At 51.9% G+C, this 50,575-nt stretch overlaps 3 protein-coding genes and 2 long non-coding RNA genes across 6 annotated transcripts; 4 read left to right on the top strand and 1 right to left on the bottom strand.

Annotated features, from left to right (window-relative positions):
* The first annotated feature begins 543 nt into the window (after window positions 1-543).
* Window positions 544-3,011, top strand: LOC135403995 (uncharacterized). Its single transcript, XR_010425548.1, has 4 exons — window positions 544-1,103; window positions 1,222-1,355; window positions 1,620-1,726; window positions 1,957-3,011. It is a non-coding gene; the product is annotated as an uncharacterized LOC135403995 (long non-coding RNA).
* A 2,776-nt stretch (window positions 3,012-5,787) lies between these two features.
* LOC135403927 (E3 ubiquitin-protein ligase DCST1-like) lies at window positions 5,788-6,526 on the top strand. The gene is made up of 3 exons (XM_064638356.1): window positions 5,788-5,811; window positions 5,893-6,032; window positions 6,122-6,526. The coding sequence occupies exons 2-3, from the start codon at window positions 5,922-5,924 to the stop codon at window positions 6,524-6,526; spliced, it is 516 nt and encodes a 171-aa protein (XP_064494426.1). The 5' UTR covers window positions 5,788-5,811; window positions 5,893-5,921.
* Window positions 6,527-9,162: 2,636 nt separating this feature from the next.
* Window positions 9,163-10,275, top strand: LOC135404015 (uncharacterized). The gene is made up of 2 exons (XR_010425550.1): window positions 9,163-9,541; window positions 9,708-10,275. It is a non-coding gene; the product is annotated as an uncharacterized LOC135404015 (long non-coding RNA).
* A 2,998-nt stretch (window positions 10,276-13,273) lies between these two features.
* Window positions 13,274-16,219, bottom strand: TMEM79 (transmembrane protein 79). The gene is made up of 4 exons (XM_064638449.1): window positions 16,081-16,219; window positions 14,446-15,260; window positions 14,021-14,234; window positions 13,274-13,771 (listed from the first exon to the last, which is right to left on the bottom strand). Exons 2-4 carry the CDS (start codon window positions 15,167-15,169, stop codon window positions 13,567-13,569), a joined length of 1,143 nt encoding a protein of 380 aa, XP_064494519.1. The 5' UTR covers window positions 15,170-15,260; window positions 16,081-16,219; the 3' UTR covers window positions 13,274-13,566.
* Window positions 16,220-18,679: 2,460 nt separating this feature from the next.
* SMG5 (SMG5 nonsense mediated mRNA decay factor) lies at window positions 18,680-49,594 on the top strand. Of its 2 annotated transcripts, XM_064638479.1 has the most exons (22): window positions 18,681-18,810; window positions 24,367-24,465; window positions 25,109-25,232; window positions 25,839-25,995; window positions 28,880-28,969; window positions 30,222-30,311; window positions 31,192-31,270; window positions 31,854-31,979; window positions 32,427-32,495; window positions 34,324-34,532; window positions 34,662-34,799; window positions 35,859-36,560; window positions 39,592-39,761; window positions 40,045-40,120; window positions 40,907-41,082; window positions 41,428-41,586; window positions 41,806-41,865; window positions 42,695-42,854; window positions 43,189-43,279; window positions 43,885-43,959; window positions 44,672-44,810; window positions 45,210-49,594. In XM_064638479.1, the coding sequence occupies exons 1-22, from the start codon at window positions 18,734-18,736 to the stop codon at window positions 45,291-45,293; spliced, it is 3,150 nt and encodes a 1,049-aa protein (XP_064494549.1). In that variant the 5' UTR covers window positions 18,681-18,733; the 3' UTR covers window positions 45,294-49,594. The 2 variants fall into 2 exon arrangements, with proteins under 2 accessions (XP_064494550.1, XP_064494549.1); XM_064638480.1 differs by lacking the exons at window positions 42,695-42,854; window positions 43,189-43,279; window positions 43,885-43,959; window positions 44,672-44,810; window positions 45,210-49,594 and adding an exon at window positions 42,478-42,653 and having other exon boundaries at window positions 18,680-18,810.
* The last annotated feature ends 981 nt before the right edge of the window (window positions 49,595-50,575 follow it).

Below are 50,575 nucleotides of genomic sequence, written 5' to 3'. Positions count from 1 at the left end.
GGAGGGGTCAGGGTCTGCTCCCAGGTAATAAGTAACAGGATGAGAAGAAATGTTCTCAGGTTACGTCAGAGGTTTAGATTGGATATTAGGGAAAATTTCTTCACAGAAAGGGTTGTCCAGCCGTGGCACAGGCTGCTGCATCCAACCTGGCCTTGAACACTTCCAGGGATGGGGCAGCCACAGCTGCTCTGGTTAATCTGTGCCAGGCCTCCCTCACAGGGAAGAATTCCTTCCCCATATCCCATCTAACCCTGCCCTCTGGCAGTGGGAAGCCATTTCCTCTTGTCCTGTCACTCCAGGCCCTTGTCCAAAGTCCCCCCCCCAGCTCTCTTGGAGCCCCTTTAGGCACTGAAAGGCTGCATTTTCCTGAGCTAGAGAAGGTTTGGAGAGCACAAGGAACCATCCTGAAAAAACCCAAACCCTGAGCTCAGGATCTTCCCCTGGGGGAAGGGGTGTAGCTGTGCCTGTAAAGCAGGAGGCTCTTGCCTGGTTTAGCAGCCCAGCAGTCCCAGGGGCTGCTGCAACCTCACAGAGAGCAGGGGCCGAGGGGCTGCTGTCCTGCCTGTGCTGGGTGGGGGATGCAGGCTTGTGCAGGATCAGGGGGGTTGTTTTCTGAACTCTTATTACTGGCTGGTGTCCACACCAACACCTGAAGAAGAGGGACTGTCAGCTGAAGCCTGTGCACTCCAGGACCTGACGGGTGAGCTACTGGAGGCTCTCCCCAGCACTGGGAGGATGCTCTGAAGCAGATCATTGCAGGAATAAACACTAGAAAGGGGATTGTTTTAGTGACAATATAAACCCACTTTTATTTATGTGCTCTACCACCTCTTAAGGTCATTTAAAGATACAGGTCTAAGTGGAGGGGGAAAAACTAACCCCTCCTCCCTCCCTCCCTTCCTTGTAGCTGTTGAGAAGGGTGCTGTTTGTTCCCCAAACCCTCTGGTGGCTGCTCTGCTGCAATGGCTGAAGAACATGGAAGGCAGTAAAGTGCAAATTCATTGAGCAGGGAACTGTATGCAGAAACGAAAACTTTCAGAAAGAATGAAAGACTCTGTGAGAACCTACAGGTCATGACGGTGCCTGTACCCAGTCTCTGTAGGGTAAGAAGTCACTGATTTGTTCTTTGTTATTTTCATTAGTGCTAATTTTTCACCAGTTTTGAAGCCAGTCTGAGCCTGTAGATGCTGAATTAGGGATTATTTATTCTCCTGTTGACAGGCTGTTTACTCCATTGTGATGTCCTTGTTGATATGATAGCACTGAAATTATGTTCCAAATTTGAGAACATTCTGGACAATTCTCCCCTGGAGTTTGCTGTGAGAGCTCTGGACATCAAAAGATGTACCTGTGAGGTAATCTCTCCCTCCCACTGTTAATTCCACAATTTTAACTCTTCCTGCTGAAAAAGAAATGCTTCTTGTTGTCTTTAATGGAAAAGGAGGCTTGAGTTTACTTATGTCAGCAACCAAGAGTCCATGACATTTAGTCTCTGTGTGAGTTCTCCTTCCTGTAGGTGATTATCAGATGCCTTTAATTTGTCAAATGAGCTTTTTGCAGAATTAGAACTTGCCCTTGAACGTTATGTCATCTTTGTGGATATCACCTTCCTCCACCAGCTCAGCAGTGAGGACCAGTTGGACCTGATCTGCTGTGTCTTCCTTCACCAACCTGATTTGTAGTAAAAGAGACTGTGAAGGCAAACGGGACATTTTGGAGCTTAACTGTGAGTTTCTCTGAATGCTTTAACTTCACAGAGTAGTTACTTGCGCACTCTGAGGGTGCCCATATTATCTTTCGTTAAATTGAAAATCATGAGAGAATTCCTGTAAAAGAACAAGGATCTCCATGTGTGAGCCCCAACTGCTCTTAATTGCACTGTAGAAGCTGGATTTTTAGGTAGTAAGTAAATTAAAAGCTCAATTATAAAACCCTCATGTTTCCTTTTTTTCCCAGGAATATACTTTCCCTTTGTAACTGCATCCATCCTGTTGGCAGTGGGAAGCTCAATCTTAAGGCTACATCTTTTCAAGTGCAGTGATTTGAAAACTGAAGTTGGTGTTTCTCCACTTGATGGGCTTCTCTCTAAATCAGACTAATTAACTCCACTGCAGACTAACAACAAGGAAATGGGCCCTGGAGCTTGGAAAGCATGTGTCAGAATTGCCTTCATGCCACTTCTCTGCTGCTTGTTTTTGTTATGGAGTGTTTGGATTCAGGGTACTTGGATACTTGGATAGAGGATGAAGAAAGAGAACACTTCTGCTCCAGTCCTTGATTCCTGCCCAGAGGAGTTTCACAGTGACCCTGTGCCTGTCCTCTGTTCCCCACTAAAATCTGGTTTATGGCAGTGGGAAGATGTTTCTGTTACAGAAATCAGCACCACTGGCACTCTCATTGCTTTGGGACAAAGCCTAATGCAAACTTCAGGTTTCCAAGCCAATTTAGGAGTGCTCCTATTATTAATCCCCAGATTAATAACTTCCAATAATAGAGTTGCATTTCTTAATGAAAATCATGTTACCAAGTTGCTGTTGATGGTTCTTGGGAGCCAACCTTGTGTTTTATTTCAAGTTTCACCATCTGCCCAGGAGACAGGAGGATGCTGGAAGTGGAGCAAGAGTATGTGATGGCTGTGGAAGTTTATGACACCGAAGTGCATTTATCTGATGTGAATGTGTGTTTACTTAGCAACGAGCAGCTGCCAAAGGGAGTGCCATGGGGAATTGTGCTACAGATTTTAGCACTAATAAGGAAATGAGAGTGAGAAGGGAATTAACCCTTGTGTTATCTCAGTCTCTCCTTCACACACAATTCTAGTCCCATATAATCCCCAAAAATCTTCTGTGTGACAAACCACTACAGAAATGCAAAATCCTGTGAGTGTTTTTGGAAAATGCATTGCATTTTCCTTGGAAGGGAACACACTTTTCACTGATTTCTGTCAATTCACAGGACCTGAGAATAACTCACCATAATAAACACAGCTGGTTTCTGTTCTGCAGGTAAGAGGCAAAGGTGGTAGTAATTTTCTTCACATTTTTTTTCTCTAGTCCAGTAGGTCATGTAACAACACTCTTGTTCATACCTATGTGAAAGCAACTGCCCTGTGCTTGAGGTTATGCCATATTTCATACAAATCATAGACTCACAGACTGCTTTGGGTTGGGAGGGACCTTAAAGATCATTCCATTCCAATCCCCTGCCATGGGCAGGGACACTTTCCACTAGGAAAAATTGCTTCAAGCCCTGTCCAACCCAGCCTTGGACACCTCCAGGGATGGGGCAGCCACAGCTTCTCTGGGCAACCTGTGCCAGGGCCTCACCATCCTCACAGAGAAGAATTCCTTCCCCATATCCCATCTAACCCTGCCCTCTGGCAGTAGGAAGCCATTCCCCCTAGCTCTGTCACTCCAGACCCTTGTCCAAAGTCCCTCTCGATTTCTCCTGGAGCCCCTTTTAGCACTGGAAGGGGCTCCAAGGTTTCTCTGGACCTTCTCTTCTCCAGGTGAAGACCCCCAGCTCTTCCAGCCTGTCTCCAGAGCACAGGGGCTCCAGCCCTCAGAGCAGCTCCACGGGCTTTTCTGGACTCACTCCAGCAGCTCCACGTCCTTCCTCTGCTGGGACCCCAAGGATGGAGGCACCACCGCAGGGGGGTCTCAGCAGAGCAGAGGGGCAGAATCCCCCCTCACGTGCTGCCCACACTGTGGGGATGAGCCCGGTCCAGTGTTGGCTTTCTGGGCTCCCAGTGCACCTTCCCCATCAGTTTTCCCTAGACAATTCCTTCTGCAGTCCCTGCAGCTGTGAGGAGTCCAAGAGCTCTCAGAAATGCAAGAAACCAGACACTTGGATAAAAGTCCATGCTGCACTGGGGGATGCAAGAGGGGGTCTCAGCTGCACTGGAGGATGGAAGCAGGGGTCTCCACTGTCCTGGCAGATGAAGGGTCCATGCTGCACTGAGGGTTGTAGGGGATGGGGCCCTAATATCCCAGGAGATGGAGATAGGAGTCTGCACTGCCCTGGAGGACAGGAACTCCTAGGAGCCTCTGCTGCACAGGGGAATGGAGGCAAGGGGTCTCTGCTGGACTTGGAGTGGTGAAGGTGGGGGTCTATGCAGTCTTGGAGAATTGAGGAGGGGGTCTCTGCTGCCCTGGACAATGGAGATGAGGGGTCTCCACTGAAATGAGGATGAAGGTGGCTCTTGGCTGCATGGGATGATGCAGGTGGAGGTCTGCACTGTCCTGGGAGCCAGGGCTGGGGGGCCTCCAGTGTCTCAGAAAAGTGAGGTGAGGATCTTGGCTGTTTTGGGTGACCCAGAAGGGGATGTCCACTGCCCTGGCAGATCAAGGCAGAGGTCACCACTGCATCTCTATTGGACTTGGTGGTGAAGGTGGGGGGTCTCTGGAGCACAGGGTATTGAAGGTGACTTCTCTGCTGCCCTGGGGGATGGAGATGGGCATCTCTGCTGTTGCGAAGATGGAGATGGGGCTCTGCACACTATGGGAGAATTGCTGTGGGGGTCTACACTGTCCTGAGGGATGGAGGTGTGGGTCTCCCTTGCCCTGGCAGATCAACAAGGGGTGCTCTGCACTCTTTCACCACTGAGACGGGGGGCACCTGCCCTGCCACTCCTGCTCCAGCACTTCTTGTCTCCTCTTGGCCCTTAGAGCAACCTGCTTGAAAAGGGCACAGCGGGGGCTTCAAGGGTCCCTTCCCTCTGCAGCAGCTATGGAAGCACATGGCCGTGGCTTTGGCTCTCTGCCAGCACTGCTCCAGGACATCCCTTGGCTCCAGGGGCTGGTCCTGCAGACCCCTCACATCCAGGGGTGCTGCCCCTTTACAGGGATGGGGATGGAGATCTACACAGTATGGGGTAATTGCTGCAAGAATCTGTGCTATCCTGAGGGAGAGAGGGAGGGGGTCTCTGCTGTCCTGGGTGCTCCATGCTGGGATTTCTCCTTTCCAGGGGGTTGAAGGTGGCCAGGGGTCTCTGCTTTACTGAGGGATGAATGTGGGGGTCTCTGCTACAATGGAGGCAGGGAGGAGTCGTGTTCACTGTCCTGGCAGACAAAGGCAGGGTCATGGAGAAGGGGATCTTTGCTACCCTGTGTGGAAAAGGTAGGGAGACCTTCTAGCCCAACTGATAGCTCAGGGCTTTCTGAGGTGACAAACAGCATTGCTGAATTCTGGGTACCTTCCCAATAGCTCAACTGGCCAACACTTCCTGGCATGGCTTCCAAATTCCAGACCCCCTCCTGTGTCTCTCTGGAGCCACACTCCAGTGCCCTCAGCCCAGGCACAGAGCAGGGGAGAGGTGGGCACCCCTTCCTACACATCTGGTCAGACAGAACACTCAGCACAGACCTGGTCAGCCCCACAGTAAAAATGCTGCAGTATTTCATCCCAACCTGACTTTCCCAGCTTTCACCGGGGAAGGTTTGAAGGGGCTTTCACCCCTTTTTCAGCAGGTACACTGCTCTCCCCACAGACTGGTTCCACTGCACTGCATCAATACCTCTGCTTCACGCTGATTTTGGACATCAGAACCTGCTTTTTCACTTTCACATCCCTCCACTGCCCTGAAATCCACCCAGAGTGGCATGAGGAACCCCGCTGCCCAAAGACAGTGCTCTGTTCTCACCAGTCACCCCACTGTGAGTCAGGCTGTAGTTGGGAGGCAGGCCATCACTGAAGCTCCCAGTACCCCCATGTTCCCCTTCACTTCCCCTGTGCCAACCTGCTCATAGTCCCCAGGTTCCTGGGCGAGGCAGCTTGGCTTTGCCTTCTCTGTATTCACTGCCATCTACCACGGTAGGGTCCCCCCAATGTCCCTGTGCCCCCCAGTGGGGTCCTGAGAGCTGGCGGGCTCTGAGCCACCCCTGCTGGCACCAGGGCCCGTGGCCAACCTCTGGCACAACCTGATGGAGGCGAAACGCTCGATGGACTGCGTGGTGGATCTTCAGGTCAACCACACGACCGGTCTCTGGGAGGTGTCAACGGCCCCCCTGCGCCGCATGATGGAGGAGCTGGTGGTGAGGGGGGTCTGGGAAGGGGGCAGCAGGGGGCTGGGGGAGCGGGGCCGAGCCTCTGTGTGCGCGTGTCTGCGCGTGTGTCCTGGCAGCGGAGCGGGGAGACGCTGAACACGGAGATGCAGAACCTCTCACGCGCCTTCGTGGAGCTGAACGACCAGGTGGCCAGCGATGAGGGCTACAACCTGCGGCAGGACAAGGGCAAGGGCACCCAGCCGGCCCACAGCACCCAGGAGCTGTATGAGAAGAAGACCAAACATCGCTGTGCCAGTGAGCAGGACGGGCAGGGGCTGGCAGCACACAGGGCAGGTGGCTGCCAGCCGGGGGGGACTGTCCTAGAACCCCATGCCAGCACCATGGACGGGGTCTTGGCCAGCGGGTCTAGGTCTGCACAGGCAGCTGAAGACTCCTGCCTCCCAGGTGTGATCAAGAACAGCCTGGAGCGCTGTGAGGGCCAGTTCTGTAGTTGTGCTCTGCATCGGCCACCTCAAGAGTGACACACCCCTCCCCAGCACCTCATGTCCCTGTCCCTACTCACCAGCCCAGGTGGCTGCTGTGCTCACTGTGCCATGTGTGTTTGCTACAGGTGGACAAAATGCTTCCACTGCCACAGCCTGTTGTACAGGTGCAGCACACAGCTGCTCTCTTACTGCACTGGCAAACACCGCTGAGGAGTGGCTGGTTGGGGGCACCAGCCCACCCCAAAACCCACCCCCTTCCAGCTGTGCCAGGTTCATCTTGGGTTAGTACAAGGCTGTGATGGCACAGCGCAGGCAGACTTGGGCCAGGCAGAGCAGGGCCAGTGGGCCAGGGGCAGGCAGATGCTCCAGTACTGCTGCTCTGTGATGCTGTGGGGATATGGCAGGCTGGGGACATGGCACCAGTGTGAGTCCCCCTGCAGCACACAGCATGGCCAGGCCCTGGGGCTGTGGAAGTCCCATTCCCAGTGGGGTTGGGTGCCGAAAGTGGCGTTCAGGGCCCAGTGGTGCTCTGCAGCAGCTGCACCATCAGGGACTTGGCCACCATGTTTGCAGACATGGTGGCTATGGGATGGGAGGATGGGGAGGCTGGGAGAGGGTGGGGGAGGCCCTGCATTGCCACAGTGCACAGTGGGGCCCATGGAGTTGCTCCCCAGGGCCATGGCCTCACTTTGGTAGGAACACTGCATGAAGGAATGGTTCTGGGTGACATTGAGAACCTGAAGGGGTCCAGGCCAGAGGTAAAGAGGAAGAGCAGGAGCAGGCTTCACCTGAACAGCTCCAGCACTTGCAGAGAGCAGGGTGTGTCACAACCTGCTGCCCCCCAGCCCCAAACTCCCCGGCTGCCCCCAGCCCCTCACCATGTGCTTCAGCTCAGGCCACTGCAGGGCCAGGTGGCACAGGATGATGAAAAGCTGAGGTCTCGTCCCGGAGCTGGGACAGCAGCATCTGCTCGGTCTGGGTGAGGGGCAGCAAGGCACATGCCAACCCCCTTCCACCATGCCAGAACGGTGCTGTGCAGGAAAGCCACATGCTCCTGGCATGGATGTGAGGGGATGAGGGCAGGTGGCAGCTGAGAGGGTGTAGAGGGAAACACACGTGGAGGGTTAGCTTCTCACCTTGTCTCGGGGCAGGCAGACATCAGGTCACAGGTGATCTCGAAGATGTAACTCATCCCATTTATGTCTGCAGGATGAGTATAGCCCTGCTCCCCTCCACCTCTGATAGTGGCAGATTAAGTCCAGCAGCCAGAAGAGGCTATGGTCAGCCAGAACATGGGCTGCACCCCATACTGGCACCAATCCTGCTCTGACAGCCACAGCGTGGCTGTCATGAGAAGACAACAGAGAGGAAAGTGAAGGACAGCAGTAGGCAGAACAAGGAGACAGCGAAACCCAGGCAGGTGCCTTTCTCCAGCAGATGTGCGGTTACCCCCTCACTCAGCTGCTCCCTTTTGTGGGCATCCAGCAGTGTATGGTGGTGCTCCTGCTGTGAGGAGGAGCCGTGGAGCAGGGCAGGACCTGACCCCCATCCCGGGGACAGGCATCCACAGGGTGCCCAGGCAGCCACCTGCTAAATGATGCTGGTGCTGAATTCCTGGCTGAGGCTGTGGACAAAGCTGTTCACCTGTTTGTGCACCTGCCAGCCCATGCCCACCCCATTCACCAGCACATAAGTGTTTGCTCTTCATCTCGGAGTGGGGGCCCAGTGGAGGCCTGTGTCCAGGGGCTGCTGCAGGTCACAGCCCTCCTCACTGGCCACCTGTCCTGTCCCCCTGCGGGTAAAGGCAGAGGTTGTTTTGAATCTCTGTGCGGTAGCAAGGGAAGTAATCGTGATCATGCAGAGGTCTTTGCAAGTAGAATAGTATTCATTGGCAACAACTGAGCTGACTTGAATTTTTGACTGAGCGAAACTTGCAATCAACGCTGTCAAATCAAGGTGTATCTGAGAGAAAGAAAGTAAAAAGCAGAAGAGGGAAGGGAGGCAAGGAGAGAGGGAGAGAGGGAGTGAGGGAGGCAAAGAGAAAGCGAAAGAAAAAGAAAGAAGGAAAAAGGAAAGGAGGAAAAGAGAAAAGCAGAATAGAAGAAAGAGAAAAAGAAAAAAGAGAAAAAGAAAAAAGAGAAAGAAAATAAATAAGAAAGGAAGCAAGAAAGCAAAAAAGCAAGAAAACAAGAAAAAAAAACAACAAAAGAAAAAAAAAACAATAAAACAAGCAAGGGAAAAAAGAGAAGAAAAAAAAACCAAAAAAACCCCAGGCTCTCACCACCCCTGGTTCCAGGGCCGTACCCTACCCGCTGCTGCCACGCTCTGGTGCTGTGCACGCCTTTACCCCGAGCTGAGCCTTAAGGCCTTTGGGTCCCGCCCCCAGGGGCTGGTCTCAGCCCCGGTCAGCCCCTGCACATTTCTCCTTGACTGAGCCTTCTGGAAATGTCTCTGGGGGGTCCTTTTTGTGGCCCCACCAGTGTCCCGGAGCAGCAGCCGGGTCCCAGCACGGTCCCCTGATTTGTGTGCCTCTGGATATGCTAGGTGGCAGGTTCTCCCGTGGAACATACAATTGTGAGATGCTGTGACCTACAATAGCAGCAGTGGAATGCTCCTCTGGCAAAAAAAAAACAAAACAAAAAAAAAATGGTGGAATGCTTCCCTGGAACCGACAGAAGCTGGAACTGGGGCTGGGCATGGCCTTCTCCATCATGACATGATGACCATGCTGCTGGTGCTGCCCAAGTGAGCAGCTGTTGGGCCCAGGAGCCAGGAGGGTGCTGGGGGGGGTGCCAGTTCCCAGCTGAGCCCCAGGATTGACCTGTCCCCACAGGGGGGGGACGATGCCGCTGCTGGAGCTGGGCATGGCCCCAACATCCTGCACAACATGCCCCAGGCTGCAGAGTCGCTGTCGTGGCTCATCCTCTGGATATGAACGAGGGTCATGCACACTGTGGAATTCATAGCAACCCTGTTCTACATAGGAGTAGCCATCCCTTCTGATGGCCTTTGAGCTGTTCCATCTGCTCTATGGTCAACGAAGCTCAGCAGGTCAGGTATCTCTGTTTTTCCCTTGTTCACCGCCTGGCCCCCAACGGGGCTGCAGCAGCGGTGGGGCTGTGTGACGTGAGGGGAGTGTTTGGGGCTCTTGGCACCTGATTCCGGAGGAATTGAACCCTGATTCTCTTCCTTGCTCTCCTCTCTCATCACTTTACAGAGCCACCATGGATATGAACCTTCCTGATGGGCTGCCTATGTTGTAAATAACAATGGTTAATGGGATGGTACCTAACGGTCAGTGGACCAGTGGAACACTGGAATGTTGAGAGCTCTGCAATCACCTATGGAACAAGTCAAACCAGCCCAATCCAGTTTGTTCAGGAACCTACTGTGCAGCTTAGATGAAAACAACACTGTATATGGAAGATCGGGATGAAAACTCCGAAGTTCAGTGGCTCAATGACCCCCACAGGGGTCCCTAAAGACCCCCCAAGAAGACCCTCTGAGACTGACTGCACAGACTGAAGAGACTTAACAAATTAGATCCATGTATCACCTCGAGCCAATCGTGCATGGCAGGCAGAGTCATCCTCCCCTGCAACCAGCACTGCACCGATGTGGGGAAGAGCTCAATGTAGCGACCTGGTCCCAAGGCTGAGCTGGGGAAAGTCAGGGAATGACAGGAGAAACCCCGGAGGTGCCCCTGTGCTACAGGACGCTGATGCTGGGGCGAGGTCTCTCGACCAAAACTTCACCTGGTCCTCTAAGTAAAGATGTTGTTTCAGGCTGTTTGTGTGATGGGAGGGTGGGGGGGAGGTGGAGAAAAGCTCCCCTGGGCTGGGCACTACTGGGGACCCTGAGAGGGTGGGGTGGGCCCCCCCTAGCCACTGCCACCAGCTTCTCTCTCTCCCCACAACTTGAAGACCACATCCAAAGGTTGGGGTTTTTCAGGGGCTGTGGTAGGTGACCCCAAGGGGTTCTGTGTGGAGCATTTCCTCATGAGGGGCAGGCACTGATCTCTGCTCTGTGTGACCAGGGACGGGAGCTGAGGGAACAGCATGGAGCTGTGTCAGGGTGGATATAAGGAAAAGGTTCTTCCCCAGAGAGTGATCAGGCACTGGGATAGGCTCCCCAGGGAAGTGGTTACAGCACCAAGCCTGACAGAGCTCAAGGAGTTTGGACAATGCTCTCAGGCACTTGGTGGGATTGTTGGGTTGTCCCGTGTAGGGCCAGGAGCTGGACTCCAGGATCCTTGTAGGTCCTTTCCAACCTAGAAGGTTCTAAGATTCTACTCTCCAATTTTGTGGCTCAAATCCCACAGTGCAGCTCTTCCACAGAGGGAACTGGGGTGGAAACTCTTGGCTGCTTCTGTGATACTGCTACGGAGAACTGACAGGGATTAACTGCAATACCACTGGAGCTCTCCAGGTGACTGCAGGACAAACCACACACACCATGGGCAGCAGGAAGCCACTGTGCTGGGCTGCAGCTGCTGCAGTGCAATTTCCATTGTCAGCTGAAAGGTACTTACAAAGTGAGGGGAGAACCTCCTGTCGAAGTCACGCTGAGCCAGGATTCCTCCTTGCCCGGGAGCACTAGTGAAACCAACCTGGAAGAGGCAGGGAAAAGACAAGCTTTACCACTTTCCTTCTTGGGGCAGAGCTGGGCAGGGTGAGAGCTCAGGGACATCGCCCCGACCAGGCTGCTGCAAGAGCACTGTCAGGGGTATCTGCAGGGCTCCTCTAAATCGTCCACTTACCACGACCTGTCCTCCCTCCTGTGCCAGGTACGTGATGGTGGCAGAGGTGAAGTTGAAGTAACCAGCTTTGAGAGGCCGCAGAACCACGGTGTGGGACACGTTACTCGCTCTGGGAGCCGGGCGTTAAGGAAAACGGTTGGATTTCATTACAGGAAGAAAACACAGGTGGAAAAATCAGTGCTGCTGACAGATCCGAATGCTTATGGTCACAGACAGCCCGGCCTCCTCAAGGCTGATCCAGCTGCTCCTCCACATAATCAAACCCAATGTACAAAATTATGGTATCTCATTAATGTTGTAAGAGTCTAATATGACATCATCATCATCAGTACTTCTCTTAGTGGTACTGCACTCAGCATGCCTGAGTCTGCCTTTAAAAAATAAAAAATAAAAATTAAAAAAAAAACCAAAAAAAAACCCACCAAAAAAACAACAACAAAAAACCCCAAACCAACAAACCTAAACCCCTTTAACACTCTCCCATACTTTCCACTTTCCCTGCTGCCCCGGGCAAAGCTCCTCCAAGCTGCTGACTATGGAAAGCAACCCAGAGGTTCGATCCCTGTTGACCATTGAGGCCACATAACCACAGGTTGGGCCTTTCCCTCCCAGCCCACCCCTCTGCAGGGTTTGCTCAGCCAGAGCAGGCTGGTCCCAGTCCCCAAACACTGACACAGCACCTGTCCTGGGCCTGAGACCCTCAGAGGTTTTTACAAAGAAGAGACTTGAATTTCTCTGCAAAGTGCCTTCCTCGTGCAGCACCTGGCTGTCAGAGGTTAATGCATCTGACCTACTCCTTCCCTATGATTTCCTTCTTGGCTGCCAGTTGCTGGATCCCTGGGAGCTGGAATGGAGCAGGTAACTGAGAGGGGAAGACAAAGCCTTGTTGTGAAGCAGAGTGATTTGAGGGAGAAAAATGAGACAAGCTGGAAGCTTTTCTGGGCACAGATGGTGTGAAAGGGCAAATGGGGCTGGTTTTGTGCCCTCGGACCCTTGTAATTAACACTGAACAACCAGATGGTCCAGAAATTGGAGGAGATCTCAGGACTGGCAGGAATGGGACAGTGCTGAGGAGCCTCTGCACCTGGACTTGTGCCTTGTAGCACTTGTGATGCTCAGGGGAGTTTTGCCCATGAGCTGCAGGATCAGTGCCCTGGGCTGTGTCCTTGATGAGGTACATTCAGAAGAGTCATGGAATCATGGACTCTCTTGAGTTGGAAGGGACCCACAAGGATCATTTAGTCCAACTTCTGGCCCTGCACAGCCCCAACAATCCCACCATGTGCCTGAGAGCATTGTCCAAACACGTCTTGAGCTCTGGCAGCCTTGGGAAGCCTGTTCCAGTGTCTGACCACCCTCTGAGGGAAGAATCTTTTCCTAATATCCAATCTAAACCTCCCCTGACAGAGCTCTAGCCATTCCCTCAGGTCCTCGAGTCCAGTTCTCTGGCTCAGGTGGGCTGCTCCCTTGATACAGCATTGTGGGATGGGAGGAGGGACAGGCCAGACACCTGGCAGAGCTGGGGCTGGAGGGGCTTTCCCTGGATTTGGTGGATTTTTAACTCCTTTGAGTTATGCCTGAGAATCAGAGAACTGAGACCATCAAACGTGCAACTCCCAGGGGTCCCTTCATGTCCATGGAGCAGGGGGCTCAGCACCCATCCTGGAGGGATCGGCCATCCCAAGCCCTGGGCAGTGGCAAGCCTGGTTCCATGTCATCCATCCCAGCTTCTCCCTGCAACCCTCCCTGGGGAGGGCTCCCCTCCTCCTGCCTGGCCAACTGGTTCGTGAACTGGGTGCTGAACCTCCACCAGGAGGAAGAGGAGGGACAAGAGGAGCAGGACTGACCACGCAGGGACACAGAGTGGGATGCAGGGCTGGAAAAGGGACAATCTGGGGGAAACGTGATTTTTTTCCCCTCTTGGAAACATCATTTTGAGGCTGGATGACTGCATCCTGTGGGTGAAGTCCCAAGTCATTCCCTGGGCAATTTAACCCAAACCCCCCCCAAACCAGACACAGAGCTGTTTGGTAAAGGGCTTTATTGAACAAAGTCGGCTCCAGCAGGAAGGGAGGCAAATCTCACCCCATTCCCATAGAACAGGGCTTGTTGGGTCTTGCTCCAGGCCTTGTTTGCCCTCCTGCAGGAGACTCCTGGTGCAGAGGGTTTCAGCACAGCAAAACCTCGCCATGTCTGGGCAGGGAACAAGGGCCCAGCGGGATCTGCCAGCACCCCTGTGCCATCAGGGCTCTCTGGGCAGGGCAGCGAAGAGGGCTCAAGCCCTCAGGGTCTAGGCCCCCCATCTCCCGGGCCTCCCTCACCCCCAGTGCCGGAGCTTGGCTCCGCTCTCCTTGGAGAGGCCCTCGGGCTTTGGTGCTGCCACAGAGAGGAGGTTCTCGGGCTCCAGGACAAACATGCCATAGAGGTTCCAGAGCAGCATGGCCAGGAGCGGCAGGAAGGTCATGCTGAAGCCGAAGGCACGGAAGGAGCGGCTGATGGCATAGGACAGCCAGAAAATCAACCTGGAGAGGGGAGAGGGTACGGGCTCAGTGGGGGCGATGTCATGGGGCCGGCACCAGCTTCGCCTGGGGGTTCTGACCAGGGAGAGTTTTCCATGCATGGCCACTGCAGGAAGCAGGGTGCAGATGAAGAACCCTCCCCGGCTGTGGCTGGCCAAGTGAGGCACTGCCAGAGCAGGAGTCGCACCAAGGGATGGCGTTTGCCGGCGCTGACAGAGCCTGGCGGTGCCCCAGGGTGAAGGAGCCACTTACCGGGAGATGGCAAAGAGCCCCGTGAGCAGCGGGATGAGCTTGAGGAGCTCCTGAGGGAGGTAGGTGGCTAGCACGGCCATGTTGAAAAAGTAGAGGATGAAGAGCTGGATGGACTGGGAGACGTAGGTGCGGTGGATCTCCACCTCCCGCTGCAGCTCCCCAAAGGGCTCCAGGGCAGAGGAGCAGAGGCGGGAGATGCCGCTGACAATCATCCCTGGGGGGCAGAGAGAGGGGCTGAGCGGGCGCCCAGAGGAGCTTCAGTGGGGCTAAGGAGCACTAGAGAGGGGAGGAAAACTCCACCTGCTGCACCTAGTGGGAGCAGTGGAGCCACAAAGAGCTTGGCCCCAGCTCTGATCCCCACAGTCCTGGGGCTCACATGGCCCAGAGCAGAGGCGAGAGGCTTGTACCCCAACCCCCTGGCTCACCCAGCACCACGGGGAAGGTGGCGAAGGTGGCGCAGCGCAGCGTGTAGACCAGGCGGGCACTGACAGTGGGCAGCAGCGGAGCGTCGAAGGGCAGGAAGACATAGGCACCGTAGATGAGGCAGGGGCAGAGGAGCAGGGCCCCCACCACTGAGGCCACGGCCTTGAGGTTATTGGAGCCACAGTCCCTGGCACACGGGCACTGTGGCGCCTCAGCCGGGGGCTTGGCCACGCGCCCCTCAAAGCCCAGGGGGTCCTGGTAGCGCGAGGGGCCAAGGGGGAGGAAGACCTGCTTGTGGTGGAGGCTGCTGGGTCTGTTGCTGGGGGGAATGTGGCCCCCCCTGCCTTCCTCCTGGGGCCATGGAGCAGGGTGCTGCTTCTGCTTGCAGGGACTCTGCTCGATGCACTGTGGGTCGATGGGCACAAAGACGTGGGCTGCCATCACGGGCAGCCCAGGGCCTTCCTCATCCTCTTCAGCCTCGGCTGGTGGGCAGGTGGGAGCAGCTTCCTCGGGGTCTTCACGGCCGCCCTCGGGACTCGAGCGCCTCTTTGCCTCTGCAGGCTCTGGCTGGCCCTGGGCGCTGTGCTGGCACCGGTCCCATGGCAGGGTGGCATCGGGGTCCTCTAGGTGTTCATCCGGGGCTGGTGGCACCTTGTCCAAGGCCACTTCCCCCAGCTCCAGCAAAGCCACCTCCTCGGGGGGCAGGACAGGGTCTGCGGCAGCCATGAGAGTGGCCAGGTCCACACTGCTGCAGACTGCTGACACTGCTCCACTTGTGTTGAGAGGGGACAAGGTTTCTGTCTCTTCCACTTTCACCCTGCACCAGGAGTAAGGAGACAGACAAAAAACCATTGGAAATGAGAGGTTTGCGGTCACAGGGGCAAACTGGCACCCCTGAAGCACCCAGCACCCACCTGTCTGTGCACTACAAGGAGAGAGCAGCACCTGGTATGCCCACACTCTGGGCCGTGGCAGAGGGATCAGGGACTGTCTGGGTGGGCCAGACGAGCTCTGGGGGTCTGGGTCTGGCTGGGAATGGCTTCCCCTGCCGGACAAACACCCCGGAGGTTCTGGCTGGGCACAGTCTGGTTACCCTGGAGCAGCTGGGTGATACAACCAGCTCTTCCACTGCTCTGTCTTGTGCCAGCGCCACCCAAGCCCCGGGGGAGAGGTGGCCTGGCTGTGCCTGGGAACCCAGCTAGAGCCGGGATGGGCCAGGTTTGCTGCCTCTTGTAGCCGAGACTGATGTGAGGTGGGTGCAGGGGGCTGCCAGGTGCCCTTCACGGGATGCAGGAGGCACGGGTAGAGCTCCTGCATTGTTTCCCTTTAGGGGATCCCTGTCTCTTTGCTCGTCTCGGGTGTTACCTCCACAATGAAAATCTCTCCCTCTGCCCTCTGTACACATCCTTCTGCATCCCCAGAAGGAGCCACAGGTGTGGGGAAACTGAGGCACGGAGCGGCACGAGGCTCCCTCCGAGATCCACACACGGAAGTGCAGCTATAGAGCAGCTTCCTGGGCCTCCCGCACGTCCAGCGCCCGCATCCCAACTTCCAGCCCCATTCCTAGCCCCAGTCCCAGCCCGAGCCCCGCTCGCGCACCGCCCCACGGCACCACCTCCCTTCGCTGCGGGACTCACTCGAGCAGAGGCGGGGGGCCATGGGGAGCTACGGGGCAGCTCTGCCGGGAGCCGACGGGAATTCCTGCGCTCTCTCGGCCGCCTCTGAACCTTAAACCTGTCGGACCAGCTCAGGTGGGGCGGGCGGAGGGGCGGGCGGAGGGTCCTCCCGGCCGGGCGACGCTCTGCGCCCGCCCCTTCCCGGGTGTCCCCCCGGGGCTCCTGAAGTTCAATGAAATAACCGAACTGAAATAAAATATCTGCTTTGAGGTGGGTAATGTGAGTATGGTTTTGATACTCTTATCAGCCTGCATTTTTGGTGGTTTCGTCCCTGTGTTTTATGGATGTGGCTTGCTGGTGGGCTGGTCATTTATACCATGAGACAGCTTATAAACTAGCTTTTCATTTTATTGCCTTAAATGAGCTCAGTTTCAAACTCTACAGGTGATCACTAGAAAAATATGTTGTTTCTTTTCTGAGTTTTTAGCCACTTTCAAGATGTATACTCCGAAGTAAACATGTATAAGAAGCACAGCTGCACTTTGTAGGCATAATACAATAAAATAAAATCTTTAAGTGTCTTTGAACCAGTGTCCCTGTTTGTTTTACTCTAGTCCATCATGGGACCAATATTCCTTTACAAGAAATAGGATAATTTTAGAAGCCGAGTTTAAATGAGAAGCTCTCTGTTTAGAAAGGAGACATTGTCAGTCCTTGTTTAGGCATTCTTTATTCTGCGAGGGTGGGAGCTGGAAGTTGCTGCAAATCAAGCGCACTAAGGGGTAACACTAAATTTCTTCTTCTGGAAAGTAAAATTTACATGACCCCGCCTGTCTAATACATATTGCCCGCCCACCCAATGCATATTTATTTGTGTCACAAAATTCGTGGTTTTTTTCAATAAAAAATTATTTTTTATTTGTGTTTGCAATCTCACACAGCGCTTGAAACACGGAGTTCTCTTATTGAGCAGCTTCTCTTGTAGAAGTTACTTTGACAAAAGGCGAGAAGATTCATCCTGGAGACACTTAATTCAGTTTGAAGACACGCATGGGGGAGCCACCGGCAGGGGTTCCTGCTCCGTTCCCCCTTTCTGATGCCTTAAAATCTATATTATAGAAGATTTTCGTATAGCTCATCAGTACATTTAGCTTGCTAAGTAGCTTTGTGCAGGATTTTTTGAAGAGCTGTTTGGCATTCTTTATTAAGAATTTCAACAAACAAGGGGCTTTAATGAGGCGAAGAGGTTTTCTATCTGTAAAATGTACTGAGAAACAGACACAACACCTGATACAAGCAATCCGAAGCTGCTCAGAAGCCTTGAAACCATTCCAGAAAGTGTGATGCTATGCCAAAGACCAAGGAACAAGATGATGAAGACAAGGATAAGGGGACCACCGACTCCAATTCGGGAGGCGTGTCTGAGGCGGGACGGGGGCGGTCCAGTGAGAGGGGTGGTTTTGGGGATGGGTGTAACCGACGAGGTAACGGCCAAATATTGTAATTAAAACTGAATATTGTAATTAGATGGTAGTGTAGAGTTGTAACACCAATGTATTCGGTATGCAACCTTTGTGAAATATTCCCGTGATGCCTTAAATACATATTATATAGATTTTGGTATAGCCCTTAGCAGTTTTAGTACCACTTTAGCTAAGTACCTTTGTGTTGAATTTCTGAAAATATTGTTTAACCTTCTTGTCAAGGATTCCAACAGATAAAGGCTTTTAGAGCATCTTGCCTGTAGAAGATGTGCTTAGAAAAAAAAGCCATAACAGCTTGATATAATGGAGTCAAAGCTATTCAGAGACCTCAGAAGCCTTGAAGTTGTTCCAAGAAGGGCAGAGATGATGACAAAGAGTGAGATCAGGATGAAGGAGTGGTCCTTTGCGACCTCCGACTCACATTCAAGAGGTGTGTAGAGGGTGGTACTGAGGGAGGGACAGTTTTAGAAGTGGATCTAACAGATGAGGTAGTCCAAATATTGTAATTAGACAACAGTATAACGTTGCATAAAGTTGTAACGCATATGTAGTTCGGTGTGTGTACTTTGGAAATGATTCCTATGCACCCAGTGTAAATCAACGAGTGCTTTTTGCTTTCTAAAACTCAAAAAGAATCTTAGGTTTTTTTGGCTTTTAGGCATCACCTCTGCATCTGGGCGTGCCGTAATAAACCAGTGCTTTTTGCTTTCTAAAACTCAAAAATTCAGTCTAAAGAGAATTGTTTTCTGGCTTTTAGGCATCATCTACGCATGGGGCGTGCGAAATAAGATTTTTGACTTTTCTAACACTCAAAAAGAGCCTTAGAAAGTTGGGGGGTTTTTTTGGCTTTTAGGGATCCCCTCACTGCCGCCGCTGCCGCCATGTGGTGCCAGCACTAAGTGCTGGCAAGGCGGCGGCCGCGTGTGTGTGCGCAAGTCCCGCGAGATGACGCCGCGTCGCCGCCATGTTTGCCAGCACTAAGTGCTGGCGCGGGCGCGAGCGCCAGCTCTCGCGAGGGTCGATCGCCCCCGCCCTGCCCGCCTGCCCGGCGCGGCGGGAAGTCTCGCGAGAGCGGCGCGGGGGGCAGGGGGCAGCCATGGCGGCCGAGCGGGGCCGGGGGCGGCGGCGGCGGCGGCGCGGGCGGTGCTGAGGGGGCCGCGGGGCCGGGCCGAGGGGCCGCCGCGGGCGCCATGAGCCAGGGCGGCGGGGCCGCCGGCGAGAGCGGCGAGCCGGAGGCCAAGGTGCTGCACACCAAGCGGTTGTACCGGTGAGGAGAGGGGCGCGGGGGATCCAGGGGAGGCTGCGGAGGGTCAGCGCGGAGTAGGGCGGGGGGCACTGGGGGAACGGGGAAGGGTCTGGGGAAGGGAACCGGGGAGGGAGAACGGAGCTGGGCAGGGTCAGGTGGCGTCTGGGGACTGGGGCGGGGGGATTTAGGGAGGATGGAAGGGAAGAAGGTGGGGGAGTTGTCAGGGAAGGGTTCGGGGGGGGGCTGGGGAAGGAGACTGCGGAGTGGAGAGAACAGCGGGGATTAATGAGGCGGGGGGAGGAATCCAGAGGAGACCTGGGGAAACGGGGCGAGGGGGATAGGAGGCATGTTCAGGAAAGACGGGGGAAGAAGGTAGCGGGATTTAGAGAAAGATTAAAGTGAAGAACTTGGGCGGGGAATCCAGGGAAAGCGTGCAGTGCAAAGGGAAAGGAGAAGGGGAAGGTTTAGGGAAGACTGGGGAGCAGGGAAGGGGAATGAGGAGGTTGTGTGGGATCCAGAGCAACAAATGGGGGGGAACAGTGGTGAAAAGGGGCCTGGGGGCTCCAGGGGAGATGGGTCAAACCAAGGGGCGCTGGGGGTTTCAGGCAAAGTAGGAGAATGGAGAGACGGGGAAGGAGGCAGGTGGGAGAGTAATAAGGGGGTCATGGGAAAGAGGATGGGTCACACATGGGGGATGGAGAAAGGGGTTCTGTGGGATTCAGGGAGGTGGGGTGGGAGATGGTGGGGGCTGAGGGGAGAGGAGGTGTTGAGATACAGTGGAATGAGGGTGAGATGTGTGGTCATCCAGGGAGAGGGGGGCTTTAGATGGTGTCCCTGACTTTGGCAGTAGGCAGGGATTATGTGGTAAGTGCTGGAGAAGAGGGTGGGATGAGCAGGAGCCTGAGCCGGAGCACTTTGGTGCTGTCTGGAGGGCAAGACTGCTCCAGCTGCAGATCTTCCCAATAAAACACTCCCTGGGACTCTGCTCCTGTATCCCCACACTGTGCATTGGAGAGGACAAGACTGGGGCAATCGTGCTAGCCTCGGTGAGCCCAGCCCCCAATGGGATGAGGTGTCCCATGGGATGAGGGTGTCCTGCTGTCAGCCCTGAGCTGCCTCTGCTCCACTCATGCCTTATGTTGTGTGGGTGGCCCAGAAATTGCCCTCTTCTGGCTCCAGCTCTCTGTCAGTACAGCAGACCCGTGGTGGAGTTCCAGCAGAAACAGTGGGTTTCAAAGATGAGCCAAGTGATGAAGACAAGACATGGATTTTACATTGGGGTCTGTTTCTTTTTGTCTCGGTGACATTGGCCATGTCCTTTCACCTCGTGGAACCTCACTGCCCTCCTGCAGCAGGGCAGGCTTTGCCTCCTGCTGGGGCCTCTGGCAGGGTCCATGCCCAGGAATACCAGGCAGTAACTGCAGCTTTGAGTGCTGGTCACTGGAATTTCTCTGTTTCCATCATGTGTTCGGTGCAAACACTTTCCTGCACTTTGAAGGTGCAGTGGCTGCATTTCTTGGCACTGGAATGGCCTGTGACCAGATGAGGGATTGTCATCCAGACGAGGAAGAGTCGCTTCTGTTTGAATTTTTATGGCAGAATAAGATGTGTGGTTGCTTTGGAGCATTTTTATAGCAGAAAAAGAAACCCCATCTCCTGCAGGGACGGCTCTTCTTTAGCTGGGAGGAAGGAAGCATTGTGATTTCAGTGCAGAATTTATAGTACCTGCAGTGGCCACAAATTTCCTTCTCCGTAGCTGAGAGCTCTGTGAGCAAGTTCCCACCTCAACAGTCTCCTGTCAGTCCTGTTTGAGCCTGGACTGGGGTTGGGTAAGGCAGGACCTTCCTGCCCTGGGAGCAGCCCGTTGGGTTGTGTGGTCAGTGTGGCCTCTGGGAACTCGTGGCTGTCGCATCAAGCGGCGCCTTTGAGTCACAGGTGTGAATTGTCACAGTCCCAGCTCTGCACTGTGATCCCGTGGGATCAGTGTTGTGTTTGCCTGTGGGAGTTGAGTTCAGGTCCCCACGGTCCTTGGCAGCGTGTTTGAGTGTCCTTTCAGAGAGGAGGGTGTCCGTTGCTCTTATAGGGTGCTCCTAGATCTTTTCCAAATCTTCCTGTATTGATAGTTCCCAAGTTTCACCTTGGAATGTGGCAACTGGATTAGCCTGGGTGTACTCTTTTACAATGCATGTTGTAGCTTTGGGTGACCAGGTTTATTTGACAGGTTTCTAGGTAACCATTAGCTTGTGTACTTGGTGTTACTCTTCCTGTCTAGAGCCTGTTCCGGGCACTGTAATTTGTGACTGACACGTGCCAGAGCAGAGATGAACGGCTGCAGGTCTTTTCCCTGAGGAATGTCTTATTCCTCAGAGGCTGTGGCTCTTAGTGATGTATTAAATAAAGAAACAGAGAGGGGACAAATAATTCTGCCTGCTGTTCTGCCCCATCCCAGACTGTTAATGGCACAGAGGGAAGGGGACAGATCGGTGTCTGCATGTCTGGAGAGGACTTGGCACTGGCCCGTTTCCACCCTGCCTGGCTCCATGTGCTGTACTTGATTCTTTTAATAGACTGGCATCTGATTTGCCTCCTCTGTGGCTCTGATGTGCTGTCTGAAAGCAGCGTTTAAACCCAGCAGGTAGAAAAATGGGTCCTGGGACAGGATTTGGCCTCTTAACTGCCAAGTAAAGTTCAGCCCATGGTCTCAGGCCAGTTCAGGCACAGATGCTGAAGGGCATTTTTACCAGTGTATGGTCCATAGGGCCTGCATTGCTGTTTTCCAACATTTCTGCAGTGAGGCTGGTTCCTGTACCTTTTGTCCTCACTGAGTCCCCTTTCCTCTGCACTTCAGATCCTGGCAGGTCATCACCAGCTGTCAGAGATTCTGCTTTGCTCCTGCTTCCTCCTCTTCAAGCAGCACCACGGGGCCCATGTGGACAAGTCTACATTTTAGTGTGGGGCCTGTCTTAGGGCTCAGGAACCACATCCCGACCTGTAAACCTTGCTGCTCTCCAGTCACCAACTCCCTCTTCCTTTACAAACCCTGGAAGAACAGCAGAGGCACCGAGTGTCTGCATGTGCCCATCCTGGGCTGTTGTAGGAAACAAGGTTGTACAGGAGATGCCCTCCGGGCCACCTTGAGGGGAAAGTGAAATACCTTTCAGTGTCCCTGATCAGCCCATCCCTGGAAGGAAACTTTTCTGTACTTCTAATTTGGCAGGGTTTTGAGTCCTGGTGCATACGAGTAGGCTTTCCTTCATGGCTCGATCACATTTCTTGCCCATGGATACTGTTGGCAGGTCAATAGCTGTCTGTTTGCTGGTCACTGGGAAGGGGGTCTGGCAACTGCTCTTCGAGAAATTCCTGCCATTTCAGGAGTGTTGTGCTGCATTTCTGACACTGCTGAAAACTCAGGGGGATTCTTAGACGAAGTTTTGTGACCCTTCCTTAGGATATAAAAAAATCAGAGCCTTATTTGGCTGTGAGAGAACTTGGACTGTGTGCCCATAAGGGAATTTGAGTGGAATAAATGTCAGGAGAAGGAGACAAGTGTTGAGGCTCCAAATACAGTTAACTTGCACGTGAAGGTTTGGACACTGGTGCTCACACCTGTGAATGTGGTTTTACAGCTGCTTTGAAGAGGTGGAGTCTGCCCATATCGGAAAGCAACAACTGTAGTTTTCCTATAGTTCTCCCTGGGAATCAAATGAACCAGCAGTTCCCCTTTCCCCTGGTCACCCTCCTGCACAGGAAGCCAGTCAGCTCCTGGTGCGCTGGGAGGGGCTCTGAGAGCCGCAGCCAGGACAGCAGTCCCAGGCTGCAGTGAGGAGATGTGCCTGGCCTGTGCTTTGTGGGGAAACTAAACTGGAGGAGGCTTGTTACTGTGCCCCCACCCCACTACGAGCTTGTCTGGATGCTGCATACTCAGTGTCTGTTACCCGTCAACCAAAATATTTTTTATTCACTTCCTTGCTGTTGAAGGTATTGGGCTGTCAGAGGTTGCAAAGGCCCTTCAGGCCATGTGAGAAAGAGGTCAGTGAGCAGGAGGGGCTGGATGTTGAGGATGTAGCAGGATTTTATGTGTGATTCTTACTCCCTCCTTGGTTTTCTTCATGATTATTCAGGAAGAAGTTTGTTCAACTCTGTGGTGTTTTGATCTCTCAAGGCGTTGCATAAGGCACTCCTGTTCCCCATGCTTCCTTCTTCTGTCAGGTTCTGTGGTTACTGAAATGACATTTCCAGTTACCTTGGGTGAGAGGCTTCTTGTGGCATGGCAGGAGATGGGACATTTCCTCTTCGAGCTCTGGAATGTCCTGTTTTTTTTTCAGGGAGGTTCCTTTTGTTGTCGTGGGTTTGTGAAGGAAGACTGACTTTGCTGGGAAGGGGCTGGCATAGAAAACTATCAGTTACTTTGCAGTAATATCTGTAGTTTTCAAGGAAGTGGTGGTGGTTTCAGTCTCCCCAGCACATGGGCTCGCAGGCTGTGGCTCATTTTGGCCCTGTGCTCCATCTGGCCATCAGTGCACTAGCAGCAGGTTCAGTCACGATGTGGTGCTGCAAGTGTGACGGGGCAGTTCCCGTTGAGCAGGCATGGAGATTTTGGGAGGAGGAGCAGTCTGGCCACAGCACCTCAGGAGTTTGCTCTGATGCTGCCCCGTTCTGTGTTTGACAAGCACATCACGGCTTCTTCAGCTCCTTGTTCCAACAGCTCTCAGGCTGTGATGGGCTCAGCTCAGGTGTGGGGCAAACAAGGAATGACAATGGGCCGAGGGGGAGAACAAGGATTGGTGGAATTTGTGGCTTGAGGGATGGCTTGCTTAAAGAGGAGCGTGTAGAGTCAACAGCTGGGAAGAGTTGACTTCAGGAGTGTGTTTAGTGACCTTGGATAGGGGCAGAGCACAGGCAGAGGTTGGAGGTGACTTCTTGTGTCACAAGGGTTGACGGTCGATTGTGCTTTATCGAGCGGTCCATGAGCTATTGATGAGGTTCTTTCTGTCAGCACTAATGCTGCTGAAAGTCCCTGGGACCATTTCACTGCAGCATTTGGAATGGTCTGATTTGTTCACAACTTACAAACTTTTGAGTGCTTGAGTTTTGCACGTGGTGTGGGATTGCTCCTCCAAGAAGAAAGTCTTGGGCAGTGATTCACAGAAGTATTTCTGCATGACTCAAAAAGTTTGGAGGTTGCTTGCTCTCTCTTAGCTGGCTTTTGGGGGGAAAAAAACTCAAAACAAATTTCCTCTTTTAGGCTGGGTTTGAATATCTCTGTTACCTGTCACTGAGACTTCTTTAAGGGTTTTAACCAGTGAATCCTTGTAGCGAAGACAGGGAAGTTTTGGGAAATGAGTGATTTGACTTGCCTCCCTTCGTAGGCAAGTTGGTAAGGAAGCAGGAATTGGTGGAGGTTTGATTCTTCCTATCAAAATAGTGATTGTTAGCATTCAGTCAGTTGTTTTAATCACACAGTGACTATGGTGTGGTGGTACAGAGTGGTGTGCTGACAGTGGAACTAACTTGGACACCCCAGTGATCCCAGCTCACCCACTGTCCTGAAACTCTTGGTTCTGTGTTCCCATGCAGGGCAGTGGTTGAGGCCGTGCATCGACTGGATCTCATCCTTGGCAATAAGGCAGCGTATCAGGACGTGTTCAAGCCAGAGAACATCAGCTTGAGGAACAAGTAAGTTGGGCAGGATACTTGTGTTTTGTGTTTGGCTGGGGAAAATCCGTGTGAAGCAACATGTGGAGCTGTCGAATCTGGAGTTTCTCAGTGTATTTGGTTTGTTGTGTGCCTGTTGACCTGGGATTCCTCCAGATTTTGGAAGCAGAGGCTGGATTTCAGACCTGCATTTGATCAGCATTAACCACACAGTCTGTAGCTGGATGCTTTCCTGGGTGTCACTGATAGAAATAAATTGTGTTTGTGTTGACTGGTTCCTTCCTTGTAATAAAAACTGTGGGGCAGAAACTTTTTACTTATGTGTGACATCTTTTATCAGGTTTGGGGGGTGCAAAGCAGAGAGGATTATTCTTACTCATTTTTTAAGCTGTCAAGCCAATTCTTGTCATTACTGCACTTTAGGAAGTCACTGTTGGCCAGCTGAGCCCAGAGTACTGGTTTGGGTGTACAGCTTTTCCAGGTGTTCTTTTGTGGGAATGATCCAGGCTGTATCATCACCACATGTCCTAGCTTAGCTATCGTAATGGATTCGGATGCTTCTGTAGTGGATTCCATGCTTCTGTAGTGGATTCCATGCTTCTGTAGTGGCAGCTGTGCTTGAGGCTGCAGCAGCTCACTGTGAACGCTCTGCTGTCTGTCCCAGGCTGCGGGAGCTGTGCGTGAAGCTGATGTTCCTGCATCCAGTGGATTATGGAAGAAAAGCAGAAGAACTGCTCTGGAGAAAAGTTTACTATGAAGTTATCCAGCTCATTAAAACAAATAAAAAGGCAGGTATCTATGACTCTGGCATGAGAAGGTCCATGGTTGCGCAGTGAATAAGGCCAAGTTGAAAGCTTCATCTGCTTGGAGAAGTTGTGGTCTGAGTCCAGGGCGGGAAGCTGAGGGCTCCCGAATTATTATGGAGCTTCCCTGTGCCTTTAGCAGTGGGCAGGTAAGTGCTAACAGGCTGCTGAGAGAGCTGCCATCGCAGAGGGCTTTTCAACAGAATTCGCTGATTTTTTTGTGTTCCCCACTTCATGTGTCTCCCCACTGGAGAAAGATCTCTCCATGTAGAACAGTGGTTTTAAGAGGCTTCATCAGTAGTTCTGATTGTTTTTATGAGAGTTGATCACTGGAAGGTCCTCACAGTGTTCTGATGCTGTGAGCTCTCCTGGTCATCCAGGGGTCAGGGCATATTTAAGGTGCTCTAACCAGGCAGCTTGATTTTATTTGTTGTTGCAAGTATTTCTCCTTGATGTTGACCCTTAGTAAACACCACTAGGGGCAACAGTGTTGAGCAGGAGGTACAGAGCTGTGCAAAACCACTTAACAGCTGAGCTACCCACTGTCTTGCTTCCTAGACTGCATTAACGTGCTCCTTTTCCTTCTCGCAGCACATCCACAGCCGCAGCACTCTGGAGTGCGCGTACCGGACTCACCTGGTGGCTGGCATAGGGTTTTACCAGCACCTCCTGCTCTACATCCAGTCTCACTACCAGCTGGAGCTGCAGTGCTGCATCGACTGGACGCACGTGACGGACCCTCTCATAGGTTTGTGCTCGTGGGCTTGTGGGCAGGGCTGAATCCCAGACAGGTGGCCTCACTTTGCACGAGTCCATCTTTGTTTCAGCATTCAAGGGATTATTAGCAAGTTATCTGCCTAGAACAGACTGTCCTGCTTTCTTCTCTATGGCACTTCTTTTTTATAATACTATATTAGGGAAGAAAGAAGGGTTTCTAGCAGAAAAAAGTGTTAGAAAATTATGTAGTAAGTGTCTGATGATGGCAGATTTTTATGGAAAATTGAAGAGCTCTGCTGACTGTACAGAATGTTTTTAAAAGCTTAATTAAAACAGACAGAGGAATAGGTTCTTGAAATCAACACATTTCTTTCAGTACATCCTAGTCACTGTAAGACACTGTTCCTCTTCTTGGTCCCTCTTCTGTCTGTGCTCTCTTCACTGTGTGGCTTTAAAACCACTATTGGGTATTGGACAGGAGGGTCCTGTAGCTCATGTCAGCTGGCTCAGGTGATCTCTGTGCATGCCCTTGGGTGCAGGGGAATCTGAGGTATTGTACCTGTTAGGGGAGGAAGAATAAGAGTGTTTACAGTCCTGAAGCAGCTCAAGGCCGCCTGTGCATTCACATCCTCAGTTGCCTTGTAGTGGTCTGTGTTCATTTGCTTTTGGTTGTGCTTGGTGGCCTCAAGGCTCATGTTTCTGTTTGGGTGGGTCCGGGTGAGAAATGGAACCTCCATGTGTTTTGTGAACTGTATTAGCAAGTGTTTAACTGATACGCTTAAAGCTGGCAGGGGGTAGGAAGGCAACACCTGGCTGAGAAAAGTTAGTGTGTCTTTAGCAAAAGAAGGATTTTAGGTGCTGAGATCCTACTGTTAGCTCTGGGACATGATGGTATCACTATCAGCTTTGAAATGTTGGTTTACAAGGTGGATGTTCCTGGCAACTGTTGCTTTGAGAAATGTATCTCAGTACTGCAGAATTAATAAATCCTCAAAGTGCACATTCCAGGTGGGTTTGTACCCTGAGAGATGATTGCATGTGAAAAGCTCCCCTTGTTCAAGTTTCTTGGTGTGTTTGGACTCTTTAATTAAAAGGATGTGGCAGGTGGGCATGTAACTTGAGAATAGAGATGGAACCCTGCCTATCCAGAAGTGATGGATGTGAAAGGATCCGGTATGAACCACAGATTGGGGTGGGCACAACTCGATGATTGTGTGAATGGGAGCAAGAGGATTCAGAGCAAAAAAAGGGAGAGTAGGTCCAACAGCACACGTGGACACAGATTTAAGGCTGTGTATTTTTTATAATGCCACTCATACAACACCTGTTGGTAAGTGGGAACAGCTCCTCACTGCAGTCTCCAGATTTCATTTTGACCCTTTTAACCTCAGCCAGGGGGGAGGCAGAGTGAGGACTGGATCAGTCTTAAAAATCTTCTTTGGGATTCCTGCATGAGGGAACTTTCTCCTCCAGAAGGTGGGAGTCTCTGGCAGCAGGAAGACTGAACCCAGCCTCAGCCTGTGCTGTGAGTGGCCCGGTGGACACTCTCTGGGGAGGAGGCGCAGGCGCAGCAGCCTTTGCCTCCTGATCTGTGGCCGAACTGTGGCCACGCTGGCTGGGTGGAGGTGGGACATGCCCTTCCCAGGAACTGAGTCACGTTTGATGACTTCAGTTAGTTCAGATCAGCTGGCTGCAGCCTTCCCCTGTTGCTTTTGACACTTTCCACTGCCTGAACTGCCTTTTCTTTGTAAGTTTAGTATAGAATAGACAAGGCTATTTCAGTTGGAAGGGATCTACAACAATTTTCCGGTCTAACTGCCTGAGCAACTCAGGGCTGACGAGGAGTTAAAGCATGTTGTCAGGGACATTGTCCAAATGCCTCTTAAACACTGACAGGCCTAGAGCATTAACCAGCTCTCTAGGAAACCCATTCCAGTGTGTGACCACCCTCTTGGTAAAGAGAGGCTTCCTTATGTTCAGTCTAAACCTTTCTTGATGCAGCTTTGAACCATTCCCATGCATCCTATCATTGGATGCCAGGGAGAAGAGACTGACACCTTCACCTCTTCAGGAAGCTCCAGAGAGCGATAAGGTCTCCTCCAGCCTCTTCTTCTCCAACCTAGAGAAGCCCGGGGCTGATGGCCACTCCTCCCAGGGTGTGCCTTCCAGCCCTGTCACCAGCTTGGTTCCCTCCTGGATGCAAAGGCAGCATTGTCCAGAGGCAGTTCTCTCTAACTGACTCCAGCTGCCCTGTCCACAGCACAGATTTCTGTCCTGATTTTTCCTTCTTTTACTTCTCTTTTGGTTGGCCAGTGCTAAGTCTAGATCTTGGTCTTGAGACAATGAATTTATTTCCATCTTCAGTGTTGGGAAGGGTCTGTCCCCGTTGTGTGCTGCTGCCCAGTGCCAGTGCACAGAGTTTGTTTGGCTTCCAGGGATATGTGCCCGCTCCCATCCAAAGGCCTCATTAGCCATGCTAATGAAATCAACTTTAGTAGCTTGTGTTCAGTCCTGTATTGACATGATCATATGATCCTGTAGACAGGAATTGGCCTTTGTCCTCTCATCTGAGGGCAGATGGAGCCAGGTCACTGCAGCAGACCTTGTAGACAAGGTGACATCATTTATTTCTGTGACTGTTGGTGATGTGGTCACACACACCGCTCCGGTCAGCAGGGTGTCCAAGGCAGGTGGGTGAGCAGCAGTGTCTGTGAGTATTTTCTCTGTTTATTTTCCACGTTTTGACAACAAGAGTGACCCAGGGCTGCTCTATAAGGTGCCCCAGACAGCAGTCAGCAGTGGGGTCTGACTGTGGGGGCTTTGATTTGGGTGTCTTGGGCAGAGGCATGGGTGGCTCCTGTATCTTCCCAGCAGCCTCCACCCGGTGCTGTAAGTGATTTCATGTTTACTTGTAGGCTGCAAGAAGCCCGTGTCTGCATCGGAGAAGGAGATGGAGTGGGCACAGATGGCATGTCACCGATGTCTAGTTTACCTGGGAGATCTAGGTAAGAACAGCATTGCCTCTCAGGGCAGCCTTTGAAACATGAAAAAGATGGTGCCTGTACCATGCAAGGCCGTCACTGTTAGGCACCAGTTGAGGTTACTTGCAGATTCTGTTTCCCTCTGACCCCTTTGTCACAGGATAAGCTGAAATCCTCATGGCTGAACTGCTGTGAGTTGCAGGAGCTTTGGTTTTCGGCAGGTAGATGAGCTGATAACCAGCTGTGAGTGTGTAAAAATGGAAACCTTTTCTTTTATTTACGTGGTTTGGACAGTGTAAAGGAAACTCAAAGCAAATTGACTGCTCAGTTCTGACTTGCTTTATAGAGCCACTGCCATCAGCACCAGTGGGACAGAAAATCAGCAATTTAAGCAATATTGTGCATCAGTCCAGAGTTTTGCTACTGCAAGGCCCCAGGTTTTTTGTCATTGTACCTGGCTGTGTGTCATGCTTTTTATAGCAGGCATGTCTGTCCCACAGTGACGCCCTCCTGAAGTGTGTGGTGTGTCAGCTTCTTGATTGTGAACATGTGGGAGTGAGCATGTACTGTGTGGAAAGCAGCTCTTGAAAGTGCAGCGTGGGTACGTGTGTCTGACACTCTGCAGCCTCCAAGCTGGTGAAAGCTGTTTGGGATTATCATTGTGCATGAATCAGCCTGAAAATGGCATTGCAAATAAATGTCTTGTGGGGTAGTAAGAATGACCTACCTGAGTGGTGGGAGAGAAACATGTTCACCTCTTCACAGTGCTGTCACCTAAGGTTTTCAAAATGCCTATGTTTTTCAAAAAACAGAAAAAAAAAAAAAGAAAAAAATTAATAAAGTCCAGTCTAGCCACAGCCAGATATTTTATTAAGTCAGCTGACTTGACTTAGATTTCACACTCTGCTGTAGTAGAATATAGTCTGAGGTATTGGAAAATAGAGCACAACTCTGAGTTACTTCAAGGATAGATGAATAACACATGGAGCAGAACATCTTCGCTTTGCTCACGTTCTGCTGCAAGTGCGGAGGGCCCCCCCGGAAGGGGCAGAGCTTGTGGTGTGTGGTGTGAGCAGGTACAAAAAACTTCAGACAGGCCTGGAAAACCCTGTGTGTTGTGTTTGCCAAGAACAGTTCTTTGATGGATTTGTTGACTTGGCCAGTATGTCAATTATTGTCATGTCTTTAATCTGTAGGGAAACTGTGCTGCGCTGCAGTGGGGAAGAGCAGGCGCTGCCTTCAGGTTTCTGATGTGCGGTGTGTGGTTTCCTTTCAGCTCGCTACCAGAATGAGCTGGCAGGTGTGGACACGGAGCTGCTGGCGGAGCGGTTTTACTATCAAGCCCTTTCTGTTGCACCACAAATTGGTGAGTGACTTACCATGAATTTTTAGTTGTTAAAACAGTGTTGCCGCAACCTGAAAACAATGTGGTACTGCACCGGTCAGGTTTATGTCCTGCAGCTGGGAGAGGAGTGGTTTTATCCTCTGGCTAGGATTGCTTCCTTTGAGAACCTCTCTTGCTGGCAAGCCAAAGAGAGGAGTTAAAGCCAGGGCGCTCCTTGTCAGTGACTTCACCTTACTCATCTGAGAACCTCTGAGAAGCTCAGACTTCCCTGAGTGTGGTGACATTGTGCCTGTCGACTGAGGGCAGATCCAGCTCTCCACTGCCAGGAGCAGAGCATTATTGGTCACGTCCCATGTTTTACACCTGCAAAAAAAAAATCTATTGTGCTGTTTCCTCCTTCAGAAGTGCCTCCTTCTGGGAACACATTGGCACTGGAGCGGAGGGCCTGTCTTACCTTAAAGTATGCATTTCCAGCCAAGTGTTCTCTCCGTGCTGTCTTTGAGCTGTTTTGATAGGCTGGTCTCAAATAAGTGACAATAATTTCTGCACCACAGTAAGCTGGAGCAGAGCTCTCAGATGCTGATAAGGTGATATCTGTGTTGAGAAATACGGAGTCAAGGCTGCGGCATTGTTAATACAGAGGAGGAGGCATTGTTTGCTCTGCTCTCTTATGTAGATAACTGGCAGAAGGTGGGGAGTATCTAAAAGCTCTGTAAAGCAGAAAACAAAGCCTGGATGGCAGAAGGATTTAGTCCAGACCTTTGTACTGCAGCTTTACTACTGTTTGTGTCTCCTGGCTTTCTTCCTGTGTGGAAACGTAGTGAGGGGGAAAGGATCTACTTTTCATCAGGGCTATTGGAGAATTCCATGTGAATTCCATTGCCCTTCTCCTTCCTGACAGGAATGCCCTTCAACCAGCTGGGGACATTGGCAGGCAGCAAATACTACAATGTGGAAGCAACCTACTGCTACTTACGCTGGTGAGTGCCTGTGGGTCTGGGCGTCCTGGGCTGTGGAGCAGTGTGCTGCTGCTGCAGATGCTGGATCCTCTTTGCCTTCACTTTGGACTTGGGACTGTTTTCAGCAGATGAATTACAGGGGAAGGGAAAGAGATGGGTTTAGATCACCCTTGAGCAGGGCTGGTAATGAGAGCAAGCCTCAGTCAAACCAAACCATCGTGCTGGTCACTAAACTTCTGTGCAGGGCTGCACCTGGAGGGCTTCACCTGAGCCCTCTCCTTAGCTGGAGAGCCAGGCAGGAAGGGGTGTGGAGGTACTGAGGGAGGCACCCTGCCAAGTGAGGTGGGTGGAATTCAGTTACCTGAACCTGGCCTGAAGCCACCGATATGAGGTGTGTAAGCCGGGCAGGTGGGAGCTGTGGGGCAGCTAAAGTCGGGTTTGCAGCTGTCAATGGGAGTTAAGTTGCCCAGTGTGTGCCGACAGCAGCACTTGGTACCTGTCCTTGTGCCTCAATGCCTGAGTAACTTGCTAGTGAGTTAAAGACATGAAATGTGAGCAGCCTTGTAGCAAAGTAACTTCTGCTGTGTCTTCTTTTTTGTCTCAGCATCCAGTCTGAAGTGTCCTTCGAAGGTGCCTATGGGAACCTGAAGCGGCTGTATGACAAAGCAGCCAAGATGTATCACCAGCTGAAGAAATGTGAAACCAGGAAGTTGTCTCCAAGCAAGAAACGGTAAGAAGGGAAAGAAAAGGAGAGGGTTGCAGGCTGAGGGTTTGCAGTGCCACCAGTGTCATCCTCTGGGTTGAGAGTAGTGTCTTTGTGGGAAGTGGAACCAGTAGATGGGCCATTTGATGCGGTGACTGCTCCCAGAATTTCAAGAGCCCCACTCTAGATCCCATTCTTGATGTCTCAGGTCATAATTTCAGGAAAAAAGCTAAATGCCAGGTTTAGTTTGAGATGAGAGATTTTTTTCACTCTCCCCTGGAGTTGGGGCCTGTTTATAAGGGTTGGGGCATATTGGTGAAAGTTGGCAGTGTATAAACTGTCTTCTTTCCCTCCACTCTCATCAGAATGCAGCTTTCAGTTGAGACCTGGTTTACCTGTTAACAGAGCTCTGTGAGACCAGACCATCTCTGACGAGGCACCTGCTTTACAGTGTTTTCTCTTCCATCTCTTTAGAGGCAAAGACATTAAGAGGTTGCTGGTGAGCTTCATGTACCTGCAGAGTCTTTTGCAGCCAAAGAGCAGGTAAGGTTATGGCAGATTACATCTTCTGTTGATAACTGACAGTAGCAGGCACTTGGAATTGTTATTCCCTGTCGGATAATGGTGCCTGTGCTGAGGCTTTCTGCCAAAAGATCCAAGACCTTAGACTATTTGTACAGGGTAGGCTGCAATACCAAAGGGTTGATTACTTTGTCTAAATCGAGCCAGCACTCAGTAAGTGTTGAACTCCTGAGCCTCGCAGCTGTCTCTGTGCTGTACTGTGCCTTTGGTGTTTGCTTACCTTGTGCAGTCATCAAATGCTATTTCCTGGCAAGCCCTGGATTTGGGCTGATGGGACAGCAAAGAGTCACCATCCACACATGTGCAGGGCTGTTCACTGCACTTGGAAATCTGTAACCAAACACCTTGTTCAAAGAAACAAACAGCAAAACCTGGTTGTTAGCTGTGTGATTTTTGGTTTTTTGGGTTTTTTTCCTTGGATTTTCTCTGGCTCTGCTGGAGGTTTTCAGGTGATTGTAAATTAACCTCTAACTGCTTGAAATAGAGCAGGTATTTTAAAGGGCTTAGACACAGGCTGCACCTAAAGTCATTGTGGAATGGTTTAGGTTCAAAGGGACCCTGTGGGGGTCCAGTTCTCCTCCAGAGTAGTGTTCACTGTGCAGGTAGATACAGATGTGAAGTCAGATGAGGTTGCTCAGAGCTTCATCCTGCTGAGTTTTGACTGGATCCAAGGACAGAGATCCCATGCCTCTCTGGTCCCTTTTTCAGTGTTTGACCACCTTCACCACAGAATTTTTTTCTCCTTGCACCTAGTCTCATATTCCTTTTCTGCAGTGTGTACCCATCACTTCCCTTCCTTTTGTTGTACACCACTGAGGAGAGTCTTTCTTGGTCCTCTGTAAACACCTCTTTGGCATCTGGAAGCAGAAGACAGTACCCCTGAGCCTTCTGTCCTTCAGGCTGAACAAACTTGATTCTCTTTGCCTCTTCTCATACATCATGTTCTCTGTTCCTCTGCTAGACTAAGTCCACTTTGTTAGTGTCTTTTTTTTTCAGTGGGGTTTTTTGTCCTGAGGACCCCAAGACTGGATGCAGTGCTTCGGATGCCACCTCATGAGTGCCAAATAGAAAGGGAGAACACTTCCTCACCCTGCTGGCTCTACCCTTGCTCATGCAGCCCAGTGTAGGATTGGCTTTCCAACCTTGACTTATACCGTGGTGGGACTACAAGGCTCCTTTAATATCCACTTAATATGTATTTAGCACATAAGAAAATTGGAAATTACTTCAATTTCCCAAGGACAATTCCCCCTGAAAAGGACTTGTTGGAAGTTCTGCTGGCGGGTTCGTTTTGTAACTAGGAGGCCCCCATAGCCCATTGGACTGATCCTGTAGGTGCTTCCTTTGAGGGAGGGAATAGCTACAGAGGATTTTGGAATATTCTTGCGGGACTACAAGTTCGAGTCATAGGAGGAGGAAAAGCTGAGTCCTGTGTGTGTGCAGTGTAACACTTTCACTGAGCAGTGCGTCTGGAACTTTTGCTTCCTTTAGCGTTGAAGTGCCTAATGGGCACTGCTGAGCTCTCATGGGAAAAGTCATCTGGTTTCTGATGACCCATCTCTAGTTCTCATTTGTCTTCAATTTAGCAGCTTTGGAGAGGAAAGCATAATCTGATTAATGTCACTTGCTTCCCATAGCTGTTGTTGACTGCAGTATATTCTCTGGTGCTTCATCCTACCTGGTGCTAAAGCACAGTGTAACTGCTAGTTTTGGTTCAGTTTCTGTGCAGACATTACCAGAAGCATGAGACTTGAGTAATAATTCTTGTTTATTTTTAACTCTTGTTAAGCTCTCTGGATTCTGAGCTGACGTCTCTCTGCCAGTCTGTGCTGGAGGATTTCAACCTGTGCTTGTTCTACCTGCCCTCTCCTCCTAACCTGGGCTCAAGTAGTGAAGATGAAGAAGAGTATGAGAGCGGCTACTCCTTCCTTCCTGATCTCCTGATCTTTCGCATGGTCATCATCTGCCTTATGAGTGTTCACAGCCTCAAGAGGGCAGGTAACCAGTGCTTTAGTGGAAATTTCATGATGAACATGCAGTACTGCAGTTAGACTGGAGATGCTGTGCGAACTGGTGTTTGTGCTGTGGCCTAGTGCTCACCTCCTCCACCTCACTGTCTGGTTACAGGTTCCAAGCAGTACAGCGCAGCCATTGCCTTCACGCTGGCCCTCTTCTCTCACCTGATAAATCACGTCAATATTCGCCTCCAGGCAGAGCTAGAAGAAGGGGAAAATCCCGTCCCAGCCTTTCAGAGTGATGGCACAGGTAAGAGAACAGGCGTGGCAGCAGCTGGGTCTCCCCAGTTGCCTACCTATAGGGCTGGCTTTTCCTTTCCTAATTTTCTGGGCGTGGGTTTGGTAGTGTAGTGCCTGAGTGAGGGTAGAGGCATCTTGATCTTTGACTGCTGGGCTGGAATCCCCAAAGCTGGATGATCTGCTGAACAGTCTCCATTTGGATGCTCTTTGTGAGTATCAGAATCATCACAGGATGGACATGTTGCTTTCCTTGTAAGAAGTTTGCTTTCTGTGTTTCTTGGCAACTCATTCATCACCTGTTTACCCCAGTCCGAGACTTTATTTTCTGTCTCTCTGTTTACTATTCTTTACTGGCCTTTTTCCTCCTCCAGTGAGGAGATGATCTTGGTGAAAGACCTGGGCTGGGGTAGGCAAAGGGGGGCTGGGATAGGCAGAAGGGGGCTGAGGGAGGCAGAGGAGGGCTGAGGGAGACAGGCCCTTTCAGCATACCTCAGCTCTGCTCGGGCAAGGGCAGCACTTGAGTTTCTGGGGAATCCCATTGAGCAGAGAATAAAACTGCTGAATGTTTCCCCTGCCAACACTCTTTTTGTAATACCTCACTGAAGGCAGGGTGAGAGGGTTCCTGGTAAAAGCAACAATGAACAACCCCTCCTCTGCAGGTTTTGAAGCTGTCAGGGTGACTCAGGGTTGCTGGAAAGGCTGGGAGAATGTTGGTCAAGGAAGGGATTGGGTCAGGTCATTGCCTTGTTTGGGGGGTTGCTCTGACTGTAGAAAGCTGGGGAGGAGAGTTAGAATTCATCTGTGTTTGGTGTTGGTTTAGCAGCATTCAGCACTAAGGCTGCCTGATAACAGAGCAGCACAGCTTGGGCAGTAGGAATCACAGCTTCCCAGGGCTTCCCCAGGTGCCTTTAGAAAGTGAGTAGCTCTTCTGGGGTTGCCACTGCTTGTTCTGACACTGATGGAAGTGGTGGCTGAATTTTGCGGCCCTGGTGCCCCAGGCTCAGGGCTGACAAGCAGCAGCCTGTGGGAGGCATTGTGACTTTAGCTTGTGTTCTCCTTATAAATCCAGATGATCAGGAATCACGGGAGCCTGTGAACTCAATTGAGAAGGAAGCTGAAGCTGAGTTGGCCAATCATCAGCCCAGTGAGGAACAGCGGAAGAGCAACTGCAAGAAAAGCAAGAAATACTCCCGGCTCTCCTGTCTGCGCCGCCGCCGCCACCCCCAGAAAGCGGATGAGAGCGACCTGAGCGAGGGCTTTGACTCTGATTCCAGCCAGGGCTCCATCAAGGGCAGCGATGGCTCAGAGAGTGGCTCAGAGAAGAGTGATGAGGAAGCAGAAGCTGCTTTTGATGTGGAGACAGACTCTGACATGAACAGCCAAGAGTCTCGGTCTGACTTGGAGGACATGGAGGATGAGCCGGGTGAGGAGGGAAGCAGCCGAGGCAAAAGTGGGCCCAAAGAGGCCTTAAAGAACTGTGTGGATGGCAGTGGGCTGGGGGACTCCAAGAGCCCAAGCATCTCTAAAACTGAGGCAGCAGATCCAGCAGTCAATGGGCCAGCTTCCCTGAGCACTAACGATGCAAGCATAGCCAGTAACCTGCAGGCCATGTCCACCCAGCTGTTCCAGACCAAACGCTGCTTTCGCTTGGCCCCCACGTTCAGCAACATCCTCCTGAAACCCAACAGTGAACCACCTGCCTTGAAGGACGGGATAGAGAGCAAGCCATGTGTCAACGGAGATCTGGAGAAGCCCAGCTTGGCAGAGCAAGGTAAGGGCCTTGTTAATGCAGTTTTAAGTAGAAAACTGCATGTTGTGGCAGTCTGTTTGCTAAATTCACCTTTTCTCGTGGTGGGAGCTCTCCTTTGGCCAGGTTTGGAGAACAAGGTTGCCCAAGTAATGGACAGGCCATGGGTTAGGCATTCCCTGAAGGAGAAGCTTTACTTTTACTGCCTGACATCCAGGAATATGGGCACTGAGCAGAGGCAACACCTGCAGCCAGCCAGGATTACCAGAATAGCTTCAGCTCCACATACTAAACACTGAGCAGCTCAGATAATTACAAGGTCATAGGCTGGTTTGTTTGGAAAGGACTTCAAAGTTCATCTCATTCCACACCCCTGCCACAGGCAGGGATGCCTTCCACTAGATCGTGTTGCTCCAAGACCTGTCCAACTTGGCCTTGAGCACTTCCAGGGATGAGGTAGCCACAGCTTCTCTGGGCAACCTGTCCCAGGGCCTCACCCCCCTCACAGGGAAAAATTTCTTCCGAATACCTCATCTGAATTTACCCTCCTTCAGCTTAAAGCCATTTCCCCTTGTCCTGTTCAGGCCCTTGTCCAAAGTCCCTCTCCATTTCTCCTGGAGCCCCTTTAGGCACTGGAAGGGGCTCTAAGGTCTCCCTGGAGCCTTCTCTTTTCCAGCTGAACACCCCCAGCTCTCCTAGCCTATCTCCAGAGCAGAGGGGCTCCAGACCTGAGAGCATCTCTGTGGCCTCCTCTGGACCTGCTCCAGCAGCTCCACATCCTTCCTGTGCTGGGGGCCGCAGAGCTGGAGTCACCACTGCGGGGGGGGGTGTCTCACTCAGCAGAGCAGAGGGGCAGAATTTCTTCCCTCACGTGCTGCCCACGCTGTGGGGATGAGCACAGCACAGCATTGGCTTTCTGGGCTCCCAGTGCACGTGGCTGGGTCATGTTGAACTTCTTGTCAACCCACACCCCCAAGTCCTTCTCTTCTGGGCTGTTCTCCATCCATTCTCCCTCAGCCTGTGTTTCTAGGGGGTTGCTCCAAGGCATGTGCAGTACTTGCCCTTGGCCTTGCTGAACCACCTGGGGTTGGCACAGACCCAGCTCTCCAACCTGTCCAGGTCCCTCTGGTGCCGTCCCTTCCCTCCAGCCTGTGACTCCGCCACACAACTCAGTGTTGTTGGCAAACTGGCTGAGAGTGCACTTGATCTCGCTGTCCATGTCACCAGCAAGATGTTAAGAAGTGCTGGTCCCAATCCTGACTCCTGAGGATGCCACTCATCACTGCTCTACACTTGGACATCAAGCCATTGGCTGCAGCTCTTTGAGTGCTACATCCAGCCAATTCCTTGTCCACCAAGTGGTCCATCCATCAAATCCATATCTCTCCAGTTTAGAGACAAAGATGTCATGAGGGACAGTGCCAAATGCTCTGCACAAATCCAGGTAGATGATGTCAGTTGCTCTTCCCTCATCCCCCACTGCTGTAACCCCATTTATAGAAGGCCACTAAATTTGTCAGGCACTATTTGCCTTGGTGAAACCATGCTGGCTCCAGAGGATAATTCCAGCAGGTATTAAAGATTGGAATTATCTTCCTTTTTCCCATGTGAAATCTCTAATCAGACACTTACTAGGGCCTCTGGTGACAGACAGTGCAGATGCAGGGGAGGAAGTTCTCCCTAAGATGACAGCTTATCAACCTTGCAAAGCTCTCATAGGAGTTTATGTGTAAGATGTGACCTGGGTGCATGTGAGAGGTGTCAGGGTCCTCTCTGTGACCCCCTGAAAGTGCCTCACCGAGTGTCCCAGGCTGAACTCCCTGGAGATGCACAGCAGGTGGAGCTGCCATATCTCCATTACCACCGAACTTAAGACCGAGTGATGCTCTGGGCAAAAGCAGCTGGAAAAGGAGATCTGGTGCACTACAGGAATTGTTTGTATTTCAGATAAAACCACATGGGCCTGCTTGGTCTTGTTTGTCATTCCTTCTAGCTTTCCTGGAGCAAGGAAACATTCTGCAGCCTGTTGCCAAATCCATCTGGCCTGCAGCACTGGCAGGATTCAGGCTTTTCCTGGGCCAGAATTTGAAGGGGCAGTATTAGATCATGTCAGTATTGACTGGCTCCCAGCATTGCTTCATGGATACATGAAAGAGGTGGGGGGTAAAGGAAGAAACAAATGGGTTTTGATCTGTTTAACCCTTTTCCTCAGTGGGTTATCCAGATGTTGCAACTCCAGGAACTGTGGCCACAATACCTTTACAGATGTAGAAAATGAGAGGTGGAATGAGTTCACTAACCCTTGGGGTTTTTTTAGGTTTGAGCTCTTCTCGGCTGTGCTGTTTCTAAGCTGGTGTTTTGTGGTGTAGTACTGTCAGGGATGGGTTCTGAATAAATTACCCCCTCCCTTGTGATTCCAAGGGTTTATGGAATGCCCGTTGCTGTGTTAATAGGCAGCAATGGCAGCCCTTGAAATAAAGGACTGTAGCAAAACATGTTGTTGATTCCCATCTGGACCTCAGGTCACGTGTGTCACGTGTGATTCCACTGGCAATGGCTTTGAGATCCTCAGCTCTGGAGAGTTACAGGATTGCAAAGAATATATTCAATATTTAAAATTCCTCAGGCCTGGGTCATAGGACAGCCCTGCCATTTCCTTCTCTTGCGTGGCCCAAAGGTGAGAGTGTGCTGGACTCATGGCCATCGCTGGCTCTGTTCCCTGCAGGAACTGCCCTGCTCCTTGTGCAGGCATGTGCTGCCCTGCTCTGTCAGCAAGTCTCTCAGAGGCTGCTGCAGGGGTTAAGGCATTTGTCAGACCTTCACAGGGAGATCTTAGTCCTCTTCTCCCAAGGAAGATGAAAATGCAGGAGTGACACATTCTGGTAACAGCACAGGGGACCGTGGTGGAAAAGGGACTGGTTTTATGAGGGTATGTGGAGGCACCAGGTAGTTCAACACAACTCTTTACCAGCTCAGCGCTGTTCTGACACCATCAGGGCTTTGGCATCTCAGGGGTTTTAACCCCTGCCATCCTGCACTTCCCTTTGTTTTCCAGATGATGTGTCTGACTCCGAGGAAAGCATTTCAAGTAACAAATCCTGCAGGAATGAGCGATCCCTTCAGGAGAAGCTGGAGATCGTGACCAACGAGGGGCTGCTGCTCACTGTCAAGGTGTTCCTGGACTGGCTGAGGACGAACACAGACCTCATCATCATGTGTGCTCAGGTGGGGATGGTGTCAGGGCTCCCTCCAAGGCTGTGTCTGGTCAGCTCCCCTGGACTGGGATGTGGAGGGCAGGTTGCAACCCCAGCCCCAGTCCCAGACAGAGGGTGATGTTACATCCCCCACCAACTGAATTAAGCTCACCTGGACTTAAGAAGGGGGTAGTGAGATTTACTCTTCATAAAGCATTCTGCAGGCTGTGAGGTGCTGGAAGGCTCAAGTGGCCTGGTTGTTGTGTACATCAGTCCTGACATTTTCTGTGGCCTTTTGTGTTCTTTTCCTGCAGAGCTCCCAGAGCCTGTGGAACAGGCTATCTGTGCTCCTGAACCTTCTGCCTTCTGCTGCAGACCTGCAGGAATCAGGTACTGGAGAAGGAAATGGCAATGTCATGTTTCACCAACCCTAGTTCTCAGTGATTCCCAAGGTGTGTGGGGGATCCCAGGGGACATATTTCCAAGGAGCAGTTTTTATAAGAACAATGGGAAGCAGCACATGCACGTGTTGTTTTTTTTGTTAAAACACCGTTACAGTTAACTACTATCCCATAGACTTTAGAGTCATAAAATCATGGAATATCCTGACTTGGAAGGGACACCCCCCAGGGTTATCAAGTCCAACTCCTGGCCCCAACAAGACAACCTCAAAAATCACACACAAAAAATGTATTATATATGGCTGATAATATGCTGAAACACTGACACCAGCGTGTGAAAATCCTTGTGTGGCCAGCAGGAGTGAAATTCACTGCCAGGAGCAGAAGTAAGGCTGTGATTTTGTCACGGCAACCCTGGAAAATAGTTTTGGAGCTCCAGCTGCTCATGATGTGCCCTATGCCTCTTTGGGGCTGAGCCTGAAGAACCCTGTGGTTCACAAGAAGCAGAGTTTAAACAGGGATGTTCGTCTGTTGGAAGGAGGGAGAAAGCTATCCCTCCAAATGGGAGAATTCCTGGAGTCGCTCAGCAAGCTGTTTGGGGCAGTTGCTCCTTATGTTTTGGGTGGCCTTTTGGTTCCTCCTTGAGTAGGTGCTCACAGGACATGTGCCATTAACACCTCTGCCAGTGACCATTACAGATCATGTGCCTTAAAGCAGTTTTCCTCTTTGTCCCCTTACCTGTTGTTTTGCTCTCCTTCCCGTCCCTCCTCTTCAGGGCTGGCCCTGTGTGATGAAGTCAAGGACATCCTGAGTGAGGCTGAGCTCCCAGACCTGAAGGCCAGCCTCCTGCTCCCAGAAGATGTGGCCCTGCGCAATCTCCCCCCTCTGAAAAATGCACACAGGAGGTTTAACTTTGAGCAGGACCGGCCCATTTTCTCAGCAGTTGAGGAGGTGAGTTGATATAAATCCTGGAAAAAAATCAGACCTGGATTGTTGTTTTATGTAGTTCCTTTTCCCAGCACTGAAGGCCTGAGCAGAGGTTTAGGATGGGACTGCTGATGTTTCTCAAGGCTGTCTTGGGTTGGGGAAACCCAGACTAATGGCACTCCTGAGCACTCTGGCCAGCTGTCAGCTTTCCTGCTGCCCCCTCCTGCAGTCTCTGACCTGAGATCAGAAACATCCAGCAGAATTAGCAGTATAATAGCAGTTTCTGCCTTTTCCAAAAGTGTGAGCTGTGGGTCAGAGCTGGCTCAGGCTGCAGCCCCGTGGCCACTGACTGCCTGTTCTTCCTTGCAGTCTGTCGTGCGGATCTGCTGCATTCGGAGCTTCGGTCACTTCATTACCCACCTCCAGGGCAGCATCCTGCAGTTCAACTCGGAGCTTGGGATCTTCATCAGCATAGCACAGTCGGACCAAGACAACTTGCTGCACCAGGCCCAGGCCCAGTTTCACATGGTGAGTTGGCAGAGGTGGATGAATTTTCTGTGCTTGGCACAGTTTCTTGTAGGTTACTATTAGGTTGTAACTGTAATCGCAGATCTTTGGGGGGAGATGACTGTTCTGCTCCTTAAACCTACTTTGGTGTCCCCTTTTCACCCTGGTTTTGGAAGTGTGTGCTAATGTCAGCTGGTGTGTTTCCTGCTAACTGATATGGAAGTTTGGTTTTGCAACTAGGCTGCAGAGGAAGCTCGTCGGAACAGGCTCATGAGAGACATGGCTCAGCTTCGACTGCAGGTAGGAGATGCTGGTTCCAGCCTGAAAACCATCAGGGTAGTGGCTGGATTGTCAGAAACTGGGAAGGGAAGGGGGAACTCTCTGCTCCCATCCTACACAGAGGCAGTAAATCCATTCTGCATAGACTGAATTATAGAATATCTCAAGTTGGAAGGGACCCATTAGGATCGTGGAGTCCAATTCCCTGCTCCTCACAGGGCTACCTAAAACTAAATGGAATGCCCAAGAGCATTGTCCAGGCACTCGTTGAGCTCTGGCAGACTTGGTGTCATGACCACTGCCTTGGGGAGCATGTTCCAGGGACCAGCCACCCTCTGGGGGAAGAAAGTTTTCCTAATGTCCAGCCTAAACTGTTCCCCTGATGCAGCAACGAAACTGCAAATGGAATAAACCATTTTCTCGTGTCCCATTGCTGGTCATGGGAAAGAGGAAATCAGCACCTCCCTGTCGCTGACCCCCATGAAGACAGGGTAGGCTGTGGTGGGGGATCACCCTCAGCCTTCTCTGCTCCAAGCTGAGCAGGCTGAGTAACTTCAGTGGCTCGAGCTTTCACCATCCCGGTCATTCTCCTCTGGACACTCCCTAATAGTTCAATGTCCTTCTTATATTGAGGTGCCCAAAACTGCTCCCAGTACTCAAGATGGGGCCGTGCTGGGGCAGTGCAGAGTGGGACTGTCATCTCTCACTGACCCTCTGCTGCATCTAGCCCTCTGCTCCGTGTGCTGGGAGGTTGGAAGGGCCCGATGGAGCTTTGCAGGGTGAGTCTTGCCCTGTTTGATGGTTTGTTTCAGCATAAATGAAGCCAGTGTCTCTGCATCTGTGTTTTCAGCTGGAGGTGTCTCAGCTGGAGGGAAGTCTCCAGCAGCCCAAAGCACAGTCAGCCATGTCTCCTTACCTTGTCCCGGACACCCAGGCCCTTTGCCAGCACCTGGCCCTTGTCAAGCAGCTGGCCACCAGCGGGAGGTTCATAATCATCATCCCTCGCACAGGTATGGGGACTCCACGGCAGGTAACTGTGGCTGCCTGCCCCTGTCCCCTCTGTGCTGGGAGCAGACCTCAGGGGCCCGGGCAGTGGCTTTCCCTCCTCCTTGAGTTCGGCTGGTGCAGCTGCAACACCATTTCCAAACACGTGTTTGGAATCCAACAGAGTGTGTTGGAGAACAGCTAGGGGGAGAGAGGTCCTGTTCCCCCTCTGCCTGCAGCCATGGCTGCTGTGCACCAGAGAGAGTTCCGTGGAAGGGGAACTTGACACCTCTGGATTAGTTTGCAGAAGTAGAACTGTAAGCAAGATGGTTTTCTTTCTTTTTTTTTCTTTTTTGTTAGTTATCGATGGCTTAGACTTCCTGAAAAAGGAGAACGCCGGTGCTCGGGACAGCATCCGGTACCTGGAGGCAGAGTTTAAAAAGGGAAACAGGTGAGAGGGGGAGAGGGATGTGATTTGCCCTTTCTTTTGGAATGAGTGGGATTTGAGGTGGAAGAAAACGTCAGTGGTGGGAGCAGGCTGTGCATCCCTTGGAGCAGAGCGAGGAGTGGGTCAAGGGAAAGCCAAGTTTCAGGAACAGGAAGGTGGTGAAGTAGCAGGTTTGGCACCTGGTTCTCCAGATGTGCTGGCAGTTGTTGCTCAACTGTGAAGTGCAGCTGCTTCTGAGGAACGGGGGAGTTGCATCTCTGTCGCTGTATGAACCAGAGCAGTGCCCTTTGCCCCTGCACTGGGAGTGCTGGAAGAGCTGGACTGTGCCTCAGTGCTCTGCAGAAGCACAAAGAGCTGTGAGGACAAACTTTGAGGCCCATGTTGGGGCTGGTGGGCTTTGAGATGTGGTGCTGTGAGCAGGGATGATGGTGAGGCAGGGAGGTGACCAAAGGGATTCACAGGGGATTCCTTGGGCAGGCCTTTAGGTGTTATTTGGATTGGTAATAGCCAGTAAAAGGCCCTGAAGCACCTGGAGGAGCTGCTGTGGGGCACTGACTTTGGTCTGTGTGATGGTCTCCATGTGAGCTCAGAGACTCTGCTTCTCCTAGGTACATTCGTTGCCAGAAGGATGTTGGGAAGAGCTTTGAGAGGCATAAATTGAAGAGACAAGATTTAGATGCCTGGTAAGATTTCAGCATTTGGAGGTGTCTGAGCCTGGTTCCCAGCAGACAGATGGCTTTGGGGAGAGGTGTTAGCACTGGAACCCATTACAGAACTTGTTCTATGTGAGTGTAGTGGGTTTACCCACCTGGACACACTAAAGCCACTCTCTCGCTCCCCTCTGCAACTGGACAGAGGAGAGAAAATATAACAAAAGATTCATGAGTTGAGATAAAGACCGGGAGAGATCACTTATAATCACTGTCATGGGCAAAACAGACTCAAAGTGGTGATATTCGTTAAATTTATTACTGACAGAATCAGAGCAGGAGAATGAGAAGTAAAATAAATCTTAAAATAAGTCTTCCCCCCACCCTGCCCTCCTTCCAAGTTCTACCTCCTCCCCGCCCAGCGGCACAGGGAGGGGGGGAGTGGGGGTCACAGTTACTTGTTTCTGCCACTGCGGTGGGTCCGTCCTGGCTGGCATTGGCTCTGCTGGACATGGGGGAAGCTTCTGGCAGCTTCTCACAGAAGCCACCCCTGTAGCCCCCCCATAACCAAAACCTGGCCACACAAACCCAATACAGTGAGTAATGATGAAATTCCCACAAGTTAGGGACATCCATCTGCATGTCTCACACCGAGTGCTTTTGCTCAGAAGAGTCTCAGAAAAGTCCTTCCCAAGCAGATGTGATCTTCCCACTAACCTTCCCCTCTGGTTTTCTTTTCTGGCAGGAATCTCTATAAAATACTGGACAGCTGCAAACAACTGACAGTGTCCCAAGGGAGTGGAGAGGACGACACCACGGGAATGGTCACCATCATCACAGGCTTCCAGCTGGAGGACCCAAGCACATTTTCTGTGCCCATGCAGGTCAGTAGCTCTTTCCTGGCTGAGCTGAGCTGTTCTGCTTCCTAGCAAGGGTAAAATATGATTGATTGACAAGATTTTTTTTTTTTTTAATGTTTTCTGCCTTTCTGCCTTGGCTAATAACTTCCCTGGGTTTCCCAAAGTTAGCTTGTAAGTTGAGATTCCTTTTTCCTTGAAAGTTCCTTGATTTGTCATGCTCTCATGGTACAGAGTATCCGGGAAGAGGTGAGAGAATTGAATTTCATGTCTGTGCAGGCCTCTTGTGCCAGAGCAATGAGAATTGGGAGGATTGGGCCTTCCAGCAATGCCAGACTGCTGGAGAGTCCCCAGTTTGGGAACGGCAGTTGTCTTGACAGGGCAAGGAAAAAAATAACTGCCTGTTTTGTCTGTGTTTGCTTGCAGTCTGCCATCCAGGCAGCCGCCAGCGCCAGTGTAGAAATAAAAAATGTTCTGGAGTTCTACAAGCAGTGGAAAGAGATGGGCTGATGGTCAGAAAGGCATCAGGTTGGTGAACCTTTCTCTCCCCCTCTCGGAACGTGCAGCGTCTGAACGAAGGAAACAACAATCTGGGCGACACTTAGACACGAAGAAGCAGCAGCAACAGTAACAAAAATACCTACCCAAACGAATTAAAAAACAAAAACAATCCAATGTGGGCACGCACACAGACACCCTCCACCTGCATCCCGACCAGACGGCTGTACAGCTCTGATGGCGCCAACTGCTCTGAGAGAGGCCCCTCGGCACCGGTGGGGCAGAGCTCTGCCCTTCTCCCAGTCGGCAGAGATGGGCGAGAGACGGGCAGTCCTTCATCCCCCTCCTTCCTCCAAAAGCTTGCTTGGCCAGCGGAAACGGGCCGGTGGTTCAGAGCGTGGACTTGGCTTCAGCGAAACCAAACCAGCGTGGTGGAAATGGAGCCCTCCGGCTTGGGAAAGAAGATCCAAAGAGTGTTTTGCTCTTGTCTGGCAATCTGGGGACAGGAAAGCGGATAGTCTTTTTTTTTTCTTTTTTTTCCCCTCCTTTGAATTAATTTTTTTTCAAGGGGTTTTTTCCCTTTAAATTCTTAGGTTTTATATATATAAATAATATTAAAAAAAAATAGGAAAAAGAGGATTTCCCTTGGGGTTCTGGATACTCTTCCAGTGTCAGAGAGAAAAGGAAACAATTATGCTATTTAAAAGGGGGGGAAAGCTCTTAATATAATTTTTTTTGTCTTAGAACAAGCATATTTATTTCCTTTCCCCGTCCCCAATGGAGCGGGCTCAGTGCAAAGGGATGTGGGCCTGCAAGGAGAGAGCAGCCCCATGGTGCACATCCCCGCTCTCCCTACGAGCCACACACTTCATGAGCGACATGAGCTTGGCTGTGCTGCTCCAGGGAGGCCACAGGACTCTCTGCCTCTATCCCCAGTCTCTCCCACTTTGCTTCCAGCATTAGACCTCGGAGGAAAGGAGGAATCCAGCAGAGTAGCTGGAAGAGGGAGAAGAGCCGGGTGGTATTTAAATACTGATAAGGCTCAACCGCTTGGCTTGAGCACTGCAACCCTGAGATGGAGGGGACGTCTCCAAAGAACCCAACACCTCTTTTTTTGTCTTTTCTTTTTTCTCCCTTTTTTTCCCTAAATCTTGCAATGGGGTGTGGAGGAGGAAGGAGGATCTCAAAAGCCATTATCTTCTGCTGGTTGTTCGACGCACCACTGCTGTGTCATGCTAGAGAGGGCGGCAGAGCTGGAGCATTTGTGCCCCCCCTCTTTGTGTCCCTCAGGGCCGGCAGAGGCAGTGCCATGACTGCCACTGCCCAAGAGGACCAAGCTCACGGACCATTCCGTGCTTTTCGCGTCCCAGACGGGAGGGATGATGCTACCTGGACAGATGCTAGAAGAGCTGGTTCCCCAGATGACCCATGAGGGACCTCACAAGCCTCCATCCCAACAGCATCTAATGCAACCTGTGTCTGACACGTCGTCACTCACCGGCGCTCGGATGTGAAGTCACGGGTTCCTCACAGGGCAGTAGGAGAGGGGCTGGGTGGCCTCTTTGTGCTCCCTCTGCCTCTGTGTGCCCATGGAACAGACGTCTCCACCCACATGAACCAGCAGCAGCTATGCAAGTACAAACCACTGGAGTCTTCTACCTGTGTGTGTTCTCACACGAGCCAGCCAGAAGCTGCTACAGCTGGGGCGTAACACGGGAAGGCAAGTCACATCCTCCAGTCTGTGTGGGCTCTGAGCACAGTGTGTTGTACTGCAAGGGCAGGATGTTCCTTGTTTTCAGGTAAAAACTAAGAATACCAGCACAAGTCCCAGAGGATTCATTTCTTTTCCAATTCTAGCTCCTTTGCAACGCAGCAGAGGGAAATGCCAAGCTCCACAGTTCAGCTGGATCCATCCCTGGAGGCTGGCAGGCAGGGTTGGGGGAGGGACAGGGGTTTCCCTACAGGATTTTCCATTTTGCAGCTCTTCCTGAAACAAAGTGCTTTGCTTGGCTAAGCCAAGGAAAGGACATACACAGGACAGCAGGTCAAAGACTCTGGCTCACCTTGGAAGTTCTTAGATATCTGAGATGGGCTGTGAAACTCACAGTCACTCTTCCCTCCAGTGGTGGTGTTTGTGTAGCTCATTATTTCTGTTTGATGGGGTGGGAAAAGAGAAGGGAATCACCTTGTGGGATGTGGTGGAAAGCAGAGGCATCACCCTCTGCGCCTCAGCTGATATGCAGAGTGCTCTTGTGGTGAAACACTCCTTGTCTGGTGGGGGCCTGGCTCGAGGGCATGGTGGGCTCTGCTTTTTCCTGCTGATGGGGAACTCCCCTGATCCTGAGCACAGCAGAACCGTCTGGGAGTCAGCTGGGGCTGAGCCTGACTGTATGTGTCTCCTGAGAGCCCTCGCCGTCATCCCCCAGCCACGCTTGGGGTTGGTGAAGAGCAGCTGTAATCAGAGCAGTGAGGAGCTGGGGGTACTGCTCAACTTTGTTCCAGGCTGGTCGTTCCCTTGGTCCCAGCTGGATCTGGAGGGGAGGGAAGAGCAGTGCAGGCAGAGCAGCAGCCCAGAGGGAATCCCTGTCTCACTGGTGGCAAGTGTCTCAGTTTGTGCATCTCCCAGAGCTGTGCAGGGTGGGAGCTGGGAGCCAAGTGCCATGGGGTCAGGGGCTGGGGCTGGAGGCTGGGGCTGGCACAGTGTCCTGGGTCACCAATGCCTCATTTGGGCACAGGACACAGTTTAAGAACAAAAGTAAATAAACTCAATTTCTGTAACCAGAGTTTGTGGAGCGACCGTGAGCCCATGCGGGGCCACATGGCGAAAGCAGAGGCTGTCCTTAGTAACTGCTCTTGTTCCCTGAGGGGTTGGTTTAATATTCCCTGAGGTTTTGTACACCTGGAGGGAAGGAGGAGCCCTTTGCCTGCAATGGGGAATCCTGACTGCCCTGTGGCACCTTCCACCCTGGGCTGCATGGGAATGGATCATGACCTTCTAAACGGGCACCCGAAGGGTCCCTGTGCCACCCTCCTCTCCGGAGTGCGTGGCTGTGGTTGAGGACCTGGTGAATGGTTTTGGGATGCATGTTCCCACTCAGATACATGGAGCTTAAAAAGCAGTAGACTCCAAAGCTCTGGAGCAGTGTGGCTGCAAAGCAGCCTCAGGGGGATGGCACGTGGGGTCCTCTGGCACACATGGTCTTCTGGGGGGGCTCGATGTGTCATCTTTAGGGTTGGGGTAGGCACTTCTCAGCCCCCATCCCAGTGCTTGGGATGAGCTGGAGTTTCCTCCCTGGGGATAAATCGCACAGATCTGCTCTGTCCGAGGGCCTGTGCCTGTTTGCTCATCCTGGGATTTGGTGCATCATCCACACCCCAGCAGTGGTGTCCCTGCCCTGGGGTGGTGGTCACTGATGCAGAGCAAACAGGACGGTCTGTGGGAGGCTCCATGTATCCTGTGGCTCCTGTGCGCTGTGGTGGGGTCTCCCTCAGACACCCCCCAGCCTGTGCATCCCAGCCAGAGCTGTGAGCTGCCTCACCACGAGAGCATCGGGCAGGATGGAGACTGTGCAGGCGCTGCCACAGCTCATCCCTGCAGTGCTGCTCCTGCACTGACTCCAGGCTTGCCCAGACCAGATCCAAGCCAGTTCCATAGCAGCCGCTGTGCTGGGAGGGAGGGCAAATGGAAAAACCATCTTGTGGGCCAAAACCAAGGGTTTTCATGTGTTTTTGTGTGTTTCTTGGGTTTGGTTTTCTCTTTGTTACCACCCAGTTGAGCTGTTGGGGGTTTTTGGGGTGACCCCATGCTGGGAGGACGTAGATCTGTGGTGGCTGAGGCTGGCTGGGCTGTCCTCACACCAGGGTGGACACGGCCGCTGGTGCTTGTTGGGCTTCTGCTCCGTGGTTTCATGGGCTGTTTGGAGCAACTCATTCCTCTGCTCCCATCCTTGCTGAGCTTGAGGCCACCTACAGTGCCTCGGGTTTTCTCTTGCATCTTCAATTTAGGGTTCTTTTCCTTGTTGGCACGTGGCAGCGCTGGCCCAACCAGCCAGGGTGGGGACAGGGCGGGCTGGCACAGGGGCTGTGTTGCTGGCCCTGCCACTGGCAGCGAGGGGACTGTTGGTTCGAGGCAAGGGACAATCACCTCTCCTCAGCCCTCCTGTGGCACACGGGCCTGCAGAGCCAGGGGGTTTCGCTCTCGCTGGGGGACAAGGGGGCACGGGGCCCAGCTGGGCGAGGAGGGGCTGGGGCTCGCAGCATGTGACAGTGGTCCGAACACATTGACTGGCTTAATAAAATATGAGATGTTTGTACCTCGTATCCTGTGGTCCTTCCCACACCATCCTGCCTTTCCTGTGCAGCCCCAGAGTTGGCTGTGTTCTCTGTCTCAGAATCTGCCCTCAGATGTGTGCTTTGCTGACCAAACTTTCTGCTTTTCAGGAAAAAAAATGCAGGTGGATCCTTCCTTGTCCTTCTGATGGAAATAGCATTTCCATTGCTGCCTCTGCAGTTTGGGATGAGTTCACCCTCTTTCCAGGATTCCACGTGCTACTGCCACAGGAATACCTCTGATCCCAGCAGAAGAACCTGCTGTGGCTCACTGGGCGCCTTCGCAGCCTGGTTTTAACAGGGGAGGGGGAAAGTGTAAATTTTTAAAATACGTAACTTTTTGGTGTCCATTCCAGGCACTGGGCACAGTGGGTGGGGCTGGGTCCCACCACACGCTGGTGACAAGGGAAGCTGGAGAATGTTTTGTAGGGGGAAAAGAAAATGAATCGGTGTTCCCTTCCCTGTATTCATTCTGACTCACCAGCAGAGCTCCCTGATTTGCTCTACTAGTGGGAAGCACCGAGCCAGGCACCGGCATAATTCCCTCTCCCTCTCCCATTCTTTGGAGACTGCCAGCGGTGGGAAGCTCGGAGAGGGGGGTTGTGAAAAGGCAAATCCGGCTTCAGTCGCCAGTGAGGGAATGGGCTGTGGCTGAGACGTGCCCTGTGTCCCAACACCGCCCTGGCACAAAGGGACTGTCTCTACCGGCTCCATCCCCTCCAGTGGGGCTAGGAACATCTCTTCCAGCTCGGGAGGACTGTGCCAAGAGGCCATTGGCATTCCTGGCCCTGTATAGGCTGTGGATGTGCTGCTGGCTCCATAACAAACCCTGAGCCTTCATCATCAGTCCCTACAGGCAGCATGTTGCTGCAGGGGTACCATGGGTGGGAGTTTGTCCCATGCCCTTTGCATGGGAATGGACTGAGGATGAAATGGAAACAGGAAAAGGTCACAACACTGGTCAA

Source organism: Pseudopipra pipra, chromosome 29, assembly GCF_036250125.1.
Source record: "Pseudopipra pipra isolate bDixPip1 chromosome 29, bDixPip1.hap1, whole genome shotgun sequence".
Lineage (NCBI taxonomy): Eukaryota > Metazoa > Chordata > Aves > Passeriformes > Pipridae > Pseudopipra > Pseudopipra pipra.
This window is presented reverse-complemented; position numbering and strand designations above follow the sequence as displayed.

Bases quoted from the DNA above. Each gene is read 5' to 3' on its own strand.
- LOC135403927 (XM_064638356.1), top strand. From the start codon at position 5,922: ATGGAGGCGAAACGCTCGATGGACTGCGTGGTGGATCTTCAGGTCAAC. The intron at 6,033-6,121 runs GTGAGGGGGGTC...GTGTCCTGGCAG, and splicing joins GCATGATGGAGGAGCTGGTG to CGGAGCGGGGAGACGCTGAA.
- TMEM79 (XM_064638449.1), bottom strand. From the start codon at position 15,169: ATGGCTGCCGCAGACCCTGTCCTGCCCCCCGAGGAGGTGGCTTTGCTG. The intron at 14,235-14,445 runs GTGAGCCAGGGG...TCTGCCCCCCAG, and splicing joins CACCTTCCCCGTGGTGCTGG to GGATGATTGTCAGCGGCATC. The intron at 13,772-14,020 runs GTAAGTGGCTCC...TCCCCTCTCCAG, and splicing joins GGGCTCTTTGCCATCTCCCG to GTTGATTTTCTGGCTGTCCT.
- SMG5 (XM_064638479.1), top strand. From the start codon at position 18,734: ATGAGCCAGGGCGGCGGGGCCGCCGGCGAGAGCGGCGAGCCGGAGGCC. The intron at 25,996-28,879 runs GTTTGTGCTCGT...GTTTACTTGTAG, and splicing joins CGTGACGGACCCTCTCATAG to GCTGCAAGAAGCCCGTGTCT. The intron at 28,970-30,221 runs GTAAGAACAGCA...GTTTCCTTTCAG, and splicing joins AGTTTACCTGGGAGATCTAG to CTCGCTACCAGAATGAGCTG.